The sequence below is a fragment of the Prosopis cineraria genome, unplaced genomic scaffold (assembly GCF_029017545.1).
Source record: "Prosopis cineraria cultivar Desert tree isolate PC_DT_omini unplaced genomic scaffold, ASM2901754v1 PC15, whole genome shotgun sequence".
Lineage (NCBI taxonomy): Eukaryota > Viridiplantae > Streptophyta > Magnoliopsida > Fabales > Fabaceae > Prosopis > Prosopis cineraria.
This window is the reverse complement of record NW_026555346.1, coordinates 2504802-2575524: the sequence shown is the minus strand read 5'-3', so window position 1 is coordinate 2575524 and position 70723 is coordinate 2504802. Positions and strand designations below refer to the sequence as shown.

The window sequence follows — 70723 nt, the reverse complement described above, 5'->3', positions numbered from 1 at the left end:
TTTTGAACGTTTTTTGGTCTCCGCTCTCCGCTACTGTTCCCAATCCCATGGATCACGTTCTTTGCATTTTAGGGGTGGATATATCTGAGCTACGTGAGTACAGACGATCAGTGACGCACTCTGACGATTCAATGACACGTACTTGACGGTAATTTTGGGTGTTTCTTTCTTTTGTTTTTTCTTTGAATTAAAGCCTCGGTCACTAATTAATCACTTAAAATCACACGCGAGATCAAAATTGCGATTAATAATAAGGCCGAAACCCTGCTCTAGGATGGAAAATTATTTAAATATTAGTTTTTTTAAAAAATCGGACAATTTAATATTTAATATTTTTTCTGCAATATTTTTATGTTTTAAAATCTTTGAACAATTAACTTATTGGTATTTAAGGCTCAATGGGGTTAGAGTTTAAAATAACAAAATAAAGAGTGCAAAATATGAAACTTGCACCTGCCATGTAATTTTGTCCAAGTAAGGGGTGTAAGATATGAAAAAAATGAGGAAAAATGTAAAAACTTGTACCCAAACGCATAATTTCCTGCCTGTGTTCCCTCATACACACGTAGCTCAGCCACTGCTGAGATCTCTTGTTGATAGCAGAGTGAACATATCACTATACTGCAAGGCATTTGCTAATTTGGGTGTTTCCTGAATGCTTATTTATAGGGGGATTGGCAGCAACCTATTTTGCATGCAAAGCTCTTCAATCATCTAAGCATAAATAGATCTAGATCTCGCGCGCTTTCCTGCTTCCTTTTGTTGCCATGGCTAATATGGTCTCCTTATCATCACAATACTTCTGCAACCCTAAATCTACTCCATTATCAGTTCAATCGAATTCAAATCACTCTTCCATTGACAATGGTGTAACGGATTCTTATTCTGCTTTTGACGATGAGATACCTACTGTTGATTATTCTCTGCTTCTCTCTGATGACCCTCTTCAACAATCCCTGGTCCTGGAACGTCTGGGCCAAGCGTGCTGCAACTTTGGTTTCTTCTATGTCCGAGCCTAAATCAGCTGTGTTATTTTTAAATTTCCCCGTACAATTAAGTCAACTTAATTGACAAGTCATAATTATAAATTTGACTGTTCGTACGCATGCTTGCAGCTGGTTAATCATGGCATTCCGGACAGAGTGCCGGACAATCTTTTCAAAGGAATATCCGAGTTCTTTGATCCAATGAATTCAGACGAGAGGAAATTGTACAGGAAAAAGGATCCAAGGGAGCGAATCAGAGGGGACATAAGCTCATCAAACTCTCATGGAGACAACAGGGAATATCTAAAGGTGATGACGCATCCTCAGTGTCATTTTCCTTCCCATCCGTTTGGATTCAGGTACATATACAGCTGATATTTATTTAATCAAGTTATCTCTCACATCCTCAATCATATCGTATTCTAACTGGACATGTCTATTTGGAAAAATGGGATTAATTATTCTGTTGGCGGATGGAAGTGAGGTTCTGGGTGAATACCACAAGGAGATGAGGAATATAGTGGAGGGATTGGCAAGAGCAATGTCCAAGGCGTTGGGGTTTGAAGAGAATTACATTGAGAAAGCATTTAACTTGGAGTCGGGATTTGACGTATCCGCCTTGAACCTTTATCCGCCAAATCACGCATCTAAGGGTCATGTTGGCATCGGTGATCACACTGATCCTGGCTTCATCATAACCCTCATGCAAGATGTGGATGGAGGTCTCCAAATACTGTCCCACAATGGGAAATGGCTTAATGCATATATTCCATATCATGCCATTCTCATCCAGCTCGGAGACCACCTTGAGGTACATTAACTAGCTGTGCTGATTAATTCCCTTCAAAGGATTTATATTTTTTGATGACTGGTACTAATTAACTCAACTCATTAATCACGCACATGTACAGATCTTGACCAATGGGAAGTACAAGAGTCACGTGCATAGAGTTATTGTTGGCAACAATAAGGTGCAGAGGTTCACGGTGGCGACACTGCATGGGCCATCGTTGGACAAATTTGTAGCACCGGCTCCGGAGTTCGTGGATGAAGATCACCCACGGGCATATGTTGGGATGACCTACAAGCAATCCCTGGAAGCTAAGGGCCACGATGAGATTGACGTGCAATCATCACTTGATAAAATCAGGCTCCTGGACGCTTAATATATGTCCTTGTCTGTTGCTTAATTAATCAATGTTCTATTGCGCACGTAGACAGTGATAAATAAATCAGTTGGTACTGAGCCACTGACCTTCATATGCATGCGTCTAGCTTATGCTTTGCAAAACATATGAAGGAGGAAGTGAACTGTTCTGTGTTGTCCTGAATTTGGACCTATAATATATAATGTTCGTTTTCTGGTTAAACTGATACTGTCAGCTCAAATTTTCTGGTGATTAAATCAACTATAATATTCTCACACGTTTATATATATATATATATAGATGCTAGTGCAATGGTCTCATATAACATGGATGTATTCACATAAGATACATTAGAATCAAATCAAAATTCTGCATGTCCAAGCATTCTTGTCCTTCAAAAACAAAGTAAAATTAAACAAGCCTGACTAAAAAAAATTTGGGGAATCAAATCATGAAACAAAGTTAGTTATTTCCCTTAATCAGAATTCCCATGCGTAGTTTCTGATTAAGCTATTGATTGAAAATAAATGCAAGCAGAGCATAGCATAATGATATTGTGACGTGGCACTTGGGTTTAATTATATTATTTGTTATATGAAACCCCTTGAGGGGACAAATGTATATAGAATATAAGATATTTCTCTCCCTTAAATTATAGAATACTTTTAAATAAAATTATATATATTAATAAAGTTTACTGAATATACTTTATAGCTTTCTTTTTTCAAAACAAAAATACTCAATAAAAGAATATTAAAAAGAGAGAATATAATAAGAAGGATAATATTAAAAAATATCATTAATAAAATTTTATTTTTATTAAATTATCTTATATGTTAAAAATATAAACAACTTTTTCCGGTTGTTTTAACTTTGAATCATTAATAAGTAAATGGCTTCATCTATGGTCCTTATCCACGGAGACAATAAGGGAAGCAGATCCCCTGCTGATCTTCTTTCTACTTTTCTTTTGTTTGTCTCATCTCCTCCACCTTTAAATAATAAAATAAATGGTTTAGATTTAATTATTTTTATCAACAAAGTTAAGTGTTCTAATAAAATAATTATCATATAAAAAATAAATTTAAACTATTAAAATTTGACTTGCATAATTCACAGTTGCATACTATAATTGAAAAATTTTATTTATTTAGTTTATTACAATTATAAATTGAGCATGTGTTAAATTTTAACAATTTAAAATTATTTTTTATTTTATTGAGTACATTTGGTTAAATTGGTTGAGAGAATTGAATCAATTTATCTTGTAATTTTAAATTTGAATCCTGAAATATGTAATCACCTAAAATGAATATGACAAAGGTATTTCTAAAATACACGTGAGACCCATCCAATGAGAGTTCGGATTAGCATAGCATTCCTTATCTAATACAAGGGTGTAAATGAGATGAGGAAAAGGGAAAAAATAAAAAGAGGGGCCACGCAGAGACATGTCATGTTGAGGATTCGGACCTGACAATAACACATCAATTGAGGACGCCTAGAGCGAGTTTGTTTTGGTCACCATCGACATCCTCTTTTTATTCTTATATATAAAAAGTTTTTAATTAAATCTTATGTGTCAATACAAAATTGTTATTCAATTGAAATTACATTAAATTATAATTTTTTAATTTTATCCCTCATAATATCACAATTAATATCATGGTGATGGTTGATAAAGCAAACAATTAATATCTTTTTACTTTTTTAAGAAAAAAGTAAAATTATTTAATTATTTAAAAATATCATGACATCTCTTCTATTTAAAAATAAAATAAGTTTTTAGAAAATATTCAAATGGAGAAAGTACTTGTTTAGTCATCTATGGCAGGAATTTGATTGAATTTGATGACTACCTACAACATTTAATTCTTTGAAATACTAGAAGAGCTTTCTTACATATTATTCTTTTTTTCTAATCATTTTTTCGAGATTTAATACTTGTTCTGAACCAAAAAACATGGTTGGAGGCATGTGAGACTTCTAATACCCTAATTTCCTGTATATGCAGCTAGGCGCTGTCCTAACCCCTCATTCCCTTTTAAAATTAACCTTTTCTATTAAGAATCCTGCTGCCTCATTTTCTCTAGAGTATCTAGACTCCAAAAGACAAGAGCACGGGAATTTTGAGTCGTGTAAGATTTGTAACTGTGATGATAAAAATTTTACATATTTAAATTTATCTTAAATATCAGCCTGGTCTTTCAAGTTTAATTTTTAAACATGTCGTCTCTTATGTTTTAAAAATAAATTTATTGTTCTTAAATTAATTTAATGTGTGAATTATTTTGATGACTTGACATGCATATATATATATGTAAAGTTAAATAAGAATAAATTGATCCTCAAATCAATTTATCTTTTATTAATCTAATCCAATACGTTGGGTTTGTTCTTTTATTTTTTAAAATTCATGAGTTTGTTTTTTCTTCATAAATAATTACACTCATTTTTACTAATCTTCATGTCTAAAAAATAATAAAGATCAAATTGATATTTGAGATAAATTTAAGATGCCAAATTGATAAAAAATAAACTTGTGGGATAAACGTTTCAATATAAATGAGGGTGATTTTTTTTAATACTGATTACTACTTCACCTTTTTTATATGAAAGAATTAAGTATCATTATTACCCTCAAACCATTCATGCTGGGTGTGCATATAACCTAATTTCAATTTTGGGTCATTTTTTCACTAAACGTTTAAAAATTTATCTGTTTAATGCCACTTTTAGTCTCCAAGTATTCGCTTGAGAACACCTAATGTTATGAACTTGATTTTGGGTCATTTTTCCTCTTAAATCTAACCAAACATGTCCCATCATTCGTGTGTCATAGACGAACATTGGTTTAAGTTAATGGATCCCATGCGTATGTATGTGTGGCATCCAGTAAATTTTTTTAAAATTCCTCTCTCATGTCACAATTAGAAATTAAATTAACTTTTTTTCATGTGTACATTTGGTATCTTGACTCTTTTTTGTTTGTTAAGTTGCTCTTGATGTCTTGCCTTCTTCGCATTACATCCCAAAATTTAACTTAAATTTGATCAAGCACTTGCCCTCTCTTGTAACAACTGTAAGCCTCAGTTATCGAGAGTGAGGGTAGACACTTGTCAAGTAGGCATGGGTTATTTTTTATAAAAAATATGAGTCAAGCTATCAAGTATACATAAGGAGACTTTTATTTAAAAATAAAATCGAGTCAAGTTGCCAAGTGTATACATAGATGAATTTTTATAATCTAACTTCTAATGTGATCTAAGAGAGGACTTTTTTTTCTTCCTAAATTTATGAATAGGCATTCACTTGGATGCCACGTATACAAGTGTGAGGCTCACTAATTTAAATTAACATTCGTTTGTGGCGTTAACGACATGATATGCATGGTTAGGCTTTTTAATATTTAAGAAGAAAAATGACTTATAATTGAGTTTAGAATATTAGATGTCTCTAGGTAAATATTTTAAGAATAAAAATAATTTTTAATTGAGTAGTTAACGTGAATCGAACGTGTACTTTTATTGTCACAAAAATTTAGTTAACAAGCGTGTTAATGATAGGGCAATAATGAATGAATTTTTAAACATTCAAGAAGAAAATTACCTAAAATTGAGTTCAAAACACTCCTGCAGATCTGGCTCGAAAAGCTCGAGAGCAAAAATCGCCATTAATCTTGTATAAATTGACTAATATATGAGATTATTCTAGAAAATGACTAATATATATATGCACACGCACGCATTGGGTGGAGAATTCGCAAGAGTACTCCATCTCTTGTGTTAAAACCATCGCAGTGTAGTACATTTTCGATACTGAAAATTGAAATTATACGGGTTTGAAAAAGCATGGCACGTTTTGAATTGTGACAGCGAATAAAGAGAGCATTTCGATTCTAAAGAAGGTGCCGTAAAAAGCAATGGTTTTTAATGAAAAGAATCCAGTCACACTAGTATATTATTCGTGTTTGATGGACAAGATAAATGAAATCAGTTTTTAAGCATAAGATGCTATTTATAACTTAATAAGATAATCAAAGAATCATTTGGTAAGAAATTCTTAAATATATCGGGTATACCATGTCATTTATAATTTATTCAATAAAAACATGATATTTATAAAATATTAAATATAAATTGATTCTAACATTAATGATAATATTAAGAGAAAAGGTCAGAAATTAAATATACATTTTTATTAAGAATAAAATTAATTAAATTTTATTTAGATGACTTAGGGTATTTCAATTAAATAAATTGCAAATAACATGGCACATCCATTTTACGTGAAAATTTACCCCATTTGATTCATGGATCACCGTTTGGGAGGGAGGATCAGAACCATGAATTACTGATCTTCTTCTCCCCTTTTGTGGTGATCTATTGTTGTCATTTTTGGTTTTTGGATGAAGTTTTGGTCATTTGTTATAAAACTTGGCTGACGAGGATTCTGATTCCTGGGCTTTTTGCAGGCCTTTTAATTCCGGTTAGGCTAGGCCCAACAATTTGCCTACCTCAACCAAAACAAAATGAAACGTAGTATACGTTGATCATCAAGGCCTGATCTTAACAGATCAGGCTTTTCAGAATTTTTTTTTGACCAGCAGGGTTTTCACAGCTTACGTTGGAAAATTGCATAACGAAAAATTAGTAACCCAAAAAAGGCACCAAAAAAAAAAAAAGGTAAAAGAGCAAGCGCACTGTCTTCTAAATTGTTCCTATGAGAATTGAGATGCATAAACCTATTTGTGTGTGTGTGTTGCATAAAAAAAAACGCGCGCGCGCGCGCGCGAGAGAGAGAGAGATGGGTAGTAGACGCTTTTATTCTATTCTCTAAGGAAACGGAGTTATTAATTAGTCTGGTTAAGTTTTGGTAATGATGATGGACATTTAATGCACAATATCAAATCTATAACTGGAGGAATAAATAAACATGAAGCTGATTTAATCTTAAAACCAGACAACTTATTCAACTATTACTAACTGACAATTTATTTCAAAAATTGGAAAGTGACCGATCATCGTCGATTTGTTTCAAGTCAAAGAAGAAACGCACCTCATTTCCAAAATTAGAATCCAATTGACGCACTAAAAAGCCGCAGTTTGGAATTAGGAGCATCATATTGAGGGGATAGCATTTATACATGTCAAAAGAAAGGAATGAAGACACTCCTTGTTGAGGTGAATTGGAAAAATTGAATCACAATTTGCAGGCCCTGTTTGATCTGAACGACACCACGGCTGGGGTACTTCCCTTATTCCCGCGAGAGCCTTTTGGGTTTACCAATCAGAAACCAGCAACTGCCCCCGCCCCTCTCTTTCCTGCATTATTAATCCTCAATTGTCATCACTAAACATTGTTAATTAATCACTTCCCTATAACTTTCATGTCCGGAGTTAAGTGTGTTTAAAATCAATTTAAATTAAAAAACTGATTCAAACCGAACAATAATTAAATCTGCTTCAATTTTTATGATATGAGAATTAATTAATTTGGTTCAAATTTGATTTTGAGTATAAAAAATTGAATTAAGTTGAGCCAAATTTGATTAAAAAATACTAGTTATTTATTTATAAAATATAAAATCATTTATCTACAAGAAGCATTTTATTTTAAATTTTTTATAGCAATAGATAAGCATTTTAAAAGGACTTGAATAAAAGTGTAGAATATTAAATAATTATAATAATCATGTTATAATTATCATTTAATTATTTACAACTTAAAAGCCTTAGTATTCAATTTATCTATAAAAAATATTTTGTTTTGAATTTTGTATAATAAATTTTTCATTATTTGTTAAAAAATAGATACATAGATAAACATTTTCAAAGGACTTGAATGGAAATGCATAATATTAAATAATTTTAATCTTAAAATCTTATATCAATTTTTATGATTAATTATCATTATTACATTAAAATTTTATTATATTTTATACTTCTATTTATGAAAAAAAGAGTCAAAAAGAATTAAATTTAATTTTAAGACATGGCATCATTATGAAGATGAAAAAAAAATTAAATAAGCATATTTAAACTTAATCCAGATCTTAATCAAATCGAATCAAATAAAAAATTAAATTAAACTCCATAAAAATTGATCAGGTTTTTAATTATGAGTAAATCAAATAATTTAGCTCGATTTGATTTTTGGTCAGAACTAAATTAAAGTGAGCTTATAAACACCTCTATTTAGGATTAACCGTTAATGTCCCTTGAGAAATCATACAAGTGTTTATCCACCTACTACTAAACAACCTTTTCTTTTGTCTACCAGCTATTTCTCACAAATCACAATTGACATTGGACTCCCACTCATCCCTCAAAACAAATACAACTCATACTTCAATTAATCAATCTAAACCCACCCCAAACCATTTCCTGCCAACACTTCGATCTGCAATCTTTCGTGAATTTCACAATCCATACGCACATTTTCCATCCTATTCATCACTCATTAATTTGGTTTCCAAAGCCCACCCCTGCAATTACTAACTATCTGAACTTCAAAACCTCGTTAACTGCATCATTAAACTAGCCAAAACAGGAACACGATTTTCCGTAGCTAAAATCAGACCATTCGATTGCTTGAGTTAAAAGAAAGCTCTGGGCCAGTGAATGTTTCTTGAAAATAAATTTCCATTATAAGTAAACCAAAGCTTTGGTCCAAAAAAAAAAAAACCCCCCAAAGCTGTCGAGAAAATTTCAATGAGTTTTGAATGTACCTGCTGCTGCTTCTGCTGCAGCTGCCGCTGCTGCTACCAGAGCTTTTAGCGCTTCCGCTATTGATGCTGGTCGCAACGCTCTCACTATTCCCAGACGACCCTGAAGGGCTCTTCTTCCACCACTCCTTGTCAACAACACCTTTCAAAGATTCTTCGGACATTGATGGTCTCAGGGACGCCTTTGAACCATCATTTCCCGATGACTCGCTCTTCTTCGTCTTCTTCTTCTTCTTCCTCGATCCCAGAGATGGGGGGAACATCATCATCTTCAAATATAACCCTCCACTCTGAACATTTCCACTTCTCATCTCCTGCGGCCTCTGATCGACCCTTCTACTACTGCTACTACCGCTACCTTCCCTCTTATATGCATTCTTTTTCAATAAATTCCCCTCTTCTTTCTCGTTTTCTTCATCTTCTTCAACCGTGGGCTTCTCCACCAGATCTTTCAGTGTGAGCTCGTAGGTTGACTCGGGCATATTCCGAACCATTTCCATGAGCTCCCTCTGGCCTCTGGCGATGGCTCGCGTTCTTGACGAAGGGGACAGACTTTGATGGTGATTTTTGTCATGTTGTGGACTTCTGGTCGGGCTTGTCTTCCATAAAGGCGGCGAACAAACACCAGTAGCGTCGTCGTCATCCACCTGTTTTGGAGCCCAGAAACCGGAGGTCCTTCTGTCTTCCCATCTGCTATAGCCATGGATACTACTTCCAATTCTATTCGGTAAATGAACAGAATTTGCGGGTTGATGTGTTGCCGGATCAAGCATGGCTCTTTCTGTTTTGGTCCCGGGAATTTCGGGGCAGATAAAGAATATAAATATAAAGAGTGTTTGCGTGCTTCTAAACCAGAAGAGGAGGGTGATAATATGAATGCCTTCACCGATCGACGTAAGCCTTAAAAGTGATCGATGCTGTTAATTTATTGGTAACTAAGATTTTAATAAGATAAATGGTTGAGATAGAGGGTATTAGGCTCCTAAAAGTCAAGGAATTCTGGACGGGGGCTGTTAGCCCTGCAATTTTTTCCCCCCTCCCGCTCCTTCAACTCATTCTGTACGTTTTCAGTGTTTAAAATATTTTCCACCCTCACCCTCCAAACGTGGCCCATTGGAAAATCTTATTTAAATGTTTACACTTGCTTGCATATGCTGTTTAAAAATATAAGAAGTTTTTCCTTGTTTTTCAGTGTATACCTAATAATTTTTTTTCTAATAATATTCTTAATAAATAAATCACTCTAAACCCTTGGAAGCATTTAAGAGAAGCACCATATTAAACAGAAGCAAGCATGTAGAGATTGTATCAATTTAAATACAATTAATTAACTTATTGAGAGTGTAATCTAATTTTTTTTTTATTTGAATGGATGGGGTACTAATATATTTGATTAAAAATTACTATGCCTATATATAAGAATAAAAAGGTTCAGATGATGGAGAGGGGCGAGAGGAATGATTGCAAGAGAGCATTAAAACCCCACATCAGGTGCTGCACCAAGAAGTGGATCGTAAAGCCATAATTATTATGGTCTTGCCTTCCACTCACTATCATTTCATTCATCATAACTTATAATATTTGATGTCCCACCAAGCAACCAGTACATCCCACGCAATATGCCTAAAGCCTATATGAAGTTGCACCTCACGCAATATGCTAAATCAGAAAAGGAAGTCTAAAGACTTGGAAGATAGTACAAATATGAAGCTCTGGACTTCTGGAATCTGGTTGGTATGTGTAAAAATCAGTCTCTTGCCGCCCACTTGTGCTCCAATCCATAACAAACCTTATCCTTCAAATAAAAATCAAACGGCCCGTTTCCTGTAAAAAAACAAACCAAATAAACGACTAGTTTAAGGGTCTTTTGCTTTCAAAAAAATCACCACTTGGATGCTTCTTAATGGATCTTAAAGTCAGCTTCAAGTTTTACATTCTTAAATAAATGAACAATGCTCCCCCTCAATCCTTTTACTTAGTTTCACGAGGCTACAGAAATTAATTAAAACGAGTTAAATGTACAACTTGTTTACTTCTCAAAATTACCAGATGTAAAAATAATTTTCAATGAGTTTTGTTGAAGTTTATAAGTTGTAAGTAAAATTAATAAATAAAATCTCGTGAACATTTTGGGGCAGACGGCCGGATTATGCAGCATAAAAAATAGTGAAACAGAGCAGACTTGATAAAAGCTGTCTCTCTCTATATTTCTATAATCTAGAGTATATTTTTTTGCCAATCAAGGAGCGTAAACGTGGGTGTGAGCGACTCCTTTACGCATCTGAAAAGCAGAATGGAAAGTTGGAAACGGGGAAGAGGGAGAGGAAGAGCCAAACGGAAGTTAGAAGACACTGATTAATTAATGGCGTCAATTAATTGAGTGGGCTCCCATTGCTCTTGAAGAAAGCGAAAGATAAATGGCAGCGTTGAGACTCTGCGTTTGAAACGGTGCTCTCATATTCCACCTCAGCAATATCCATCAAATCACATTGATTCTGTCCTACTCAACACCATTCATTGTCATTTTTATTTAAAAACACACGATTGTTATATGCTTCTAGCCTTCTGGTTTTGTGGTTAATTATACGGGGTGCTCGATCACTATTACGCCCAAATAGTTGAGATCGATGGGTGGGGAGATGAGTTGCAGGTTTTGTTTTCTCTTGCAATTTTCTTGCTTGCTTTCTAGAAGCTAAGGGAGTAACGTGACCGTCACAACCAGACTCTTTAATGGAAGGAGAAAATATTAAACACGTCTTGACTGACAAATCATGGAAATCAAACTGTTGTCTTTTTACTTGAGAGTGGGGAGAAAAAAATATCAAAGCCAAGAACCTTGTTGGCATCCTGCCTGCAAATGTTTCGACGTTTGCTAACTTAAAAAAAAAAACAAAAAACAAACTGTTATTTGGAAATATGGTTGGCACTACAAACGTGTTTTATTTATTACCTTCAAAGTTCAGAAATTTTAAATGAATTTGGTACATCGAGTTATTTACAATTAGATTTAATAAAAATATAATATTTAAATAATATTAAATGTGAATTAATTTTAAAATTAATAATAATAAAGAGAAAAAATATAAATAAATTAAATAAATATTTTATTATAAAAATAATAATATATTTTATTTTATTTAATTGAATTAATATAATTTTATTAAATGATTGATGGATAGCATTTACTTTAAAAAAAAATTGGAAAAGTCATATGCGGCCAGAACGCTTAACCTCCCAGGCGCAAAGTCAGCGTCGTCCTTATAATAATTTCTTGCGTCAGATGAAGAGAATTATATTGGCCACGCGTTGCACAATTTTACTTCTGACAAATACCTCCAACGGACTTTGTCTGCATCTCGTATTTCATTATAAATGCGGGGACCTACACTTGTTGCTCGCCCTTGGAAAGCCAGATTTGTTCCTTTGTTTTTCGGGAGCCTGCATTGTTACTTTTTTCTTTTTTGTTTTAAAAAATCTCTTTCCTTTTGATGTTGGGTCGTGGTGCTGGTTTCTTTATTCTTTGCAATAATTTAATATATTATTTAAATATTAAAAAATTTAATTTGAGCAAAATGTATAATTTAGTATCTTCAAAAGAAATATATTTATAATGAATAGTTACTATAATGTATAATTATATATATAAAAAACAAATATAGGATTCATTCATGGGGTGTCTTGTGAGCGCAAATTTCATTCCTTGGCGTCGAGACTGCGTGTGAAAAGAGACTGATCGGGTGTGACCTATAGAAATGACACGAGAGCTTCGTTTAGGTCCTGTTGGATTTTGAAATTTTAACTTATTTATTTGATATTTTTAAAAATAAGGTAAGTAATTTAGTTTCCCACTTATTTTTTCTTTTTTGATATTTTTGGGTTCCGATAAGGGAAATAAATATAGAACTAGATAGGTTATAAATTTTTTATGTTCCCGACTCAATATTGGATTGTTAAAAAAAAAATAAAAAAATCAAGTATGTTAGATTTAGGGTTTATATAGACTAGTTTTGTTAAAATAATTGAATTTGAAGGTTCTGAAGTATAATTTAATATTCTGAAAGCCTTGCGATAAATGAATAGTGTTCATAATTTAATAGGCCAGAAAATTTCTCCAGATGCTAAATTTATTTACAAATAAGCCCGATATAATGATTAAAGTTAGATATATGAAATCAAAAAATTAGGGAAAAAAACTTTAGAGGTGGATTTTGAATCCTTTAAGTAAATTTGAGTATAAGAAGTTATTATTAAATTTATAGCGATTAAAAATGGGACAAAAATTTATGAAAATTCATTTGAGTTAAAGGATAAAATAGTTTAGAGTTTAAATGGAAAACATTGGGAACCATTAGGGTTAATTTTTATAGATAAAATGAATTATTGACATTTATTTATAAAGTATATTTATTATTATTAATTTTGTAGAGTAACATTTGAGTTGGCAGTTTTCATGTGCAACTTTATATCTTTATTATACTAGGAAGTTGTTGATTTTTTGTTATTATATATTTGTACAAATGAATTGTACTGGAAATCACTGTGCCTACTGAGGGCTTGTTTAACTGCGTATTTGAATTGGAATATATGTTTAAACCTTCCCAATGTGCTTGGGTATTTATCTAAAATGTATGCATATTATTTTGATTCTTTAGCATGGCAGTGTCATGAAATCTTTAATATGTGTTGCTCTTTTCAAACATGCTTGGATGTTTTAAAAATCTTGCGGATGCAATGCATTTATATGGAGTATTAGGGTAGTTATTGTGATATACAGTGGATGTGATAAGAGATCATAACTTGATCAACGCCACATGGTATACCTCCACTTGGTGCATAGTGGATTGTGTAACATTTTAAATTTTAAATTAGGAAATTTATGAAGGGAAATATGAATAATTGAGGATTTGATGATAGAATAACACTTAATTGAGGTGGTTTGAGATTAATTGGGTGATGGGGTACTTAATTGAGGATTTAATTAGGTCTAAGAGTATGTGAGAGTGTTGTTTGGGGGTTCAATATAGGTATCGAATTGAGTTAAACCCAGTAGAATTGGGCTTAAGGAAGAACTGCCCATTCTACTATCCTCTACATGCAGATGATAAACTAAACAAGGGTTCTCCGCTTGTGGACATAAACAAAGGGCACGCATGTTTTAATTGAATTTGACCACTTAGACATGTTTTGTATTACCATAACTGTGCGCGAACAAACACTTTTAAAATAATTATAGGTTTAAAAACCAGATCAAAAAATGCGAGAAGAAAAGAGGGAGGTGAAGAACATTAAGCTTGCTCTATTAGGGCCCAACTTTTCTGTGGCTTTGAGTCATTTTTAGGCTTAGAGGTCATCAGAGACAAGTTTCTAGCTTCCTCTTCTTCCTTCCTATTCCATTTTCTTGTTGATTTTTGGAGTTTCTCGCTTAGAAATTTTTATAAGAGTGGGAAATACAAAATTATGGACATTTAATCTAGTTGTGAGGGCTGTTGAAAGTATAATAGGTGTTTTAGAACATAATTTTGGGGTTGAAATTCAAATTTGATTATTATGGGCAAAACCCTAGATTATCATGGTTAGATCTCATTTAATCCAGATTTTAAAGTTGTTTTTATGATTATTAGGAATTTATTTAGGTTTAGAAAAATGTTTGGAAGCTATTGGAATGATGATTTGAAACATGAGCTGAACTTTAGATTTTTTGATTTAATTAATGTGAAGTTAATTTCCCAAAGAGCTTGGTTATGATAATTAGAGAATCAATGAGTGTATTAGAAGTGAATTAACAATATGAGTGATTTAGATTGAGGGTTTAAGTATATGAAGGGGTGTTGGGTTAATGGGATTAATTAATTTAACTATAGATTAAGGTCTAACTAGTGCCCAATCCCAATATTAATTATGCATAGTATTGTGTTATATGTAGATAAGAGTGTTGAAAGTGTTGGTAGTGAGAAAACACGTGTTCAAGGAACTTTGATTGCTTGGGGTGAATATAACTTTTACTAATTTATTATGGTTTATGCCTTGCAATTAATTATATGTGTTTTGTTGAAACAAATTATTGTTTAGAAAATAATATATTAGAAAAATGTGTATCTATTGTTCAAAAATTTAATTTTCAAGTAGGTTATTAATTGTGTGTGTGTGTGTTGGTATGGAAATAATATATGCGAAAGCATGATTTATTATTCAAAAATATTTTTGTCTAGAAAAATATTCTTGCATGACTTGTATGGGCATGTAAGGATGTGTGGGAGTTCTAGAGGTCAGACTTGATCTGCTTATTACGTGGTATACCCTTATTTAGATGCAATAAGTAACTTGTCAAAATTTAAATTAGTTTACTTTTAGTTAGGTGAATAACATCAAGTGTGAGCTGTGATCTAGGTGAAATGAGGAGATAAGGTGGACAAGGATGCATTACTTATTTTTATTGATTTTTTTGGTTAAATGCTATTTGAAAATATGTTTTATGTGTTCTGAGTTACTAGATTTAGAAAAAGGCAAGCAAATTTTTGCCTTTTGTTTCAAGGTAGGATTCGTTTAAAATAGCATCGTATCAAGTGCAACTATTGACCTATTTTAAAAATACAACACACGAGAGGATTCTTTTCAGCTTTTTAGAGAACAAGATCAATAGGACTCAGCTCCATGTAGTTCCATGATTTCAAGCTATGCTAGACATAGGTTAGGAGAAGAGGCATTAGGACCTTTTGTGTTGACTTTGAGAAAGAATCTCAGGCTATTTGAATACATGGTTAGCTGTCTTTTAAGTTGTTTTTTCAATATGTTGCAAGTAGAAATAGGTAATCAAATCCACTATTTGATTCTTAAATTGAGTTTTGAGTCATATGCAATGGTTGCTAATTCACTTGTTAAGTATTGTTGATATCTTTTATTTCACATTTGTCTCTTATTTTGTAATTGTGACTCACTCACATTATTATATTTTTTTTATTTTTAAGTTTGATCTATTTATATCTTTTGATGTGACTGTGACTTTTGATTGTCTCTCTCATTCACCTAATTTCTCGTGCTTTGAGCCTGTTTTGGTATTTACAAAAGCAGAGTATTGTAATTTCAAAAAGATAGTTTTATAAATTATACATCAACTAAATATTAAAAAGGTTATTTTTAAAATTTAAAAAATAATAAGCTATTTTTTTTATGTAGTCTTATGAGCTATGTGTGGAAAAATTTCATTATATTTTTGTTTTGAAAAATAAATTTGTAAAATATTATTATTTTTGAACTTTGTTAGTATGTGTAATATTATATCAAATTACCTTATAATTGGGAAACAGAGGGAGTACTTTTTGTGGTCACATACTTAAATATTAAATTTAATTTAAATGCATAATTTAATATATTTGATACGTAACAGTATAAATTTATGCTTTATCATCTTTATTTTCAAAATATCACACACAAGTGCACTCGCCTGTCGTATAATGCATCAATTGATTTGTTTGATTTTTCAACACTTAATATTAATTTCTATTTCTATTTAATTAATTTATCGAGAATTGCCAAATTTTTATAATATCTGTAATTTGTTTCACCTAATAATTATTGTTCAAATTTTTCGTTTATTATTATTATTTTTATTCATTAAATAAACATTATTCATTAATGTGTCAGTAGCATGAACGGAGGATGTATACAGGTATTTCAACATTCGGTCAGACCTGTTCAATTAACGCTCCTTGATGAAAGTTCAGTTCAGACTTACAGAATTCAGAGGCGGTGGAGCGTTTAACGCGACATCAAATTAAAGAAACAGAGAGGTGTTGATGGGAGCTTGCGCGGGAGCAACGGTTGATTGAAAACGAATCGTTCAATGTTGAGAATTGAAAAATAAGAGAATCTGGGATCTCTGGGAGCATGTCCGCTCTCGAAACCATCCCTGTCTTCGAGTTCCTCGTACTCTTCCTATTATCACTGTTGAAGACGGCAAATCTCCCGCCATTTTTTCCTCTTTTAAAAGAATATTCCGCGGAATATTATTCTTGTATCAGTCGAACTTTGTCGTCGGTATAGCAATTCGGATAAGGGATGTGGAAGCTTCTTTGCTAATCCACAACACCTCAACTCGTATCAAAATATAAGCTTCAAACTTGGTCCTCATCAAAGGTGCGAGACCAAAATAATTTGGAGCAAATATGCTTTTGCTTTGAAGACTCCTTTTTTGGTTCGCTCAATGGGGAGCCCTCCTTCAACCTCATATGTCATCCTTGCATGCGATGCCACCAAAGATAGCAGTGAGCATGAGATCAAGTCCATTCTTGATCACGTACGAAGTACCCATGGCATTCTACAAGCAGGTTACAGATTGCTCGTGCTCGGCGTCTTGCATAAGGTGCCACACCCCAGTAAGTACTCATCATTGCTCAATCAATTTGATCTTGAGAAATTATTTCTAAACCTTGGTCTGTTTTTCTTTTCCAGCTAACAACTTGTATTTCATATTTTACTATTTACTACCCTGTCAAAAGATTTGTGATGTTTATACTGGTTTGTATAGACGTCTCAACATTTGAACTTGATTTTCTTTTTCCTTTTTTTTTTTAATTAACAGTGGGGTATCAGACACTACCATGCCCCGAGTCTTTTGCTGGCACAAACTTTCGTGCAATGGATGAAGCAGTTGGCAAGAAACTTTATTCATATGCAAATATGCTTGCGCCGATTTATGAAGATTGGGAAAATGCAGGCGTATTGAACTTTAATGTGTTATTTTCCCGTCCCATTTTACAAGAGTTTTTTTTTTTTGGATGTTCAACAACATATAATGTTTTGAGAAAAGCAATGATTTATTAATACTCCTTCCTTTTTTATTTATAAGGCACCTTTTAAAAATAATTTTTTGTTTAGAATGTAAGATGTTCTATAATAATTAAACTATTTTTATAATTTTACCCTTTCTTAATTAACATGAAAATATTTAATAGAATTATATCATGATTTAAAGTCAACGGTAAAAATGAAAGTATATCTCATTTTTTTATAATATTAAGAAAAAAATTAATTTTTTTTAATATTTGAAATGATTGAAAGTGTTTTACAAATTATCTTTCATTTTTATTTTATTTTTTTTGATAAAGAATTATCTTTCATTTTTTAAAGTTTGAATGGTAAGATTTCATACTGTAATTAATTAACCTCAATAGTTTTTCACGATTTTGCCAAAAAACTTGCCATGAAATAGAACGAGGGAGTGCATATTTTTAATTATGCTTTTATTAACAATCTAAGTTGTTCTTCATTCATTTAAATTTATCCCCAGATCAGCATTGAAGTCAAAGTTACAGCGGGTTTTCCAATCAGACAGGTTATAATGCAAGAGGTTGCATGCTATAATGCAGTTTGGATTGTACTCGATAGGTATTGCTTTCTCAACACTCAAAAATACCTTTATGATCTTTTGCCTGATGAGATTTGTGATTGTCTACCAAGGACGTTGCCTCTTATTTTAGGAGAATATTTAAATTGCGTTTATGCATAATGTGGCAGTGGGCATATCTAGCAGTCACCAGTTGCTTTGTTAAAAAAAATAATAATAAAATTGTTGCCTTTTCAGATAGGGAAATTCTATGATGGTTAAAAAAAGAGAGGGGGAAATTCTACAGAAATGACCTTGAAGCTAATTCTAACAAAGAAATTTACGTTATCATATAATTTTGTAATTTTGAATTTATATACAAAATGAATCTCCCCAAATGGTCTAAATGACTAAATCATTGGCTTCTGCTATAGTCCTCACCCCTAAGGTATATGGAAGCCTTTTCCCTGCTGAGCTTCGTAAGACTTTTTTTCCTTCGATATTTCTGAACTTTTTTTTGTTGGAAATATCAGTTCCTAGAGCAAGTGATTTTACTTTTACACAAACCTGGACTCGCTGCTATCTCTTCTAAAAACATTGGCAATAGATGAATTCTGGTTTTTAACGTCATCTTTATCAAGAACAACAAGCCTCAATCTCGTATATGAATGAACTCAGAATCATTATGTACAGCTCTATGGCTTCGGTTGTTTTCTTGTGCTGTACTGATTTCAAGTGTAACTGGAAAATTGGAACAGGCACCTTCGACGGGACTCAAGATTTCTTAACAGGATACCATGCAAGGTTGCATTGATTAAGGATGACTTATTTGTGGATATCTGGAGATCTCATCAATCACTTGAAACAGATGTCACAGAAAACAAGCTTGCTTATTCTTTGTCTAAATTTGTTTCTCTATCGGATTGTCAAAGTATTGCAGACATTGGGCATTCTATCTCCTCTTTCAAAAGCTGTCCCTTATCCATGGTTTTTTCTGACAACACAGACACATTTAGGAACAGTACAAAGCACTCATTTGCATCACATGAACATCTCTTCCCATCAGATCCTGGGTCGTCTTCTAAATCAGGTTAGGGGGCCTGTCTAACATTTTTTTCATATATTTTTAATCTGCCTTACCATTTCTATGCTTCCTGTGCATAAGCATTTCTTGCTGCAGTACCATCTACCGATTCACCATGTTAGGAACTGATAATTTGTTAATGGCTTCTCTCTGATGATTGAACTCATGACACAAAATGACCTTCCTGTTTTTTTATTCTCTGGGCCATGAGTCAAAACTATACAAGACAAAATGAATGAACTTCAGATTGAAATGAATATCAATACAATTTTTTGCCAGGTCTAAGCATCAAGGGAGAATATAAACATCCCCTTACTTCTCAGATTTTCCAAAAGCAAAGCAAATATGGCTTTATACCAAGATCATCAGATGCACCAATTCTTTGTGCTGGTTGTGGGATGAGGACTGAATTGTATGCTAAGGAATCGATGGGGTTCAGCTATTCTGACATACTGATTGCAACAAATGATTTTTCAAAGGATAACTTACTGGGTGAAGGTGGTTATGGTCACGTATACAAGGGTATCCTTAGAGATGGACAGCAAATTGCTGCAAAGGTAAGAAAAGAAGAAAGCAGCCAGGGCTTTTCTGAATTTCATTCTGAGGTTTATGTCTTGAGTTTTGCTCGGCACAAGAATATAGTGATGCTGCTGGGTTACTGTTGCAAAGAAAGGCAAAATATTTTGGTATATGAATATATTTGCAACAAGTCACTTGACTGGCATTTATTTGGTAAGTATGTAGAAGTTTGTTGGCAGTATCATTTGTATTTCTTACCATCGCATGACTGTATATCCACCTGAAGATTTAGAATCTGAGAATCCAGGAAACAAATTTGCAGACAAAGATGCTGAAGTTCTCAAGTGGCCCCAAAGATATGCTATTGCTATTGGAACTGCAAAAGGATTGCGCTTTCTCCATGAAGAATGCCGCGGGGGGCCCATTATTCATCGGGATATGCGGCCAAGCAATATACTTCTTACTCATGATTTTGTTCCCATGGTAAAATTTTGTTCTCTTTTCCGGCAACTTGTTATACCAATGTCATCCACTTCTATAGAACATTAGATCATCTAGAGTTCATTATAAAACTTGATTTTTAGTGATCATAGTAACCCGGAAGTCCTGAGTTTCTTATTGCATGTGATCTATCTAATTGCAAAGCTTGATGGATAAGTTACAAAACTTGTTAAAAAAAGCATGTCTCTCAGCGTCTTTCCACTGGAGGCTAGCAGCCATTGGTTCGATAGATGATTTAATGCCATTCTTAATATTCCAATACTTACTCCCCTTACAAGGGTTTGACTGATAAAGGACAGCAGCTGTCCTTCCTTTTCGCCAGCTATGAGTATGACAGAACATATCGTTACGTCTAAGTTTTACTGTACTGCATGGGGAACACGTAAAACAAACAAATCATTTTAGATTTCTTCCCTTCCCCTCCCAACTCCCAAACCCTACTCCACTTCAACTAACTAGATAGGTTTCTCAACACTGGTAGCTTTATGGGAGTGTTTCTTTGCATTTGCAAGTTAATAGGATCAAGAGCTCTCATTAATTTTGTTGGAACCCATATGGGAAATTGACTCTAACTTTCCAGAGGAATAAATGTTTGGTTGACCAAGTTAATTTAAGAAACGATAAGATTGATTATCTTTTAGAAATTGGTTGATCTCAATAGAGGATTGTTGATTTCAACTTGCGGCGTCTTCTAATTGCAGCTAGGTGACTTTGGGCTTGCCAAATGGAAGACTGGTGGCGATGAGACTATGCAAACAAGGATAATGGGCACATCAGGGTGAGGACTTTTTTTTTCTTAAAAAAAAAAAAAAACTATTCGCATTAGGATGAGGACTTGGTGTGAAGATTACATTGCTAGCAGGCCAAATCATGTATTTTTCTATTCCAAGTTCAAAAACCAGCAATCACGAACCTACTTTTTGTTCATGTAGATACCTTGCTCCTGAGTATGCTGAAGAGGGCGTTGTTTCTGTGGGGACAGATGTGTATGCTTATGGTGTTGTTCTGTTACAACTAATATCAGGACGCAAGGTGGGCATGTCCAGTAATCCTGAACAACCATCTCTCAGACAATGGGTATGTTCATCTATCATTTGTTTCTTTAGATGATTATCATATTTTATAAAATTTATAAGGAATCACTTGCCCAAATGGCCAGAGCTGTTTGCAGTTGGACCTTTTTAAAAATTTAACAAGTGCTGCAAGCATGAAGCAAGGTCCTGCTCCTTTCTTACCTTACAACCTAATAACCTTGGTGAAGTTATAATACTTGGAAATTTCAGGCCGAGATATTGATTGAGAAGTTGGCTTTACCAGAACTCATTGACCCACGACTTGGGGAGTCATATGACACGTATGAACTACACCTTATGGCAAAAGCAGCATACTTCTGTGTGCAAAGAAAGCCTGAGATGCGACCATCAATGGCAGAGGTAACTGGAAATTCAGTGCTACGGATTTCAATTTTGTATAGTCTTGTGGTAGAATTCGTCAATATGATTTATAAGTCGCTACCCAAATTTTGAACATGAGCAGATAGTTAGAGTCCTTAGTTTCAGGCGGAATTGGGGTTTATCTGCGAAGCATGTTATCAATGGCTTCTAATGTTTGCTAGATCAAACATCAGATTAGGGGTTCGTAAAATATCATGTCTCTACAGTCAATCAACATTAGAAACTAAAATGTCTGGAGATCTCTACGATCCTATACGCGCTCCAATTAAGAAATGTATGCACGAAATTCTTGTCATAGGCATCAAACATCTTGGGAATCTGGAATGATTTTAAATTTTCATTATAAGATGAGGGATCTTGGGTTCCCAAAAACTAATATATACAACACATTTGGATACCGCTTTAAGATAAATGAGACATTAAGTGCACGCATAGAGTTTTACATGGACATGCATGCACAATAGCATTGGAGATAAGACCATGTTACTAACAAAGAAATAACTGCCATCCCTGGTGTATCCAAGTATCTGCTTTTACTGCTTCAATTTTTCTTTATACGGAGCTTCATTCCAATGAATAGCTTGTCACTTCAGGTTGTTCGCCTTCTTGAAGGAGAAAATAACCACTTCCATGCCCTGGCAGATCAGTTCGTGCCTAATTACCATCACTGAAGAAAAGGTTCGTATCCAAATAGAGTAGGAAAAAGGTGAAGAAAGTGTTGACTTTTAAGGAGCATATTACGATTATATTACTATTTTCTTCGTCGTTTTTGCGATCCACTTCGCCTTCTCCCACGTTTTGGCAAGGGAGTTTTCACAGAGTTGAAACTATAGTTGCAGAAAGTTTGCCCCGATAATGAATGGAATGGAGTATGGATTGTCTCAATCTATTATAATAAACCATTTTGAGCTCATTCTGATTGTACGACTTATTTATTTTTTTTAATTTTTTAATATTTTGAATATAGTTGTTTATTTTTCTGAGTGACCTTATCTTACAGTTTAACTATATCTTAAGTGGAGGGAGCATTTGTTAACCATAGTCTATTTATGCTCATCAACATTCTGTGAAGTTGGACCAGACAACAGTGGTCACTGCTAGTTGATGATAGCTAGAGAAAGAATAATGACAGTTGTGGAAAATCAATTATTAGGAGATTCTGAAGATGGGGACAGAATATGGATTTGTTGGCTGAACCATTAAAAGTGTGGTAGCCTCTTCCCTTTTATCCCGTCCTCCCCTTTATTACAGTTAATCAAGGTTCGCAAATGAGATTGAGATCCTTATATGCGGTTTGTTTCATTGAATAATTGCATTTGCTGATACCAAATCAATATCAATACCATTTCCATCCAGAAAAACAGTGTTGACATGACAAGATACACAAGCACTGCTACAGGGTTTTTATGTGGTAAGCTATTGTTAGGATTATGGAACGAACTGAACTTTGGACGCTGGCTGGATATTGGAAAGTCTTAGCTTCCCAAATGTGGGGAGCAAGAGAGATTGAAATCCATGTCATGTGATAGCTCCACTTTTGCTTTCCCCAGCTACTACACAGTGCTTTTTCAGTTTTCAGTTTTCACCCTCCATGACTCGCTTTCTTTTCATGTCCAATTGCTATCACAATTTTACTTCCCTTTTAAATTCTATTGCCTAATCTCAGTCATTAATAATTTTGTCGCTGTACTGTATTAAATTCATGTTATGAGAAATTCGTAAATTGAATTAATTAAAAGTGATAATATGTAAATATTAACGAATGATTATTGTATGTGTAATTTTTTTAGGTTAAAGTGCAAATTCGTTCTCATAGTTTTTCTTAAGGTGCAAGTGGTATTCTTAAGTATTTTTAGGCATTGTATTCTCCCTAATGTAATTAAAGCACAGCAATTTTGACCTAACCTAGCGTGACTGACAATGCTAACTGTAAAATTGTTTATTTTAGCCATTTATTGCTCTACTGGATTTCCATAACACTACAACTCCACAGAATCATCACCAGTTTATTATTATTCTTCTTCCAATTTTCTAGAATCCATTGACTGTGATATCATTTCTGTTGTTGCCTACTCAGATCTTCTTCTCCACCTCCTCCTCCTCCTCCTCCTCAATCTCACTTCGTCATCGCCCCTCTCTTCCTCTCTAAAGCCCGCCTTTGTTTTCTTTTTCTTCCCAATCTCACCTTGCCCCCGCCCCTCTCTGAAGCAATATGGTTCGATTTCATATTTCATCATTTTTGATTTCACAAGGCAATATGCTCATCATTTTCTAATTTCATTGTTTCTGGGTTTTTGATTTGTTGGGTATGTACTATTGTTTATTGACCGAGGTCTTTGAAGAAAATAGACCACTATTGTTTCCCCCCTCTTCACTGCTTTCTTGATTTTTTGGATGTTGTTTCTTGATTTGTTGGATATTGTAGTTCAATTGTTGAAGAATATCAGAGCGAGCCTCTTTGAACTCCTTTCTGGCTTCATTTGCGAGTTCTTGATTTGTTGGCTATGTATGCAGGCACAAGGAGTGCATAATTTAGCAAGCACAAGGTGGGGAAGATCAAAACTTTTCCTTAAAAAAAAAAATTATGGGTTAAATGTCACATCATATAAAAGTCAACTAACAGTCAACGTTTTTTACTTCTTATTAATTTAAAAAAATATTGTACCACTCTAAAAAAAAAATTAAGGGCATTATTATACTTTTAAACACTTAAAAATATCAATTGCACCTCAAAAAAAATTTTAGAAGCAAATGTGTCCATCAATGCCATTTTTTTTTGGTTCTGATTTATTCGCCTATGTTTTCTGCAGTTAGATGATTGTTCCGAAGAAATATAAATGAGGAAATGTGAGTATTTGGGAAGTTGAATTGTTAATGTTGGGTGGGATGGAAGGGGCATCCAATGATGTGTTGTGTGTGTGTGTGTAATTAGTACAAATGTGATGGAATCTTTATCAGAAACACAGAGGATGTGCAAGTGGAAAGCAACTCGCCCATTAATTCAACGCACAATGACCTCTTCTCGTTAATCAATATTATTCGTAAGACCGCCTTGCTTTTGGAGTGTCAATGTCTTCATTGCCTAAAGAAAGCGAAGAGCAAGTTGAGCCCCACCACTTGTTCCCTTGCTGATAGGAATGAGTAATATATTACACTACTATTTAGCAACTTGGTGCGAGTCATGGAAACTGGAGAAGAAAAAAATGGTGACGAGTTTACAATTAATTATTGATTTTTTTAAAGTGAATAATCATTAATGTTTCTTGAAATTACTACTATTTAAATTAATGAAAAATTATTGTGATGTTTAACAAATTGAATTGTAAAAATGTGTAGTATGACAGGTTATTTTTAAAAAATCATAAAAAAAAATTTTTCTTGTAATATTTAAAATTAATTTTTGAAAATTTTAATAATCAATTATATAAATTATAATTAATTAATTAATTTTCATGTTTGGAAACCACAATCCTGGCAATGTGGCGTGAAGCCATAGTGATTACATTTATAACTGATGAGGTGAGGAACTTGGCAGTCGAGTTCAGTTAATACCTGATGCAGGAAAAAGTTTTTGTTTTTTCTCCTAACAATAAAAAGAAAGTACTGTAAATGCAAAGTGATTGGTTGGGTTGTTAATTTGAAGTACTGTAGCATCACTCATGCATGGGACAGGATGTGACATCACATGTGTTGCACTTGAGTTTTTTGACGGCCAGAGATCTTGATCTGAACTTGCCCACGGCCAAACTAAGAGGAAGACGATATGATTATGCGGCGTTCGGTTTCAGTGCTAACATGCTGCTCGACAGGCCATATTTAATTTGGACCAGATTTATAAATTTTATGTTTTATTTTTATTCTATATTTATTAACATAAAAATATACAAATTTAATAAATATATCTTATAATCAATTTTTACAATACAAATTTAATTTAAATCCTGTAATTTAATATTAAATATTTTTATAATTTTTATTAATTAACTATTCAAAATATGGATAGTTTAAATTTAAAATTTTGAAATTTTAAAATTTTGACTTCTGCTTAAAGCTTTTTAAATTTTCACTTTAAATATTATATTTATCTTTATATTTTAATATTATATTTATTAAAATAAAAATTTTAGACCGTGCATAATATATTTGAATAGTTAATTTATAAAAATTATAAAAAATTAAAAAAAATTACTTATAGATCCTATGGAACATACTTATTTACAAATAAATTTAAAAATTTAAAAATTACAATCAAGTCCTTTGAGACTTGAGTGAAATATGAAATTGGGGTCAAAAGATAATAATGTCTTAATAAAAATATATCATATCAATTAAATAATTTACAATTACTTTATCAGTAATTTACAACTATCACTTTAATTTTTTACAATAATAACTTCACATATATAATAGTTAAACCAATTATGCATTGTTAAAAAGTTTAATACTAATTATTTATAACTACTCTATCATTTATGACCATTATTTCAATTTTTTACAACTATAACTTCACATATATATTAGTTTAACTAATTATACATTACTAACAAAGTTTAACACCAATTACTTACAACTATTTCATCATTAATTTATAATTATTACTTTAATTTTTTACAGCCATGACTTTATATGTCCTATAATTAAAATGTTTAAATATTTAATATAAAAAATTAAAGTTATGATTGTAAAAAATTGAAGTGATAGTAGTAAATTATTAATAAAATAACTGTAAATTTTTAAATAAGTCTACTTCATGAAACTTATATATATATTTTTCAAAAATTTAGCATCAAATTAAAAAATTTAAATTAAATTTGTATTGTTTAGATTGATGATAAAGTAGATTTATAAAAATTTTAATTTTTAATGTTTTATAATAAATAAAATAAAAAAATCTATAAATTTGGATTACCTAGATTTTTAATCTAAAAGAATAGGGTGATGATAAGCATTGACACCGAACGCGACTATACATGATGGGTGGCAATGAATTTAGAGGGAGTCTCAAGTCTCAACCTCTCGAAATGGAGTTGATGACCATTTGTAAATTCATCGTGCGTTGAAGCACTCCACATTTAATTTAAGCCACTGATGCTTGGTCTTCAAGTGACGTGTACTCTAAAGCAGTTCATGACTAATCATGCTCATTAATTCCATCCTGAATGCTATTAGCTAATTGATTTTTGAATAAAGATGATACGTTCATTTGAGGAGAACTGCCATAAAGGGAGCTCACAAATAGCGAGTTTCTTTCATGCTCTTCCCTCTTCAAGCCAAGCCAGCATCCATCTCTTATTTGAAATAAATACATTTACGTAATTAATAAAGACAAAAGGCACAGAAATTACATGGGCCAAGGAATCCACCTTCGCAGACCGAGACAGGAACATTAGGTGAAACTACCGCTCCTGTCCACAAATTAATCTATCCGTGCGAAGTGATTAGAGCGTGCGTGCGTAAGCATTGGGGGAAATTGAAAATTCCAGGAAGAAGTGCAAGCCACATGATTTCATAAAGTGTGGAGGGACATTGTGGTCATTTCAGGATAATGCAGCCCAGCGCCCGCATGCTGCATGCCATCCCAGCCCAAAGGAAGAGCGAGACGATGACAGCCAAGAGAACGGCCCTACCACGCCGCTCCCTCATGCCTCCTTTGCCCATGAGGACTGGACAACAAACGGCGTGAGTACACTCACGCTCTCCCTTGACGCTTGGTCATTATCACGGACGCTGCCAGCCTCCGGCACTCACCTCACCTCCCGCCACGTCACCCCTCCACTCCAACTTGGGCTGTTCACATCATCACGCGCCACTTTCCGCCCACTGAGGGCGGACCGCCGACTCATATCACATTCATCCATTTCTTTATAGTATCTATGTGCTCTATCATAAACCATATAGCCTCTATTCTTATGCCATAGTGGCATTTAGGTCATCCCCAAACCTCTCACAAAAGGTCATGCTGTTAAACAAGCACCAACAAATTAAATTAACAATTGAGAATGACATAATTTAAATGTGAAAAATAATGATAAACTCTTCTAAATTATATAAATAATTCTATATAATTTTATTAAAATATCTAGAGACTTATATATCAATAAAATTTAAATTAAAAATATTATTTTATTTTTATTCATGAATTGTAATTTTTTATTCAATTTTTTTAATTTTTTAAATAAAATTTATTATTTTTAAATAAAAATTATGATTAAAATTTTTTTAATAACTTATTTTTAATAACAAAAACTATATTTGATAAGTTATAATTTTATTTAACTTTTATGATTATAAAATAAAAATTTATTCTTTTAAAAAATTATTATTGTAATATATCATTTTTAATAAGAATAAAATTATTTTTTTATTTTAAAATTTATTAATATAAAAATTTTTAAAACTTTCAGTATAATTATAATATTTTGAGAGATTTATTTATATATTTTGAAAATTTTATCGTGATTTTTTCATTTAAATTTAAATAATTTTAAATATTGAAAGGCTCCGCCCTTCCTCGCCAGGCCATTTCACCCCTCCATTGTTCCATTCGGCATTTATTCCTTAGAGAGAGAGAGAGAGAGAGAGAGAGAGAGATGTGTTGAGTGGTATTCCAACGTCGAAAGCAGGGCGGAACAGGCTGCTTGTGGTAAAGCGCTCTGTTTTTTCCTCTGATATTTCCATCGCTCTCTGTGCGTGTTCTCTATATAAACACGCATCCAGGTCTGTCTGCGCTCTGTTCCCAGCATGTGAGAGATTGATGTGTTGGAATCCTGGATGATCTTTTCACCCTTACTCTTCTGAATTAAGGTACGTGCTTCCTCTCTATCTTCTTTGTGAATTGCGATTGGGTTCTGGTTAGGATTGGCCACGATTCTTCCGTAATCTCATACTTCACTTTCAACATGACCTCGTGCCCGTCTTTCCACGTCAAGCAAATTCTTCGCTTCCATGGATTCATTTTGTTTTATCCTGATGACTGACGAGTTTCATTCCGCGCTTTTTTGTTTTCGTTCCGTTCGAACAAAGTTCTGTTCTGGTTCGGAGGCCGAGGAGCTGTAATCTTTATCTTTTGCTCAATCTCCTCCCCCCCCCCCCCCACCAAAAGAAAAGAAAATACATATATATCACTGGAACGGAATGAAAATGCAGTTTCCCCTTGAAACCGCGCGGCATTCACTTTTTATGGATTTAGATTTCTTGTATCTAATAATCTGATATTTGAAGGTTTGCGGTTCGCCTTCAGTCCTCGCTTCTTCTTTGGTTTCTACTTTCTTGAGTATCATGCGTCTCTCATAATTCTTGTTCTTAATTAGTTTGCCGTTGACTTGTGTCTATTTGGGCGCAAAGCGATTCCAAGGGAAGGCTTGCAATCTCATTTAGGAGTACATGTTTTATGTTTCCAAACAAGTGGCTTTGAGCCTTTGACACTGTAAATCTAATTATCAACATGATTTTTTTAAGGTTGGTAAAAAAAAGAAGAAGAGGAGAGGATTTTTCTAAGAAAAAGAATGTAGTAAATCTAAATTAGGCAGTATTTCTTCATATTTTGAGGAGTTCAATAATAAAATTTTAATTTATTTTTTATTAGAAAATTTTAGAATTATTTAATATGTGCCTTTAAATCTTATAATTTTTTGCAAAAATTCACTCTCAGCAATCACCTTGTATATGTGGTCATTTTCTTGATCTTGAAATGAAATTTTTATCCTTCAACGAGTATTTAATAATTCGAATAGGTTTTTTAACAAATCATGTTTACTTGAATTCATTTGAGATTTTAGTTAGAGCCGGTAATTTAGATCAGGCTCAATTCGAATTGAATTTATTTGGGATAAGATTTAAAATATTCTACCCTTTTAAAAAAATTCATATAATCAAGTTTAGTCATAATTTTTTCAGCAAGTTAAGGTTGGTCCGTTAGATTTGGACAAAATTATCAACTCTTTATATATAGATAAAGATTTTAACAATTGAATTTATTGAGGCCAGCTTAAGGCATATTGTTTTAAAAAACTTACATAGTTAAATCTATTTTAATTTTTTGGACGGGCTCAAACTTGAATGAATTGTCCGCTCTAATTTTAGCTCACAAATACGAGGAAATGACACCTCAGTTAAAAAATATCAAATGAACTAAGCAAAGAGCCGTTATCGTTGACGTTGTTTTTTTTTATTTTTTTATTTTTATTTTTAAGCCTAACTGCCTGAGCAAAGACCGTTATTTTTTTTATTCAGTGTTAATACATAAAAGCTCCTTCTTTTGGGCAAACTAAGAGCACCTCGCCCATACATCTCTCATATTTTCTGTTTACAATATCTAGTTATCTACTGCTGCTATTGTCTTCCCAGTTAACCACCGTCATTATCATTTTATGCACAAAATTAGTGAGCTAGCTAACTATCCTCATCACCACTATGGGTTTGTAGCTATCATCATTCTACAATTCCATTTCCAATTTTATTCCCAAATGTTGATGATCGTGAAATGTTTCTTTATCTTCTTTTTCGTTGTTATTTTCCCACAACAAGGAAAACGGCCTAAAATCTTTTTTTTTTTAAATATTTTAGAGATTTTGTTTTGCCTGAGCAAGTATTGCTATTTTACCAGATCTTTATGATTGTTGTTGATGATTTTTTTTTTTTTTTAACCGAAGCCGTTGGTCACATGGAAGTGCCTTTGTGTAATGGTTAAAGACACGAAGACATGATCTTCTGAAAAATCTAAAAAACAGAACAGAAGACAACCACGGAAAGTTGTATGAAGATAAAAAAAGAAAACCACGGAAGGAAAGTGAAAGAAAATGAGTGTTCTGTTTGAATTTGATATCATGATGATTCACGGCACACTCAGGTCTTTTTTGGTTTCTTTTTCTTTTTTTTGGGTTGTTGGAGATTCTTGCGGCGCGCGTTGAGTGTTTGCTGCTTTTTTACCAGTGAGCAGGGAAGTTCTATTGTCGTCCCTGCTTTTTTGGTCCAACTGCACGAGACCACCGGCCACATATTATTTAACAGTGTTCTTTAAATTTTTTTTTCTCCCCAAAAACTCATGTAGGTTCAGTTGCTAAAAATATATTAATGCAATTAGTAACTACTGAATACAACTCGTGTTTGTTCGAATCTTGCTGCCTCCATGGAATTGACTGGGTAGAAATAATATAGAGAGAGAGGGAAAACGACATTTAAGACCTTCTAAAAAAAAATTGCAATACTCAACAACAGTGTATACACATATGTTTTCACGAGATAATATTTAATATAAAAGGTAATAGATTCGTATTATAATAATTTTTTTTCTGAGAGAACTTTAAATGTTATTCTTCTAGTAAAAATATCCATTTGATATATGATGATATCATCATGAAATGATCCAATATTTAGATCTAGACGCATAGAAGATACGGCTAGCACCCACGTACCCAGATAAATAAAACCGTTCGATGGGAAAAAGTTTTCATTTGTTCTAAGGTTCTAATGGGTTTTGCGTATCCCTTTGAATTTTACACCGAAAACGTCTCCTTTCATCGATTATGCCGTGATTCTTTGGGCATTCTTTAATCTTTATTCTCTCTCTCTCTCTCTCTCTCTCTCTCTCTCTCCGTATTTCCTAATCGACTGGACACGGCGCGTTCAATATACCTTATTCTTAAAATCTCGGTCAGTGGTCCAGAGAGGAAGCAGATTCTGCATTGGCACCATAATTTGACTAGTGCTTTAAGCTTAAGCATTGGCCACTTGAATGATTGACACCCACAACAACCAAAAAAAAAAAAATTGAAAATAGAAATAGTCACTAAAATCATACCGTGTTATGATATATCAACTGACGGGATCAGTGAAACATTAGTTTACTTGTTTGTTTTTGTCTTCTCTGTTGATAATCTGTAGTCTCTACCATGGTCTAGTGCAGCAATTTTGTCTGCTAAAATGATTTTAAAACCTTGGACCAAAAGAACCAAATGAAAAAGTAACATTTGGATCAAGATCCTTTGTATTGTCTAACTGTTCGCTTCGTCTTTGCATACATCGATATCGTTGTGGCGTGAACTCTTTTATCTGGAGTAAAACAACTGCAAAGCAGGTAGCAACACTTATTCTTAGTAGGAGCTGCTAGGTTTGGATAAGCTATAGTATTTGAACATCCCAGTACTTTAGTACGAAATCGTAATGATTGCTAACCAGACGAGAGTTTTCTACTTGGTGCAGGTAAATTAAGGCAACTTGTTGACTGCAGATATTGAACTTCAAATGGCGACAGTTTGTTGGCCATATTTTGATCCTGAGTATGAGAACTTCAGCAACAGAATCAATCCTCCAAGGTTTGTTGTTACTTCCTCTTATGTGCTATTTTATTCTATGAGCGGCAAATTAAAAAGGCCTCTTCAGGATGAAGCATTAAAGGAAAGGGGCCATAAATCGTACGTAGCTTTAGTATGCCTTGAAGCAATCGTTAGCATCAAAATTCATGAATATTAACTAAATATATTTGACAATGTTAGTTTGCTTTAATTCAATTAGAACCCTAGACCCAAAACCCACAACTATAAGGAAGTGATCATTCACCGACTCACTCAATTCTTAAAGAGTCAGGGATTAAGCACCTTGATGAGGAATTTGGGTTTATATTGGGAATTTTCAAAACCCAAATAGAAGTAACTTGTTGATGGTAAACTCTGTTTGCACTTCGCAGGGTCTCTGTGGATAATGCTAGTTGCCATGATTGTACACTGATCAAGGTATAATTTCTCAAAATAATAGTTATGAATTTTCACGGCCCCATTGTCAGTCATCATCTGGCTGCCGGACTTTTTAGCAAACATAGGATCTTTAGTTACAGAAGTTACTTGAACACTAAAATTTTTTCCCCATTTATACCGAATTTAATTTAATCTTACATGAAAAATGAGATTTTACCTACCCTCAGTGAATTCTATTGCCTAAGGAAAAGATTCGGCCAAATTTATTGTGATATGAGAATCCTTATTGCCTTGGTGTTTTTGCGTAAACTGCTCCTTAGCTATGGCATCTTCCCTTCTCTATGAATAAGGCTCAAGTAAAGAAGTAGGTCCATGCCTATCAAAAGTAAAAAATAACAATAGAAGTAGGTCTATGAGTAAGGTTCTCTATAGACTGGGAAGAGGAGAAACAAAGTTATACATTGATACCCTCCTCCGTGGTTGACATCACCATGGCTCACATCTTCCTCATTTCTTGATAAAGCTCACTAATTTAAATATCTTGAGATGAAATATGCAGATGGTGTGATATTATTCTAATTTGTTAATGGATTATCATTTCAAAAAATTGCAGGTTGATAGCGTTAACAAACCTGGAATTCTTCTGGAACTGGTGCAAATTCTAACAGACCTTGACTTTATAATCACCAAAGCTTACATATCTTCAGATGGTGGATGGTTTATGGATGGTACGTTTCTAAACTAAAATGAAATTTTGTAATGCTTTGACAATGAATATATGAATATATTTTATCCATTCATGTCATAGTCCGCATTGAAAGCTGTAAACTATCAGCCATAACATTGGTTGTTATCAGCTTTATATTCATCATTGTGATATATTGATTGACTAATTTGATGTTTTCCATGAAGTATTTTCTGTGTTTGCTTCTGCATCTCCGTGACAAATAATGCAATATTCACTACTCATAGGACGAGTAAATAGAGAACGTAAAGCGCACTTTTAGCTACTTGTACTTAGCAATTGTCATCAAGACAAATACATGAATTTGACGTGAGTTTACAGCCAAGCCATGCCCATATCTACATTTTCATATACACACAAGCACACACGCATGCACTAAAACCCCACACCCACACTCGCATTAAATATCCAACTATGTGCATGTCGATGTGTGCCTGAGCACCCCTCGCCTTACTTAAGATGTTCAATCAATGGAATATACAGTTTTTCATGTGACGGATCAGCAAGGAAAGAAGATTACCGACATCAAAACCATTGACTTCATAGAAAAGGTATAATTCTTCTTTCTCCTCTATATCTGATATTCTTACTGGTATCAGGCATCGTATCTCTTTTACTGCCAAGTTCCATTATCGATTTTTTAAAATGCTGAAACAATAGAAAGTTTTGTGTGAGAAATTATAGCATTCCTTTCGTTAGAGAGAATGGCATCTATTGAGCTAAAACTGCACCTATCAAATACTTAGAGCTATTGAACTTCTTTTTTTGCCCAATATAATAGGCTCTAGGACCCAAGGGTCAGAGCACAGATGGGGCAAAGAGTTGGCCTGCCAAACGGATTGGGGTACACTCCATTGGTGATCACACAGCTATTGAGCTCATAGGCAGAGATCGCCCTGGTCTTTTGTCTGAGATCTCAGCTGTCCTTGCCAATCTCCAATTTAATGTGATTGCGGCTGAAGTTTGGACTCATAATAGACGCATAGCATGTGTTCTTTATGTCAATGATGCTGCCACCGGGGCTGTTGATAACCCAAACAAATTATCTCTTATGGAGGAGCAGCTCAAAAACATTTTACGTGGATGTGAGAATGATGAGAAAGTGGCTCGCACCAGTTTCTCTATGGGTTTCACCCATATGGATAGAAGACTCCACCAAATGTTGTTTGCTGATCGGGACTATGAATGTACTGGAGTAATGGCCGACGTGGATTATCCACCTTGTTTTAGGCCAAAAATATCAATAGAACGTTGTGAGGAAAAAGGGTATTCAGTGGTTAGTGTCAGCTGTAAGGATCGGGCAAAACTGATGTTTGACATTGTTTGCACTCTTACTGACATGCAATATGTTGTTTTCCATGCCACAATCTCATCGGATGGCCCTCATGCATCCCAGGTATACCACATTGTCTTATTTGCAGAACTCCATTCTGTAAGTTTACTCCTTACGCATTGGCACACTTTGCCAACAGAATTTGTTTCTGTTTTGAAAATTTTCCGAAAAGCAGAGGAAATTTAAATTGTCTCTAGAGGATTTACCCCTTCAAACGTCAACAGGCCTAAGTAAGAACATAAATTATTTTTCTTTGATCTTAAAACTAATGTCTTGATCCTTGAAAGCTACTTAATTTCTTAACTCGAGTCCACATCTGGTTTTCTCAATTGAATTATTATTTTAATTTGCTTCATTCACCTGATCCTTATGCCACGTTAAATGCAAAGCGTCATTTAAGGTGTGATAGAACACGAGATTTTTTCTTTTTAGTAGTGCTGTCTGAAGCCTGAACTGTGTGTGTATTAGGAGTACTTCATTCGGCACATGGATGGATGTACGCTTGATACTGAAGCAGAGAAAGAGAGGGTTATTAAATGCATTGAAGCTGCTATTCAGAGAAGAGTAAGCGAGGTATTGTGTTTAAAATTGATTTCTAAGTTCTTCTGTGACCCTTTCGAAAAAAGAAAATAAAAAACGAGTCCTCGGGATGAAACGAGCTCTCGAGTAAGTCTCACCATGCTTTACTAAGGAACTTGGCTTTCTTATGCATTCACTAATGATCATCAATTTCTTAAACTGTCTAAGCTACTGATTTCTGTTACCCCCTTGGCATGAATTTCCCCCGGGTCCCAAGACTTTCTTCTGACTCCATCTTTATTCCCCCGTCCATTTTCTTTTCCTATATCTTCCTTAGGGATGATTTCTTGTCTTCTACTTACAGCAGAAAGCTTTCTGAGTTTAACCGAATTTGATGCGTTTTGGATCTGCAGCTATCTACTTGTATTGTTGCAATGGTACGACAGATACATGGGGCTAGATTCCACTCAGATTGTATCTGACCATCATATCCACTAATCAGTGGCAGTGGTCTTTTGCCTTCAATAGAGCTTAAGAATCTATATGCTCCATGTAATATCATCCACATCCCTATAACCTTCAAATGAAAAAATGCAGGAGGAGGAAAGCTTCTTCTGTTATTTGCAAGTAATAAATTGATCAGTTGATTATCAGTCATATCATATGCTGGCTCAGCAGATTAAAGTCCACTTCATTTGATTCTTAAGAAACGCAAGATTTTGGCATTGATTCTGTGATTTATGGTCGTGGACGCAGGGTGTGAGCCTTGAGCTGTGTGCAAAGGATAGAGTGGGGTTACTATCTGAAGTGACTAGGATTCTCCGAGAGAATGGCTTGACAGTTTGTAGGGCAGCTGTATCTACCATCGGAGAGCAAGCACTGAATGTGTTCTACGTGAGAGATGCTTCTGGAAATCCAGTGGACATGAAGATTGTTGAAGCACTTCGCAAAGAGATTGGGCAGACAATGATGGTCAAGGTGAAGAGAGTAGCAACCGATGCCGAGACTCCCGAGACCCGAGGATGGGCCAAAACAGGATTCTTCTTTGGGAACTTGCTGGAAAGATTCTTGTCTTGAAGAATTTTTTGGGAAGAAGGCACGTCATTATGTAAATAAGAATAAAGCTGATGTGCTGTCCTTTGGCACTTTCTATCAGACCTTTCACCTTTGCTTTGTAACTTAAACCGTCCTCCAAACCTTGCCCACCTTTCATCCATTACTGTTTCTTCGTATGTCTCCTAGACCCTTGTTTTAACATCTGGTGCATCAATGGAAAGATAGCCGAGAAAAATAACACGAACAAATATTAAAACATGACGTGTACAGTGTACTCGTGTCTTGCCTTTCCACCACGTAGAACATGCAACAGACGAACAAATTATACCGTCCGGCATTACAAGAACCGGAAGAACTGTCATAATAAGCAAAATTAAGCACATAAAAAGTGCATTGGTGAATCGAAGGCGATGACACTGTAGATTAGAGACTTAGGAAGTTCCTTCAATTAAGGGATTTTTGCAGACAATAGCAAAGACTAAAGAAAATGTGCAATCGAACACGTTTGAGGTCACAACCGGATGATACTGATTTGAACGCAAGTGAAGACAGTTAACGGGCGGAAATACCAAGCAAATGAATTTGATATAAAACCGGATGTCCTCCCCCCCCCCCCCTTCCCAATTAGTCCCACAGCGCAAGAAATCTTGCATATCAAATATTTAGTTCCCAGGCCGGAAGAAAAGTTGAAAATACATCCTTTTCTTTCTTTTTTCCTATTATTCTTTAATACAATACCATGATGTTAAAGAAAAAAAATTACGTTAAATTAGTGATTAAGAAATCTACATACCTAAAAGGAGGGCGTTGAAAAACGTGACAGTTGCATGTATATAGCAAGTCTAATAAGCACTAATTTGAGATGTGGCCATCTGAAGTGTTGGTCTCTTTGTTGCTCATGTGTTTATCTTGGCTCCTAAATTGAGGTTATGAATGACCCTTTGATTACCCATGAAGCTTGTTGCATCTAGCTTTTTAGAATCTTTGCCATGCTTGGTTTCTACCAGATCATTTGCTATAAAGTTGATTTGAAGGCGATCTTTTTGTGTATTATTTTGATTAATAATGGGCTCTGCCACACTCACATTTCGTCCTACTTGCTTCTTGTCAACTTGCACACAAATTGACACGAAAGCTTCACTTGTCAAAACTTGTTCTGAATGATGATAGTTCTGAAAAACTATTTTAAGAGTCCAAAATTTTGAGACCTTCGTTCTTCGAAACCTAAACTTACCTCTTCTTTTTGCTTTTGCATCATCTTTACTTCTGCAGCCTCCACGTTGACAAAGCTGCATATTTGATATTTGGCTATTTGGGAAAACTACGAATTTTATAAACAGAAAAGGTTAAAAAGTCTGAGCTGGAAGGATGGCAGGAGGAGGAGGGATGGACACAGCAATGTATGTATATAGACATGCACACACCTTCCAATCTTATTTATAAATCACTTTTTAAAAATATATTTAATTTCATTTATAAGTTACAAACTCACAGTGCAATTTTTTAGGTAATCTTTAAAAATTATTTTTAAAATTATCATACATGAAAAAAAATAACATGACATTATTTTTTAAATTTATTATATAAGTGTATATTTAAAATTCTGCACACTTTTATCTTTTGCACTTTTTTGGCGTTGTGATTAATAAGATTGATAAAAATGATTTATAAAAAAGATTGGAGGAATACATATTTTGTTTTGTTGTGTTCTGGATTTGTCCGGAAGATTCTCCAAACAATTAATATTGATAGGACACAACAAGTGCCAAATTCGCATCCCACTTGCTGGCTAATTGAAGCAGGGAGTTAAAACCTAAGGGCCTGGGGAACACTGAATAGACATTGACGAGAGGTTATCATACATAGTGCATGTAGGAGTTTATGTATAGGACTTCTTTGAGCCCCTCGTTAATTACCCGTATTATTGTGTCCTCTTCCCGATTAGTAAGTGCGTGACGCGGTGCAAACAGATGTCAGTTTCAATGCTTATTACAGTAATGAATACGAATTCAGTTTTAGTGTTTACTATTATGCCTTGTCAGCTTCAGTTTATAAGATATATTTAGACAAAAATTATTTACACAAATAAAATTTATCAAATAAATTTTAGAATTTTTCAAAATACATGTATAAATCTTTAAAAATATCTTTCAAACATTATTTGTGAGACATTAAATAGGGAGATAAAATAACAAGGATGGAAGAGCAGTGTTAGAAATTAGAATAAGTATAATTAATAAATTCATTTTTGTCAAGGTATTCTATGTTATGAAGCATCAAATCATCTTAAAAAAATGTCGTATAATTAGGATGAAGGGAGTAGTATAATAATATCTAAACATTTCAAATTTTTTATTTGTAATTTATAAATAATAAACTCAATTCTTACAAAAGATTGCCTTTAAGGTTCATTTCATCTAATGAATGCGTGAGGTAGCAGAAGAAAACATGGATAATGGTTGGCATTAATTTAATTTCTAAATTTTGATAGTGGGAAATCAACAAGTGAAATGATGCCCACAAAAATTAAGAGTAATTGCAAGTGTATGAGTCACAATTCAATCTAGTCATAAATCAAGGTTGATTTCTTAAGAAATTAATTAAAATTGTAGCTAAGCATTAAATTTCTAAATTCATTCATTTTAAGCTCATAAAACTTGAGATTGATTTTAGAACAATTAAAATAAAAATATAAAAAATGATTAATTAAAATAATTTTCAATTCACAAACAACTAAAATCAACTTAGAAAAGAGTGTTCTAGAGTCCTAATCTCCTATTTATTTTCTAACCCTCTTATTATCGCATTAATTGTCTTGAAACTTAGTTTTAATATTTCGAGAATATAAATTAATTTAAAGTATATTTTGACTACTAAGGACCCTAATTAATTTAATTAAAGCAAAATATTATTTTAATTAATTAATTGCATTAGAGACCTCAGCCCATAAGAATTACTAAGGTCCATTAGATACATTCATGTTCTAATGACAAATTAACTAAATTAATCCTAAGTTACTAGTTCTCAAGATCCAATTTGAGTTTTTCCTTTTAAGGTTTAACCTAAATGCACAAATCTCACCTAGTGGTGGCCAGTCATTAAACAAGAATAATATAGCTCAAGAATAAGTAATCAAAGCTTCATTTCTAAACAACTAAGTGGTAAATCTAAGGTTATTTATACAAATAGGTTCATAGTCTTCTAGAATAAAATGATTTAGCTACACATAGCTGATATGAATGCAAAAACAACATAAAAATGATTTGAAACTATCAACATAGAGGAAAAGAATAAGAGAAAACATTGAAAAAATGAGGTAGAATGAAGATTTGCTTTACTTTTTTTTTATCCCAAATTTCAAGACTTCTCCTTACTCTCCTAAGGTTTTCTCAAATTGCAGCAGTTAAAAGATGCCTCCTCTAGTCTAGAAAAATAAGTTTTGTAGGTTAATTTTATAAAAAAAATGAAACTATGTGTTTTTGTCTAGGGCCATGGCACTCCTTCAGTGGCGTCATGGCACTAATGAACAATTTTAAAAATTCTTACACAAGAATTTTTACTTTTGTGTCTTGGACTGAAAAGCACTTTTTTTGTCTCTTTTTTTTTCTTACTTTAATATTATCATGCCCTACCTATTCACAATTAATAAATATGAATAAGATTTTTGCTTACTTCAATTTTTATCGTTTCAAATAATTTTTTAAAAAATATTACAATAAATCTACATGAGGTACTTAATTAATTTTTTTATAAAAGTAAAAAAAAATCTTTTTCATTGATGACTCCAAAATATAACAAAAAATATGTTAATAATAACACAAAATAAGAAATTATCATGAAATAGATTAGCTTGACAGGCCTTTGCAAGCTCGTCTCAATCTTACCCCCTCACTCCCTTTATATTAATGCCTCCACCTTTATATTTTTAAATAAAATGAATTTCTATATGAGATGGAGGGAGTAGTAAATAATTCAATTTGGCATGCAATTATGTCTAGCCGTCGAGGTCACATCTATATATCAAAGAAATTAGTTTTCCAATACAGTAGAGACAAATCTTTGGTAAAAAAAAAAAAAAACACAGTAGAGACAAATATTTATCACACGAATAATGACACCTAGCCATGACTCGCGTCCCATGCTTGATTGTGACACGTGTGAGTGACTCTCTTTCATTATTTGTTTTGCAATTTATTCTTTAGCTAAGAAAATGGATTAGTCACGGATTTAATTTTTTACTCAATTATTTGCATTAATTACCTGAAAAAAAAAATACTTGAGAAGCACTGCTTACAACCTCTAATAACATCTACTATTTTGGATTGGATGATTTGATGTACTACAATACAAAATATTTTGAAAAAACTAATGATCCGTTATTAAAATATTTTAAAATTACTCTTCAGTATTGGACTCTTTAGATATCTTTCATTTTCTTTCATCTATTAAATAAAAAATATTTTTTAAATCATATTTTTTATGAAAATATTAAGATTTCAAGTTGCATTTAATTAATCGTAATGATGTTTGTAATGTTACTTTAAAAATATTTTATAAAATAAAACGGAGGAAGAGAGAATACAAGAAAATTATATTATTATATGTTACATTATTATCTTATTTTCAAGCATATGATATCTCGCGAACATAGAATATTACAACGATTAATCATTGGCGATCCATCCATAATTGCTTTTAGGTGCGGTTTCGGATCTACACAATAGAAACTTCTACACAAATCTCTCGTCATCACCTTTATTCGCTAACCATCCCTCCCATCCCTCCATTTTCTGTTCTCTCTCCTTTTGTTCTTCCACACACTTCCTAAACTTCTGACGTACAGCCAGTGAAGCTCCCCCCATCACTCATTTTTCTGGCTGAATTCTTTTTTTTTTTTAACAACCCAAATTATATACATATTTGTCATTTCCAAGTCAAAGAAAATGCCCTTGCAAGGCTTTTTTATAAAGAGAAAGAAGAAGGGACTTATTCCTGACTAGTCATTATACAAATTATTTAGCCCTTTGGAGTTTCGTCAGTTGGGACCCACGTAACCGCTGCATCACTGGACATGTGGCCTCGTACGCGTCGTTTACCCTTTCTCCCTCAGGGTGCCCTGCCCTTCTCCTCTGCTCCCCTCCCCATCCCAAGCGTTCCAGCTCTACATATTTAGGCCTTCTCCCTCGCCCTTTCCTTTTTCAGTTTGCTCGTTCATGGTTTTAGCCTTTGCAAGCAATCGAGCTGTTGTGGATATTTGCAGAAGAGGGGAAGATATTGTCCTTGTTTCTCTTGTCTGGCTACTGCGGTAATGAACTCACCTTTAATATCTTGCTTTCTCTCTCACTATTTGCTCCCGAAGTGTTCTCCCTGTGTTGATTGTTAACTGCTGAGGCATATATTCTTTCGATTATTTAGTTTTCGATTCCCGATTTTTTGCTCCCTTTCTTCCGGTGTCATGTTTATGATTCAAAACTGATTTTATTTTTTAAGCACGCTGTGATCGCTTATCATCTCCTCTTACCACCAGAGTTCCTTGACTGATCGATTGCTCGATTTAGTCTTAAGTTTAAATTCACGGAGGGGTTTTCTGTGTGGGAGGCTTTCCGTATTCTCTGTTTTTTCTTGGCTTATTTTTAACCTACAGCTCAATAACTCGTGTCAAGTTTTATGCTTTGCAAACACGTTATCTGGTAATTCAAAATTGTGAGATGGCTATTTATGTAATGCGCGGAATTATCCTAATGCTATAGGATCCTTATAAAAGAAAAATTATCTTTCGGTTGCTTTCTGTGCCTAATTGCTTATTGCCGGGGGCCGTGGACTCTCTCGGTTTGTGGTTTATATCGTTTTGCTACAGCTGTTTCTTTTCTAGAAACCAAAGGCTGAAAATTTTGTTATTCCTTCATATATATATCATATATAATTTCCATGATATCTCTTATACTCAATTTGGGTATCGAAACGAGAGGCTGAAAAACTTATCTGCTTGGTGAAGGGCGGTTGAGCTGAAAGTGAAATGATTGGCAAGGAGAACTTGATGACGGAGGACTTGAACTTATGCTTTGAGCAACTTATGATGGTTGCAGGCGGTGGTAACAGGGGAAACAGTAGAGCGAAAATGGAAGCCGGGGTGATCACCGAGTGGAAGGATATTCCGGTGGAGCTTTTGATGCAGATTCTGGCCCTTGCTGATAATCGGACGGTGATCGCAGCTTCAGGAGTCTGCCGTGGATGGAGAGATGCTATATGCTTCGCCCTTTCCCGTTTATCACTCTCATGGTATATTGTCATTTCCCCTCCCAATCCTGCTCAAATTAGTGTGCTTTAGTCTCAACTTCTTTCTGACGGATCATACTGAACTGTTAAGCTATTAACCGCCCCGGGGGGGGGGGGGGGTGGGGGGTTATGAGAAATCTAAGTTTCCTAGCAATCAGTAGGCCTGTCAGACTCTGCACCTTGGTGTAGTCCCAATTTTATGTTGCGCTTTATTTTATATATTTCTTTATAGTTTTTTATTTTACAAGATGCTGGGACTGAAATTAAGATTACATTTTAACCGTGACTATGTCAAAAAATGAATTTATCAGTTAAAGAAACTATAAAATTAAAAACTTTAATCTGTTTGATCTCATCTCTGCAATAAGTATCCAAATTGGACCTGTTGACATTATAACATGAATTTAGAGTTCATTAAAATTCTTTTGTTTCTTGTAGATCTTGGTTGATCTTTTTTGGGTTCTATATCATACGAGTGCTCCCTTTGTTGAGACTTAATGTATTGTTAGTCGTTTCTAGTTCCTTTCTTTTCTCCCTTGAGTGTACTCGCCCTCCCTCGTAATAATCTTCACAAGCATTGGTTTTTCAGAAGTTTTATTATCTAGTTACACGACGTGTTGTAAGTTATGTCCATGTATTGATATTATTTGAAAAATCTTTTTCCCCAAATATTTCAGTTCGTAAGATGAGTTCCATCATAATAACAGGATTGTTTAACTCCTCTCTCTTCAGGTGTAGCAAGAACATGAATAACTTGGTCTTATCGCTTGTGCCTAAATTTACAAAATTGCAAATTTTAGTCCTTCGCCAAGACAAACCTCAACTAGAGGATAATGCAGTTGAGACTATCTCAAATTGCTGTCACGACCTGCAGATGCTAGACCTCAGCAAAAGTTTCAAGCTTACTGATCGCTCTCTGTATGCCTTAGCCCATGGATGCCGTGATCTTACAAATCTAAATATAAGTGGGTGCTCAGCATTTAATGATGTGGCTCTGGCTTACCTAGCCAGTCTCTGCAGGAAATTGAAGTGTTTAAATCTTTGTGGATGTGTTCAAGCAGCATCAGACCCTGCATTACAGGTATAAGTAAGATACCAGCTTCTTATCATTACCGTTTTACTATTTAAAACCAAGATTGTTACTTGATACCATTTGATGTACATAAAATGCAGGCTTTAGGACGTTACTGCAACCTATTACAATCTTTGAACCTTGGATGGTGTGAAAATGTTGGTGATGATGGAGTGACAAGTTTAGCAGCTGGTTGCCCTGATCTTAGAACACTTGACTTGTGTGGGTGTGTCCGTATAACAGGTAAAAAAAATCTCTAAATTTTATCAGATGAATTATCACCGAAGCCAATATGGCCTACATATTTTGCTTTTGTGATAGTCGAAGGCATAGGATTCCTGGATGCGCCTTCCCCTGTCTCTTAGCAATTTACTCTTTAAGCTTTGTGTTTCCTTATTCCCAAACGGGTGAATTCATAGTGTGACGGAGAAATTGGAATTATGTTGTCAGAAATGAGAATATCTAGATTGTAGTGAGCGGGGAACCCAGTCATGAGACAAGCTGGAATATCTCATCCCCAAGTAGAATAAATACAGCAAGCACATAAATGTGTGGATGCATTAGCCAAAAGTGCCCATGACGATGCTCAAGGTCTCATTCTACCGTCAGAACCTCCCTTAGTCTGTCGTGATCTTTTTGTTTCAGATGGGATAGGGGAGAACGAACTGTCATCCGCTTAGTGTTGTTTTAGTTTCGAGTTTTCCTGCCTTTCTATTTTTATTAAAAAACAATTATGGTGAGCGGTTTCTACCACCTGAATTTTAGGAGTTTGGTAAATAAGTTGGAAAATATGTAGTGCCCAAACCCTTAATTTCTATATCATCGTGATTACCGCTGTAGGCAGTGGCTTTATGCATGCATGCAGTTTCAGTGAATGAGGATGTACAATATTGACTTTGAGATATTGTTATTGCAGATGAGAGTGTGATTGCTTTGGCAAATGGGTGTCCCCATCTGAGATCCCTTGGGCTGTACTACTGTCAAAATATCACAGACAGAGCAATGTATTCATTGGCCCATAGCAAAGTGAATAACAGGATGTGGGGATCTGTGAAAGGAATTACTGAAGAGGATGGGCTAAGAACTCTCAACATTAGCCAATGCACAGCACTCACACCCTCTGCTGTTCAAGCCGTGTGTGACTCGTTCCCGGCATTGCACACCTGCTCCGGCAGGCATTCACTCATCATGAGTGGCTGCTTGAACCTGACTTCTGTGCACTGTGCTTGTGCTGTGCACTCACATCGAGCGGTCGCCTCTCTCCCATATCAAGCTCATTGAGCAGAGCTCTGGGGGTTATAATTGAACATTCAAGGAAGTGCCCTTCGAGGGCTCAGAGAAGTGAACATTGCCCCCTTTGTATATATTTGTGTGGAACTTTATGGAAACACGAGACTTGGGCTGCAAATTAGCAGCCGCTTCTTGTTGGAACTGGCAGACTATGTAGAACCACCTAAACTTGTGTCTGCGCTGCGTAGTTTTAGTCTCCAAAATATCATGTAAAGCGTCTGACGTTTTGGATGCAAGCACTGGATTGTTCCAAATTGGTTTGAGATGTGGTTTGAGCTTGACCTGTTATACCAACGATAGATTTCTGTAATGTTTTAAAATTCGGATTGGATATTGAATCGGAAAGAGTAACGGGTCGCGGTTTTCACGGTTTAACTGATTAGATCGGCGGTAGAACTGATGGCATAAAAATTAAATAAAAAATAAAATTTATATATGCAATTATATAAATAAAATATTAATTTGTTAATGGTGCTTGGAATCTCAATTTCAAAAGTTAGATATTTGAATCATTGAAGTTAGAGGTAGAGGCATGTTAGTACAAGTTTGTGATCTCAAAGGAAAATGTTGGAGCTGGAGGTATATTGTCATGTCATGACTCACAAGCTTTCGATCTCAATGTTAAAAGTTAGATATTTAGAGCTGGAGGCAGATGTTGGAGGAAAAGTTAGAGATTGAGTTTGGGCCATGAAGGAGAGATTAAATATTAGAGAAGAGAAGAAAAGAGAGCATTAGTAATTAGATAAGAGAAATTGTGAATCTAAACAATTTAGCTTAAATTTTTTTGGCTTTGAATCGAGTTGACCCAGGTTCGGTTCCTGAGTCAAAGCCGGTTTTCTCAAAACCGGTCGATTCAACCCGAGTCAAATGCTAGATTGGTTCAATTGGTTAAATCGGACCGTTTTCTTCAGCGGGTGATGGTTGAACCGATAGATCGTTTAGTCCGGTCCAGTTTTAATAACATTGAATTTCTATCTGCTTTACAGGTAAGGTAGCGCGGCCCCCCCTGCCAAAAAAAAAAACTGTTAATGCAGTTCTTGAAGTGATCTTTTTGGCGTCATGGATTCGCTTATTTCTTGATGTGAAAGACAGAGTGAGAAGGACTTGAAATGGTAAAGGGGAATAAGAATAAGATTACCTATTTAATCAGCAACAGAGTGTAATCCTAAAGTTCTTCTGAGCTGGAATGTATTATGGAACACAAGTGATTGTGACCTCCTGGGTATTTGGATGGGGAGATCGGAGGCTGGGTGGCTGAATAGAACATGACTGCTACGCTTATTAGAGATTAAAATCTGACATGTCGAATCTTGGACTTGAACGTACCACGTGTCTAAATTAAGGGCCATTATTTTGTGTCTTTCCACTCTCTAGGCTTCTCTCAAGACTCGAATATGAGTTTCTCCACGTTCATATGTCGTTGAATTTTTGTTCGTTCACAAAGCATTAGAGGGTGGCCCCTGCCTACATGGTTGTTTGACGCTATGAAGTCTCTCGATGTTTTTAAAATCATCTTTGAAAATAAGAAATAAATTCATGTTTTATTAAATAACTCCTCACCCTCAGGCACTCCTCCTTTCAGTCCCTCAGGTATCTCTAACCATTTTTTCATCATGCACTTTTAATTATCTCACTTGAAGAAAGAAGTGATTAAATCATTAATCTTATTTAAAAATAGAATAAATTTTCAATGTTATCTTTATTTAAATGAAAGTTCAAATTTACAATGCATTCCATTTCATAGTTAATGAGTTTTAATTAAAGTAATATGAAAAAAAGTAATTAATACCTCATCAGAATAATGTCCAAAAAATATCTTTCTAAAAATCGTCTTTTAACTTATATCTTATAGTTATATCTTCTGTAAATGGTAGTTGACTAATATATATGTGCGCGTATATATATAAGATTAGTTTGACTATTGACCGAAAGTTGTGGCACATGCAATTTGATGAAAATGATGTGCTGTAAAATGATTACACCAAATTATATATGGCTAACACCACAGTTCCTTCGAACTCCGCCCTCAACAAGGGTAATAAACAACAAACAGTTATGACTTATTATACTATAGTTATCATTCCAAAAGCAAAATGCTGAACGAGGGCTTATTTTTCATGTTTCATGATCCTCAGCGTCGACGTTTAGCATGCATCATTTGTTTCTGAAAACTATCTCTTCATCATCCACATCAAATGATGGATTACATAGGCACTTGAAGAGCCTCCCTATACCCTGTAGACCATGGGGAAAATGAATTTGTAGATTTGCGTAATCAATGTTTCTATGCAAGGAGGATTCATGAATCATGATAGTAAATGGCTAAAGGGAATGTAAGGAAGGAAAGTGATCTATAACATGCCTGAGTGAAAAAGGGAGTTCGATAGGAAAGTGCTCTTGGTGATTCATCATCACAAGAATCAGCAACAATATTCTTCTTTGAGGCTGCACCTCCTTTTGAATTTTTTTCCTGAAATTGCAATTATAGCCTTCATTTAGAATATTAAATGCGAAAGAGACTTCATTCTGCAAATGTAAGCAAGTAATCCTAAGCATATCTAGCATGGACAGCCAAAAAAAAAATACAAATACAAATATCTAGCATGGACAGCCATAACAATAACAGAAGGGATTGCTAGCGATTGCCCGTCAGTATACCTTTGGTAGCCGTGAATTGTGATTTCCAAAAATGTCCTTTGTTCCGAACCCATTCTGCTAAAAATGGCACGCCAAGATAAATAGCTATTTTTCCTAGTTCTTACGCCGCCTGTCTTGAATATACATAGCTGATAGTATGTAACACATCAACTCCAAAAGCTGCATTTAAACAACAATGGCAACAATTCCCAATTATAGTCGTTACTGTGCTCTCGTGAAATTTTCAAGGTCTACAGGATGAGAAGATCAGAAATAACATGATTTTAATTTCTTAAGGTCATGATCAACTTTGCTTAAAATCTCAAGGCAGCACGATAAAAGATATTAAAGAATCGGATTCAATGCCAGGTTTCATTTTAGTAGCGTACATTGAACTATGCCATATCATGATGAGCATTTGCATGTATTTAGTTGAAGATAATATTATCAAGGCATGCAGTGGGAATTAGAACTTCGATTAACCTGCATTAGAGAGTCGTGTAGCTTCAGATTCTGCGCACTGGAAAAATCCCTTTTTATCACCACGGACATACTGACAGAGAAACTCTTTCAAGAATCTTGCTAGTTTTTCTTCGCCTTCTCTTTGAACAACCTGCATAAATGTGAAGAAAATCAAACATGAGATAAATGAGGATGACTTTTGTCCACTCATTTCCAGATGCAACCAAAAGTAATATGTCATGGAAAATGCCATATCATCTTACATTAAATTGTGTATGCAATACACAAGATGTTACATAATTCTATAAGCATAAATCAAATTATTGTCGGTTGAAGTGGTTCAGATAAATTTAAATGCTCTAAGCATGAAGCGTTTAAAAGGAATTTTTTTTTTTTTTTTTTGCGTGAATGTAAAGGAAAGAAGAATGGCCAGTTTCTGGCAGACAAATTACCCAGATGAATTTTCTTCAAAGTAAATGAGTGGGGAACTGCAACAGTTGTACTTATGTGCTCTGTGCCAGAAACCTAACGAAAGAACATTCAACGTATGATTAAATTCCAACTTATCGCCATGGCATATGAGTTCCTTTCGGCAAGAATCCATCGACAGGGTAGTCATAATGTACAAATATATATACTGATTGCAAGACAAACTCGCCTTTAAATTTTCATGTAATTTATCAGGATCCTTATTTTCACCAGTTAGTTCGGAAGAAGCCATCGACGCCACAGCTGTGTGTCCTTTGTAGTCCTCAAATAATTCGATTCCAAAGAGCAGGGCAAAAACTGCCATGGGGTCAAGCATAGTTTATCTGCAGACAAAACCCATGAATCTTTTGAGAAAACCTTTAAAAGCAATACTAGTTTAGGAGGATAAAAGAGTTTGCATGGATCTTTTCATTTTTATTTATCTAGAGCTGCTTTCTCTCTTCATTCCAAATAATTTATACTCTAATCTTTAGGAAGTTCTAGGTTCCCTGTATCGGAATTTCAATACGTTACCACGTCTATAATGGAGTATTATTGCCATAATAAATCCTACTAAACCAAATTATGATGAAATGCAAAAATAGAAGGCTAGAAATTAAGCTTAAAATAATCTGTTCATCATCCTTACCTAGATAGCGAGTGCTTTCCGTTTTGACTGTATGCATTTCGTTGTGATGGATCACTCATAACTTGATAAGCTTCACAAAGAACCTGCCAAAACCGGAGGAGATGCAAATATAATAATAAGAAACCATTTCAACTGTAGCATCCTCCCTGTCCCGCAGTAGTGATCAGGGTATAGAATGCGTGCGGCTATGGGGAAAATTGAGCATCACTTTTCTCACCAAGTTACTTCTAAAAGACTAAAACTAACTTCCACTCGAATCAAATTCTGCAGTACGACATAGAGCAGACTTGCCTGGAACTTCTCAGCAGCCTGAGGATCATTTGGATTTTTATCTGGATGAACTAGCATTGCCTGCAGCAGCAGTAGCATCTCGGGAGATAAAAGATTCTAGATAACCTAAATCTCATCCAGAATAAATAACTGAAGAGAAGTGGGACTCACTAATAAACTAACTTGAAAAAATTTAGGGGGAAAAATTAAGATGCACGAAGGAAAATAAAGTATCAATAAAAATCAAAGCAGTGGGGTTGAGATCAGATCCAAACCTTCTGGTAATAAGCCTTGCGAATCTCCTCCTCGGAAGCACTAACCCCAAGGATATCATAATGCTCCGTTTCCTTCACCATTGCAGATTACCGAGTGGCCAGTGAGCTTAGACGCGAGAAGATAGGGAGTCCACAAGAGAGAATAGGACGAGAAGAAAGTGAATGAGTGAGTGAGAAAGGTAGAAGAAGAAGAAGAAGAAAGAGGATTGAGGCCCGCGATAGAAGCGTACATTTGCCTTTGCGGTTCCTGAGACCAATTTTCTAATTCAGGGAAACCGCTTTTTCGCGGGAGGAGCACTATTTTAACTGTTCTTTGCGCTGGCGATTATCATTTTCAAATTTTCATACCCCCTTTTTTATCCTCTCTCTTTTTTTATTTTTTGCCTTTTTTTCCCCCCTCAAGCGGCTTTTCTAAAAGAGTTCAGGGCTGTCGAGTGGGCGTAGACCCGCCTATTCGGGCTCCTTTTCTAGTTTTCTTAGCGAGTGTGGTACTCTGTGGGATATTAGTCCCCTTGTGTTGGTTTTCTTTTGACCTAGAAAAAATAAATGTCAAGTTTTTTTTAATAACATATTCAATGCCTATTTAAATTTCAATTGAATATAATAAATTATAAAAATAATTAATTAAATGATAAATTTTAATTATAATTAATTATGATATAATGTTATCTATTTGTATATTATTTTTTAAAAATTAAGTTTAATAGAATTAAAAATATTTAAATAATTTATTCAGAATCAATTTTATCTGTATAAATTATCATAAAAGATATTATCTTTTAAAATTAAATTATTAATAAATTTAAATATAATATTATTAAAGTTGTTATATTTTATTTAAGAAGTAAAATATATTATTTAAATTATATATCTAATTAATTAAAAATCTTAGATTATATTAATATTAACATTTAAATTTACATAAATAAATAACTCAATATATCTTAGTTAAAATAAATTTAATAAATGAAAAAAATTAATTCTTAAATATTAAACATCAATGTTTATTAAAAAAAATAGAGGAGAAGAGAGTTCTATTTTATTTTTATTAAATTTTGTGTCTTGTTTATAATTTTTTTTTTAGCCTTTCTTTATAATTTTTCTCAATACTTCTGCAAATTTGAACGCAGAAGCTCATTCTTTCGGCTTTGACAAAAAATCAATTTTTTGAAAAAGGTGGTGCTTGGGTAATTGAAGCAAATATCAATTTTTTTTTTTCCCAAAAGATTGATTAACATGGCTATCCAAACACACGCTTAATCTTCTGCAGAAGGAAAAAATCAGTTAATATATTACACATCTCACTGTCGAGGACCCCGGGAATAAAGTGCTACTAAAGAAGGCTTATAGATTAACTGATGTGATTCTTCCTTAAGTGAGGACTGAGTATGATGATTTATGCTATCCCAAAAAAGCAAATACTATAGGTCCTACCGGGAGTCGAACCCAGGTCGCTGGATTCAAAGTCCAGAGTGCTAACCACTACACCATAGAACCGCCTTGTCATGGTTGTCTAATTAAAGGTTTTACCTAAAATAAATGAAATATACTACAGTAACCTTTTTTGTTTTGGAAAAATTATTCTGTGTAAGTGTAACTAGGCTCAAAATCCTGATAAACTCCATGCTTCCTCCATCCACGAGAAAGTCATGCATATAGACGTACTCCCTCAATTTTTATTCATAAAAGAAATTACCAATTTTAGTTTATCTTTTTATATAAGTAAAATTATATTTTTTTAATAAAAATTTATTATAAGAAATTTTATCTTATAATTTTATTATTCACAATCATAAAAAATAATTAACAAAAATTTGATTAACACAATTAATTAAAAATATTTTAATTTAATTTTTTTAATTTTAAATATAATTAATATAATTAATTAATTTTTTAAAAATTGCGTGATATATTTTTTTTTCTTACAAACTGAAGGGAGTATATTCCATGGCCAATACTAAGCGACCTGAGAACTTAAAACCCAGTGACGTGACATATCTGGAATAAAAACAAAAATTTGTCGGCAGCTATGGCAGGGCACTGAACGGATGATGCAACAAAAATTTTCGAGTCCGATGTTGCCTTTTCCAACACTCAATAAATGAATAATGATTTAAAATTTCTATTCAAAATCACCTGTTTTGGCAACTACAACTTTACAGATGATGGGAAATAGAGTCCACCTAAATCCGGATGGGTTAGACTTGACACTAACAATTCTATTAACACTAACGATGCAGCAGCATGTGGAGGCATCCTCAAGGATGATAAGGAAAATTGAATTAAAGAATTTTTCAAGTACTTCGAATATCAACCTAACACAACAGTAGAACTTATAGGGATTCTTAAGGAACTAAATCTTTGTTAGAATGTGAAATTACCAAGAGTCAATATCCACTCTGATTCAATGGAGGCATTGTCATTCATTAATTGTACCTACTCTGACAAACATCCTTATTCTGATACTATCAAGAAGATCAGAAGTCTTGTTATGAGAGATTAAATAATTACTTTTGACCATGTTCATAGAGAAGTAAACAGATGCGCTGATCTTTTAGCTTACTGGCCTCTGCATGAAACCTTTAATATTATTATTTTCGATGTACCACCGCATGAGTGCAGAAACCTTATGGATTTAGATATGACTAGATCTTAGTCTACTGCACAGTTTTACCGTGGCCTTGTAATTCAAAAAAAAATTTCAAGTCACTCTACCAATTTACAAATAGTGATCTTACTTTCATGCCCAAGAAAAAGAAGAAAAAAAAAAAATCGGAGCTTCTCTTAGCATGCCGCCGTGCACGATTAAGTTGTCCAAAATTTGGGGATGCTTTGTCGCTGAAACAATTGATGTATGATCATAATTATCCCATATGTCAAGAACGAGGTGTGAATGGCTCTTTTGTTCAGCAAACCAAGTGTGAAGGGGCGAAAAAATTGAGCAATGACGCAGCTACATTTGCCGTTTCCTATTTTCCCTCAAGGTCCGCCTTCTTTTTTGCCTTTAGATTTAAACTAAAGAGCCTAACATCATTAGCTACAATTATTTAAAACCAATTGAGTCGGCATGTATTGTACATGACCTTCTAAAAAAATGGCATAATCATGAACCAAACACGCACCATAAACGAACTCTGAACAAGTTTTATCATTTAATCCCAAATTACAGGACCGTTGAAATTTGATTTCACTAGCATTCCAGATCAGACTGAAAGGTGGAAAGTATAAACAAGTAATCAAACATTACAATCACCATGAACAACAGCCACCACTTGATGCATCAGATTGTGGGGGTTTCTGCCTGAAGATGTTCTTTTTCACGCCGGACGAGCCCTCAACCAAAAGGCTTGGCGTTTCCAAAATCTGCAGATCAGCGGTGGAACCCATATCAGAATTCTTACTTCCAATAATCGAGGCTTGAGTATTTGGTGAATAAAGAAAAGCAAATGGAAGGGTAAAACTATGCCCTAATTTTTTGCCCAAAATGGCAAAAAGATAAAACGAGCATTGCAATCCATATAGCCGACCCCACCTAGTGGGATAAAGGCTTGTTGTTGTTGTTGTTGTTGTTGTTGATTAGATTAAGAATTGCAATGGTCAAACAACAGCCAACTCTCCAGGAAGTATACTAAGGGCACAAAAGTATAGAGCTATGGCAATTTTGAGTATAATGCCCCAACCCGTGAATCTTTGCCACATTATTTCTTGAAACTCTTAAGTTTGGGCCAGCTATTGTGCTACAAGACTTTTAGAGAGAGAACATGAGGGCGAGTCCCTTTAGCCACTTTTTTCAGGAGCTCTTAATACATTCCATTATTAGGAATCAGATTGTGCAATTGTTCATCTTAGAGGGGAGTAGAGCGTTTGACAGTTGCATGTGTGCAATACCTTTAATACAAGCTCCTCGAAACACTGCTCCACATTGACTCGAGTTTTTGCACTGCATTCAGTAAAAAGGCATCCATATTCTCTGGCGAAGTCTATACCTTCCTTTTTGCTGACAACCCTTTCATTTTCCTGAAATATGAGACGATTAGGTTGCACATTCTTAGACCAATAATACAACAGCCCGCAGGATTACCATTTCTCAATAATACCAACGGAACCCTCATAACTTCTCGTGAACTAATATACAAATACATATTCTTGAAAAGCATACCTTATCAACTTTATTGCCCACAAGCATCTTGATACAATCTTGATTTGTTGAGTATAAGTCAATTTCCTTAGCCCATATATCTGATAGATTTGTAAAGGTTTCTCGCCGTGTTACATCATAGACTGTATCATATTGCAGATTGCAGCCTTATTAAAAGGTGCATATTATATAATGTAAACAAAATGCAGCTGCTACAGGTTTTTTTTTTAAAAAAAACGAATCTTATTTCCTTTAAAAATAGAATTAGGTCAATGCTATCCCATTGTAGCCAAATTTATGGTCTAAGAATAAATAAAATATTCATTGAAATCTACAGATAATACCCAAAAAAAAAAAAAGAGGCCAACAACAAATAAATGAATAAAATCAGAAAATTGTGCATCTATAAGCTAACTCTACCTACCATAATGGCATGGAGAATGAATCAGATACTCAAATTACAATGAAATTTAAGAATACGTAAATTCTGCTATCAAGGCAACTGTCAATTCTCAGTCCTCTGACTTTTCATAGCTCCAACTTAAAGGAGACTACCAGCAAGTTATTCAGATTTAAGGCCATTAGACTTAGTTTATTAACACGAGTAAAATGGCCCACAGATCATGGGCGAATGCAAAGCAACTTCAGTTAATTTTGTCTTCAATGATGCTAGTCCTGTAGGCATCCTCATTCTCTTCTCAACAGTTCAGATATTTGGGCTCTAGCTAGTAGAAATTTTGATTCAATCCCCATTTTGTAACTGTCCCAGTCCCCTACTCGTCCTAATTAAGCATTTCATTAGGTGGAAAAAAAAATAGCAGTCAGTAACATCAATATTTGAGTTTCATTCACATGGTCCCCCACCTTCACTAATATATCCCCCAGTCCTCTAATCCAGGGTTCATAATTTTGATAAAATTTCAGATTCATCTATCATAAATTTGGTCACATGCTACCACGAGTATAGGAATCATGGGAAAAATCCATTTGAAAAAATGACGAAGCAAGGATCTCCTATCAGCACAAATATAAAAGAGAAATAGGTGCACTACTGTACTGTCATCTTATGTGATTCACAGAAACAAGATGCAAAAGTTCAATCAATTTCTAACAGATGTGCAGATCATATTCCAGAACTAGTAATGGGAAATATAACTATAAGATGGAGAAAATTAAGATACCCATAATTATTCCTTGAGCTCCTCTGTAATATGAACTAGTAAGTGTTCTAAACCTTTCCTGCCCAGCTGCTCAAAGAAGAAATAGAAAACTATGCATCAAAGTCATTTCAAAGATGGTTGAGCAATCCAAAATGCTCTCATGCTTTAGTTATAGATTGCAGCAAAAAGGACGAAAAATTTAAGAATACTGTAAAGTGTTTGTGTATGCGTGACATAATAACTGGACCATTTAGGTGTTTTCCTAAGGATGCATACTTCAAATACTCTCAATACACTGTTTAGAAGAGCCTGCCAAACTCTCAAGTCTCCACTTTGCTATCCACCAAGTACTTACAATCTTAACCACCTAGCACATCGCATGTCATATGAAAATATGCTAATGAAAAGACATCAAAGTATTCTACAAAAAGGTTTCCTAATATATTGCAGTAATTGCTCAAAATAGAGAATTGTGCGAGAGCTCCACGGCTCTCACGACTTGAACTCGGTATACAATGTGTATATGTATATTGAACTAATATCAAAAGCCGCACCTATAAAATGACAAATTTTTTTACGTATAAGGGGATGCAAAAATACAGGGTAGGACTAGGAACCTAGGATAGAAAAAATAACAAATGTTCACTTCACAGGACTCATCATTAAGACTGAACATTACCTGTGTCCCAAATTGCAAGTTTCAACTTTTTCCCGCCAACTGTAACATGCTTGACCTTGAAATCAACACCTGCGTAATTCTTATAACTCTTATAAGAATCAATACCGAAAACTTAAGAAAAGCACACATGTCTGGCATATAGTTATGTGAATATATCATAGTTTGTTTGGCCAAAAATCCCCACAATAGTTTTTAACCACGAAAAGTAAACTGATGATTATCAAATCAAAGTAACCGGTTACCAAGACTCCGAGACAACAACAATGCAACCAAATGGCATGCATTTCCCTTGTATGGTACACAAGATATTGCTTATAGCAAAAGATAGAACTACGTGCTACATAATCCAATAGTCCAACCACCATTGCTAAATAGCTGTTTTAGTTTTTGTGCCAGGAGAATAAACATTATTGGATCCAGTACAGTATCGTGCGTGTTAGAAAGCATATTGATAGGCTCACACAACCACATGCTCTACAGACAAATAATGAGAGTCAACAGCAAACAGGCAAAGGCAAGAGATGCTTTTGTGCTCAGTCCCATACAAGAAAACCAACGAGGAAGGATGAGGAGAAGGAAACAAGGAGTGGGGATAATGCGAAATCAAGACTAACCGATAGTAGGGGAAAGATCTTCGAAAGTATTGGATGTGAAGCTCAAAAGCAGCGTGCTCTTTCCAACTCCAGAATCCCCAATAAGGAGCAGCTTGAAGAGGTAGTCAAATTCAGCTTGATTGGACGAGGAGGAAGAAGCGTCCATTGAAACGTCAACTATCGTAACCGGAAAGGGGAATCGACCGAGTACTTGGGATCAGCAGGGACGGCTTTGGATCAGAGAGATTCTTGTTTATCAACCCTTTGGGATGCCTATTCGTCGGGAGAAAGTCGTAGAGATAGAGCAAACTAGAAAGTATAGAGAAGAGGAGAAGGTTGCAGAGATGCAAAGAAATCTCTATGAAGGTCAGACGAATCCTTGCTGCGGTGGGCGTACCCGTTTCTCACGTTTCGCGTCCGGTTTCGGTGTTCAGCAATTGGAGCCGTTCAGATTTTTAATCTGCAAAATTTAGATTACAAATTTTATTTTTATATTTTATTTCGTATTTATCAAAATAAAAATTATAATTACAAAAAGATTATAAATCTACTCTGTTTCTTACCTCTAATGTAGATTAATGCGAGTGATCTAGTTTAATATTAAGTATTTTATAATTTTTATAAATTAATTATACAGATATATTTTGGATATTCTAAATTTAAAATTTTTTAAATTATATTTTTTTATTTTTTAAGTATTAGTTTGAAAATTATCTTTATTTTTATTTCTTTAAGGAAAATATAATCTTCAATCCTTATTGTCACATCCAAAATTTTAGTCATTTGATTACTGAAGAATTAATCAAGTTTAATTATAAAAATTGAGTGATTCAATGTGATGTGTGACCAAAGAGATCTAATGTATGTGTTTGGTTGTGTTTTCAACCCTAATTATGGATCCAAAGTGAAGTCAAATCACCTCGCATCAAAAGAAGAAGAAAACATGAAAGAAGTGTTTATGTGCCATAGGTCATGGCATGTAGCATGTCTGCTACAGCGCAGAGGTGACAACAATAAAGGAAGAGTCTCTTTGTATCATTCGCCATAGTGCGTGTTGTGTGCACCGCAATGCTTAGTCCATCTTTTGCTATCTTAAATCGCGACTCTGATGTGAAAAATAGAGGAAAGAAAGAGAGATTAGGAGAGAAATAAAGAGAATGAGGAGGGCTATGCTAGGGTACGACATTGGGATGGCTTTGAGTGAGTTTGAAAGCCCTAATCTCCCTCCCTTTTTCATTTCCTTAAAGTTATTGGTTAGGGTTTAATAATGAAAGATGATTTTCTATCCATATAAATTATGGGTGTGAATCTATTAATTTAAATAAAATTAATGAGAGTTGTTTGAAATATTTAAACCTATGAATAATGAGTTTTGACATGTTTGATTGGTGAATCTCATCAATACTCAAAATGAGCATTTAATGGGACTGATGGGATTGTTGGGACATTAATGGCATTAGAAATAACTAATGAAGCTATTAAGAACTAAATAGAATTATTAAATACAATGTGTAAACTCAAATGCAAGATATAAAGGTGTTGGATGTTGTAGAGGTGAAAGTGTGAGAGTCGAAATTGTGCTGTTGACAATATTGATGAGCTTGAAATTTATTGATTGTAGATTAAGCATTTGGGGCACCATATTTGGCTTGTAAATCAAGTTTGGAAACAAATTATTAAGGGGTAAACCTCTAATCTTTTAAATGTTTGAAGTTGGAGGCAAAAAAAAATTGATTGAGTTCACGAGCTAACCCGTTCAACTTACCAATTTTGATGGGTTGGGTGGAAAGAATTGATCCATTTTTTAAAAAGAACTGGGCTAACCCAACTTGTAAAAATGGTTGGTTAAAAGGGGCTAGCACATAGGCTAAACGAGTTGGCTCTCGAACTAACTTATTTTTTAAAAAAATAATTTATTTTTTAATCACAATATATCTTACTATAAATCTACAACAATGATAATATTTCTCAAATTTATAATTTATGAGTTCCAAATATGTTCTTTACATTTAAAAGATAATGTAAATATTTTTTATAATTTGCAAGTAAAAATTTTGTTATAGTTTGTAAATCAATTATTTACTAGTTTTTATAAAAATATTTTAAATATATATTATTTGTTAATCTCATAAGATCTATTAATTGAAATCACAAATACAAATTCAATGAAAAAAATAATATGAATTTATATTTAAATTTTATTTTAAAAAATAAAATGAGAAAAATCAGTATCTATATATATGATATGTTGATTATAACTTTTAAATCATTTCAAAAAATAAAATTGCATTTTATGAGTTGGCTCATGGGCTTGCTAGTCCGCCAATATGCTGGTTAGGCTAAGTTTTCCTAGCCCGTTTATCTTGACGGGCTAGCCTAACCTAACTTGCTAAAATGATAACCTGGGTGGGCTAACTTGTGAGTTGGCTCATAATCCATTTGCACGGCTATATTTGAAGTAATTGAGAGAACCCTACTTTAAATAGTTGTTTATTAATTGAATGTAAATTGTGAAATGTGTGTGTTTGCATGTATGATTTTACTTTAAATGTGAAAGCATGATATGAGCTTTGATGATTGGTTAATTTATGAGTGTGCAATGTTTTATTTTGAATTGAAATGTGCAACTGAAGTCAAAGTGATTTTTAAAACTAAGAATCTGTACATGTTGTGGGATAAGAAGTGTGATGTTATTTGATATGATGGTTTTGTGAACAAATGGTGAATTTGGTAATTTAGTAAAGTAAAATATGCTTGTGAAAATAATATAAATGCTCAATTGAATAGCGTATTATCGTGACCATAGTGTATTAATAATGAATAAATGTAATTGTAAAAATGAGTAAGCATCGTATATAGTATGATCAATAGGTGGGAGTTTATCTAGGGAGAGGAGTAAATAAAAATCTATATAGTATTTTCGGCTGCCTTCCAGTATATAAAGGCATAACCTCGTCCTATAATTTGTTGCGAGACTATAACTTAACTGTATCCACCAGTTTATTAAGGAGATTAACTTAGGGTGTATAACACCCTAGAGATTTGAAAGTGGGAAAAATTGTGATCCAAGAGTGAATCCTATGAGCTTTAACTGAGTCGCACCTCACAATTGGTAAACTTGAATAGTTCAGTCACATGGATGAAGCCCTATTTAATATTATAACCCACGATTTCAATCAGAAAAAATAAGAAGGGTATAAGAATGGCTTAATCATGCATACGTATTTATATGACATGTCACATGATTGTTTAAGTTTGTGGCAAATTGAGATAATAAATTGAGTTATTGTCACATGTCTGCATGTCTTGTGATAATGTACATTGTGATTAAGATAAGAATAAGTTAATTGAGAAAAAATAATTTGTATTACACTTGTTTATGTGTATTTTAAGAAAATCAATCTCGATTTCATGTGTTTATTCAATTGATATACAATTACATAGAGTAGGCTTGCCTTGATTACTGAGTGGCTAGACTCACCTATCTTTTTTAATATTTTAAAGGCTTTAACTCTGATGTAGAAAGGAAAAAACTTTAGAGACTTAGGAATTTAAGCATTCCTAGTATAATACCTCTATAATTGATTTCTTTTGTGTAATAGACTTATTGCCAATTAGGATCCATTTTTGTTACACTTGCACTATATAGTTGTCTATAATGTTTGGTTTGTATTTTGAGCTCTGAATTGTTGTGTATGATAAATTATATATGTTGATAGAACTAAAATATTAATGTAAGTGTGTGAATGTTCATTTGATTACATTGGTGACTATTATTTTAAAATATAGTGCTAAAACCCCCTTCTATTTTTGGTATTAAAGAAAGGGGTTAAGAAGTGAATTTTGATACAGTGATGTATTTGTGTGTGTGGTGTGTTTTATAAGTAGTCATAGGTTCAATGAATATAGTTCAGGTGTTAGGAAGGACTTTTAACACTTCTAAAAGGTGTTGGACACTCTTTTATTATGAAAGTTGAGAAAAGTTGTGAAAATATATTTAAATGTCTTACTTCCTAGGGTGACTTATTTTGAAAGTAAAACCCCTGTCATTAGCTAGCTCATATTGAGAGTTTTCTATAAACATCTAGATCATCTCATTCGTACGTCAAACAAAGAAATGAGCAACGTCAAAATTTTCTCGAATTATGTTGTCAAATGACAGCAAAATTATTGTTATAAATGTGCAACACACCATGGTGCATGGCGTTTGTGCTGCAGAGCGTAGCACGGAGAGTGGCAAGTCACGACATATAGTACACGTGCCGCAATGCATTGCTCTGTTTTCAACATATTGAAAATTTTTAACTATTTTTACTCCTTTGAGGTATCTCATGCTTTTGAAACGTGATTTTACTCTGATTAAAGGTTAAATGAATAGATTTACCTTATTTTAAACTATCAAAACTTGAAATTCTATTATTTTAAATTACAAACTTGGTTATCTCTTCATGGGTTAATCCCTTAATTACTTTGCCTTTTTGGAGTTAATTATGATTAGCCATGGGAGATAATACAGTTATAGTTTCATCAAGTTTTGCTTTTAATTATTGTAATTTTTTTTAGTCCCTATAGTATCAGAGAGATTGTCCTTATAATTTTTATTTTTTTCAATGGTTTTAGTCTATATAAGTTTTAGTCTTTATAGAGACTAAAAATACTAGAAAAAAACACAGGGATTAAAAGTAAAATGTGATGAAATTATAGGAATCAAAAATTATATTTTCTCCTTTTTTAATATTATATTTAATAAAATAAAAATTTATAAAATTTTAATATTAAATCCAACATATCTAGAGTGGATATGTAATTTATACAAATTATAAAAAAATTAATATTAAATTGAATTCTCTAGATTAAATTTGTATTATTCAATTTGATAAAAAAAATAAATTAATAAAAATTTTACAATTTTTATAATAAATAGAAAATAAAAATCTTAAAATCTGGATATTCAGATTTTTATTTGACAAAAAAAAATCTAAATCATTTAGATATTTATAAAGTGAAGAGCATTATCGTGCCAAAACCAAAGGCGTTTCCCTCATTACTTCACTTGCATTCATTTTCACGCATAAAACAAGAATACAAAGAAAAGAAAAGGAACTGTCTCCATTAGAAATAAGCGTGGGTTGACAATTTCATTATGTTATTTTAACTTGTAAATTCATAATTAAATTGTTGTTGTTACACACACACATGTATATGTATGTCTGTATTGGTCTGCCAATTTGAACTTGCAATTTGCAGGTTGAGAGGGCAGCATACTAACTAACAAGTTTTCACTGCGTTGTTGTATTTTTATTCATATTCTATTGCAAGCATGAGTTCATTTTAATTTATTTTTTTATTTCTTTACTTCACTAGAAAATTAAAAATGGTCATAGGAATTAAATTATACTACTTTCGTATAAAAATATAAGGCATTTTTAACCGAATATCATCCCTTAATAAAGTATTTAACTACTTTTAAACTAAGCCATTCTTTCCATATTTATCCCTATTAAATACTCTACAATAAATATAAAGTCATTTACTAATAGGGATATTTTTGAAAAAAAGATAATAATTGTACCTTAAAATATTAAAAATGCCTTACATTTTTTAATATCCAAATCCTTAAAAAATATCTTTTAACAGAGTGAGTAGATTTTAAAATTCTAATGAATAGATGAATTATCAAAAAATATAATTATTTAAAAGAATAAATACAAGATAGGGAGAACTCAAACACAAAATACGGGGCAAGACATAAGGATGGTCATTTAACATAATCACCGTTATGTGCCGACTTGATTGCAATTTTTTTAAAAAATACCACGCTAAAAACTCAAGATTTCTAATTAAAATGAACTACTCCCTAACTAGTTGATCCAACAACTCAATAGCATACCGATTACTTTCTCTAATCTCATTTATAAATATATTATAAAATATTTATTTGATTTCATTTATAAGTTATGGTATGATTTTTTAAATAATATTTAAAAAGTATTATTAAAATTACATTTAATGAAAAAGAGAATAATATGACATCACTTTTTGAATTTATTATATAAAAGCATATTTAGAATTCTATATATTTTTATTTTTTTTACTTTTTTGCATTGCTATTAATAAAATTGATATAAATCACTTATAAAGAGAGTTAGAGGAGTGCATCTTTAAAAATGAATATTAATAATTTTATCAAAATTTTATAAAGTCACACGTTGGTTCCAAATAATAATATTGCTAGTATAGCTCAGGTCCGTTCTTTTTTTGGGCCGAAAGATCAGGTCCATTTAAACATTCTCTGTCTCTTTTTTTTGGGTAACACTACGTTGTTGAGTTTTTTTTTCCTCGTTCCTGGGCTACTGAACCTGAACACAAACTGGGCCCATGACATTGTCTAGCCCAATATTATCCTTTTTTATGAACAATGCATGCATATTCTCCCCCCCCCCTCCCGGCACAGATTGATTTCAATTTTTAAAACTGAAAAAAACAGAGAAGGCTATGGAAGCGGGCCTTCGACATTATTTGGTCCAGTGTTTCAGTAGTGTAGTGTACCAATATCCATGTGTCAGCTGCAACCCTCCGTTCCGATTTTTCTCGTACTCATTGATGAGTTTTCAGAGGAATTTATTTAGTTTCTGTTAAGATTTAAATTTAAGGTTTCTTTACAAAAATAATAATAATAATAATAATTAAAATTTAAGGTTTACATCAAAAAATGGTTTATGGTTAGCAATCATTTTCTACAAATCAAACATGAATACCTGAACATGAATCATCTTTTAAAGCTTTTATTATACATGTAATCCAGTATTAATTTTTAGACAGTATCTAACAATTCCTATGAATTAGATTTGTATTTTGTTGTTCGACCCAAAAAGATTTGGTTTGTGTTTGGATTAAGAAAATTTGTAATTGAGATCAGAATCAATTGAAGTTATCAAATTGAAATTAAGAGAAAAGTTTGTAACTTTAATGTAATTTATGTCTAGATATTATTTTTTTGAAAGTTAGTTGAATGAACTGAAATTTATTTGGATAAATCGATTCATAAAACCAGTTAAAATGTATAATGATAAAAATGGACATAAATTTTTTTGTATATATTTTTGTAACTAATTTGATATTTTGAGGAAAGAATATTAAATTTACAATTAAATTTTTAGAAAGCTAAAATCAAATTATACAATTTTATTTCTTAAAATTTAGAATTAAAAAAAATCTTAAGATAAATGACATACTAGCATTTTTTAAATTTATAAATGTGTTGCACTGATTTTTAAAAAATAAATTACATTTCTGCTAACTTATAAAAATAATTGCTTATGATTAGTTTGTTATTCCATTTAATTTAATCATAATTGATTTAATGATTCAATTTGTATAATGACATATTTCTTTTTCTTTCTTTTTTTTCTGAAGCCTTGTGAAAATATTTTACTGTAAGATGAGAGATTGAGAAAGTCAAGAGATATCACGTGAGGACAAGAAAGATAAAACTACAAAACAATGAATGCCAACTTCACTTTCTCGTGTTACATTGCTTCAGAAGCTACGGTTTTTGACTTCAAATTTAACGCTTGTTTCCTTTCCAATACTCTTTTCAAAATTTTTGTAGCCAAACAAAAATAAAATTTTTACAATGAGCTTTTAATACCTCAACTGAGGTTTGGGTCATCCAAACCTCAGTTAGGTATTCATCCAAACACGTATTTTTTTGCAACTTTCTCTGATCAATTTTAAATTAAGGTCAGAAATAGATACTTCACACTTGCATACATAAATGGGATAGAGGAATAGAAACACGTACTTAAATACATTCCTGACTTCCTGTCCACTGCAGTCGCATTTTGTTGTGCCTCCTCGATCAATTATCTAGCCATGTACGAGTAATTTAGTGATATTTTCATAACGTTTCATGACCATTTTTTTCATTTTATTTTTGTTTAATACCGAGGCATGGAAGTATGATTTGTTTTTTTTTTTTTTAAGGATACAGTCCCTTTTGTTAACAAATACAAGGCATTTTAGTTTTTCAACATGTGATTAAAATTCTTTCTAAATAAATCACTCAAACTTTTATCTTTAAGTGAAACATTCTATTAAATAAAAATAAATATAAAAAATTACATTAATTTAACAATAATTAACCAACTTTATAGAGGGAGAGCTGGAGAGACTTGCAAACACCTAACTCTGGTTTGAATTTGGGTCGAGTTGAAGTGACAAGGCCAATGACAAGCCATTAAAGGTCATATTGGACTTGTCAAGTTTTTTATATAGAAAAAAAATATTTAAAAAAAAAGGGAAGTTTCCCAAAGCATTAGATAATCAAGGTGATTCTGAATACTTCCCTTGATCTTTAATATGAGATAAAGTTTGAAAGTTTTTTTTGCATTTAATATAACATAAAGTTAGATTAATTGATTTTATTTTTCAATTTTACCTTTATCTATTTATTACAGTTTGAATTTATAAACAATAATTTATTATAATTATTAATTATAAAGAAGGATAAAATTAGAAAGTTATATTTTTTATAATTTTAAGATTATAATTAACATTTTTTATATGCACAAAATTTGTTAATTTTACTTTGTATTCAAGGAGAGAAAGAGTTTCACCGCTTCTCTCCCTCAACTTGAAACTGCTAGCAAAACAACTACTAGTGTATGTGAATTTGCAAGCAACTGATTACTTTCCCTTTTCATCGCGGGATTAGGTAAGCTAATTTTCAGATAACATTACTTTTTTACACAGCAATTTCAACCTTTTCCTCCTCCCTTTTTTTTTGCCACAATTTCAATCTGCGATAAATAAGAGGTGTTTATTTTAGACAGTAGTTCAAATTTCTGATGGAAAAAGCTCAAAGGAAACTCAATATAGAAGGCTCATACGCTGTCCCTAGCAGGACGCCTGGCACTTGTACAGTTTATCTTGTCTCATATTCCTAATCATCGCATAATACGCAACAAAGTTCCTACTTCCGCGTACAAGGAGATTAAGAGAGTTCGAGAAAACTTTATATGGAATTCTAGCGTGGAGGATAAGAGAATTCAAGCTGTGTGAAATTGAAGACCCTTTGTGATCCTAAGAACAAAGGAGGTTATGGAACTAAAGATGTTGGCACCATGAACAAAGCCCTGATTTGTAAATTGGTGTGGAATACTATCACTCAATCAGACATTCTACGCTCGACTATTTTGAGAGAGAAATATTCGAGGACGATGGATTTTAAAAAAGCAAAGCCGTTGCAAAAGTTAGTGATTCCCTTCTCTGACAGAATTTGGTGGAGCTCTGGTCAAAAGTGGTAGTGAACTTGAGGTGAAAAATAAAACGTGGCAACTTGGTCATGTTTTGGAAGGATAAGTGGCTCACTACTGGCAGACCCCTCCTTCAAGAGAGTAATGATCCTTTTAATCTGGAGCTGGTTAACACGAGGATATGTGAAGCAATTGCCATGTATGGTGAGATGAATATTTAAAGCAGCCAAGCAGGGAGACTTGCAATTGAGGATTGCTGTAAAAATTTAATTACATGTGGATTAAAAAAAAATTTAAAATTTTAATTCAGTTGAGAAGAGAAAAGTCAAAAAAATTTTAACAATAAAAAAATAAAATTACTCTTCATTTATTATGCAGATCACTTATTATTAATTTTTTTATTGCACTTATTAATTTATCAATGTCATTCATAAATTACATCCATTGGTTGGACAATCAGTAACATGAGTTGTTTATTTGCTAACTTTACTTGTTAATTTACTAACACTAGTTATAAATTACAAGACCTATCAGTAATTTGTAATTGATGTCAATAAATTACGAGACTTGTCAAGAATCTACAACTAACATTAAAACATTAATGAGTAAAGTTAGCAATTTAATAACTAATGTTGCTACTTATGATTGAATAATTGATGTGAAATTTTATATAATTATTGACACATCGATTCGTGTAATTTGCAACTCATATTCTTAAATTAATAAGTAGAGCAAAAAATTAACAACTAATGATTATGTATAATAAGTCAAGGGTATATTAATATTTTTATCATTAAAATTCTGTTGACTCTTTTTCTCTAAACTAAAATGAAATTTTAAAATTTTTTTGAGACCCACCTGAAATGGAGTTTCTATTGTGATCCTTAATTAAAATTCTTCCTATAAAATATGCTACATTAATGATTTATGACCACGAAATTTAATTCTGTGCTCTCCACACGAATCCTTTTGGTGCCGCTTGGCAGTTTCTTTGGAATCTTCATTTCAAACAAATACCCGATCTTTGAACCCTTGGTTCATAGATCGAAACTAATAGACTAATAGTTACTCTATACTACTGCTTTAGATTGTGGAGACTCAGGATATCTGCACTATTGTGTCTGATGTTATTTGTAAATCATTTTAAACATGTTTAATTAAAATTAATAGTGGATCTAGGTTTGGGTGAGGATGGCAAATGTACCCCTTCACTTCAAAATTATCCAAATTTTACAACTTTACACCTCATACTCTTAATATTTTACACTCTTTAAATTAAATAAATAATATTTTAGCTCAAAAACTTATTAGATGTACATATTTTAATGATTAAATAAGATATGAAGAGTATATTTACATAAAAAATCATATAAACATACAGAAAAATGATGATCAATCTACTTAGTATATTATTATAATTTTAGTCCTCATATAATTATTATTCTTTAAAAATATTAATTTTTAAATTATATTATTTTGTGTCCCTTAACTTCAGGTTCTAACTCCGCTATTGATTAGAATCAAGAAAATATTTAAATCTCATTAACCTTGTCTTAAAATTTAATAAATATTCATCTCCACCCCTAATAAGTATAAAAAGAACTATTTTTAATAATTCTTCCTAAAATTTTACAAGGGCATTGAGGTAAAGATGAATATAAGAACTAGTAAAGTGTCATATAAATATGATCAAAATTAATTTTCTCTTTTTATCCTATAAATAGGATTAGAGGATTAATTTTGACTTCTATATGAGATTTTGCAAAAAAAAAAAAAGTTAATAATGGTTGGGACTTCAGAGCGAAGTCTTATTATATTCTTGCTCTGTATAATACATTCTCTCTGTCTCAAATTATAATACATTTTTCAAATAAAATTAGTATTTTAAAATATAAAATATTTAATAAAAATAAAGTTTCATTGATAATTTTTTGCAATATTACCTTTTCTACGTACTCTCTCTCATTAGTATTCTTTCACAAATTCAGTATTAAATGAATGATATTTTTTAAAATCTATATTTTTATCTAAAAAAAAAAATTATAAAGTGTATTTATTATTTAATAAATTTTATTAGTATGTATTTTTTTAAAGTGTTTTATAATTTAAAATGAAGAAAGTAATTACCTCATGATTTTTAAAAAAAATTATTTTTTTAAATTTTTATATCTTCATAATTATACCTTCGCTCAATATTTGATACAAGTGTCTCAATAATGACAATTAATATTTTAATAAATTATTTTTTTAAAAAATAATAAATAAAATAAGGATAAAGATGAAAAAAATAATTATAAATGAAGAAGAAGTTCCAGGTCTATATTTTTGACCAAATATCAAGCTCTAATTTTACCACATCGCCTGCAGTGTGCAGCCTTGTCTCCCTCTCCCTTTATGAATTATAATTACTGACCATCGTAGTCTAATTTAACCTTAATCACAGGCACAGTTCAGTTTAATGCCATGATTAAATGGCCAAAGCAGTGTAAGCTTGCCAATCAAGCCACGGAATTTGAGTTAATTTCAACTCATTAAGGAGTCAAAAAGGCAAGAATTATCATTGACTGTAAAGAAGAAAACGTTAAAATTGCTAAAGGCATCCGCTTTCATTTTAAAGCCAGTAATCTCCATTAGCTTTGTCAGATCCTGGAAAATCACGAGAAAAACATTTACCAATGTATCATTGGGGCGGTGCGAAACTGACACCCCTGACATTGATTTGCTTAAATTATGCATCTTCTTGTATAAGCTACCGCCATGATGAAACCGAAAACTTTAATTATTTTTGAATCTGTTTGAAAATCTATTCTAAAAATAATTTTTTATTTTTTAAAATAAGAGAATAAAAAATTTATTTAATAGCTTATTTTTTAAAAAATATTTTAAAAAATAAAAAAAATAAAATATTATTATAGAGAACAAAAAATAAAAATAACCCTTAAATATTCTGTGATTATTGTTTTAAAGAATAAAAGAGAATAAGGAAAACACTTATTTTTATTTTTTTCTCAAAACATGTTTTAAAATATTAATTCTTAAAAATAAAATAAAAACAATTTCAAACGATCCCCCTCTCCTTCCTCCAGCTGTTTTAACACACACACACTTATCTTCTTGTTTCACATTAAACATATTTTTTCAGAATAACTGAAAGTCATAAACTCATTAATTTTATTTAAAATTTTATTAAATTTTTAATTTTATTTTTATTAAATATACATATTTATTTTTTTAGTGATTATTAAACACAAATATTGAACGAAATCAAAGGAATAATGTAATAAAAAAATAATAACATATTTTATAATTATGATAAAATATGTCATTTATTTCTCCGAGATTGGAGAAAAATAAATAATGAAATTAAAAAAAAAGTCCTTCCTTAATTTTAGTAGTTGTGAGCATTGCATGGTGTCTTTACACGTCAAAGTTTTGTGGGGAAAAAGAATGGCGTATTCACGCACTCAAATATAAAGCTGCAGCGTAAGATAAGTACATTTAAGTATTTATACAACTCTCTCCGTCTGCCGAGGTCTTGCAATCGCAGAAAAGATTTTGTAGCCTGAAGCAAGCAATTATTATTTGACGTTGCTGCGGATTGGAAATGGAAAGTCCGTGTCTGAAATTGGTGATGATTCTTTCACCCAAAAAGTAAAATAAAATTGACGATAATTCCAAATTGTCGGTTTCTGCAGGTCGTGCAATCAAAATTCTTATTTCCCACCCACCTCACCTTTTCACAAGTTCAAATATGGTGGCTGCCGCAGCTAAAAGCCATGATACAATGATGCTGGATATTAGAAATAATTATATATATAAATATGCAATTAATTAATTGACTAATATACGCATCAGTAACTAAAAACGAGATGGAGAAGATGCGCCAGATCGGAATTAAAAATATCACACTTGATTTTGAAAGTATATTCTGTTTTGGTCAAACTTTAAATAATGGACTGTGAAAGTATGTTAGTTAGTTGGCTTGGGGAAAGTGTGGAATTTATTTTCATCTGCAAGTACGCCTGCGCGCTCTCGAATTAGTCTCGAAACTCCACTATAGCTTCTCTTGTTGATCTTGCGAATCCAAGCGTCAAGGGGTGTTGACATTTGTGACATGATCTCACCACGGCATTTGAAAGTTGAATATGTTCTAGAATCACATGATAATTAAGATATAAATTTTATTTTTCTATAAAATTTTACACGTCAAATTAATTTAAAAGCCAATTTATTTTTATTTAATAACATATACTACGTGTAAAGTTATTGATATGTTTCAAAATCTAAAAACCTAATATGACAACAACTGAAAAAAAGTTTATGGGACTGTATTGATAAAAATTAAATTTAAGAAGTCAAATATATAAATAAAGCAAATTTAAGAGAATAAAAGTTTTATTATTGGTTACAACTTCATTGTAAAACCTGTCCAGAAGAATATTTTGAAAGTTTCTAACAACATCATTTTAAAATATCTATACGAGCAAGAAATTTGTTGTTAAAGAGTTAAATATTTTAATTCTTTATTTAATTTAAATCTTTCTGAATTTTGAAAACCAACTCTTCGTTATCGTCAACCATATATTCAATTATTTTCATATCACATAAATAATATAGATAAGGTTGGTGCAAAATCAGATGTACAGTTTTTTTAAAAAATATATATATAAAGGAAAGCAACAAAACAAACAGAAAGCGAATAGAAAATAAGGTCGATCGTTTCAGAAGATTCCTCCAACCAGGATCCTCCATGTATATATGTAGAGAGGATAGTAGCCGGGAGCAAGAGCCAGGTTTTTTTGCCAGACAATCAGCTTCATCATTCGCACCATGAGATATCTGAAGAATTCACACTTGCCAATCCGGTCGAAGAATACCACGGATCTCCAGGATCAAACTACAACAACCATGCAACTCCACAGGACCCTCTTCAATGATTCTAATTACTTTTGATGTGTTAGAGAAGAGGCAAACCTCCTTGAATCCCTTATTCCATGCATGCATGTTAATTTCCAGCCCATCAGGCATGCCCTGATCTTGCTTGCAAGAGCATCATCATGTAATGATCACCTAATTTATTCCAATTACTTAACAATAACTCCGTAACTTATCATGGTAATCAGGGATAAACTATCCTAGTTACTTGACCATGGTTAAAAAAATAATTTAACTACAGTTAAAAGAGATAATTATAGTAGAAAGAAAAAAGATCAAAGTTGAAAATTTATTATGGTTAATAAAATTAAACATATAAAAATATTTCAAATTGAATGTGTATAAGTGTACCCTGTCATGATAGAATATATTCTACCATGATATAAATGATTAAAACTAATTATTGAATGCTAGTATACTAGAAAAGATTGAACATTCATAAGAAATAAAGTATATAATATAACAAATCCATGGGAT

The 70723-nt window shown here is 33.0% G+C and overlaps 6 protein-coding genes, 1 non-coding gene and 1 pseudogene across 19 annotated transcripts; 4 read left to right on the top strand and 4 right to left on the bottom strand.

Annotated features, from left to right (window-relative positions):
* The first annotated feature begins 725 nt into the window (after positions 1-725).
* LOC129294169 (2-oxoglutarate-dependent dioxygenase 19-like) lies at positions 726-2202 on the top strand. Its single transcript, XM_054932348.1, has 4 exons — positions 726-1007; positions 1116-1345; positions 1467-1797; positions 1898-2202. The coding sequence occupies exons 1-4, from the start codon at positions 768-770 to the stop codon at positions 2150-2152; spliced, it is 1056 nt and encodes a 351-aa protein (XP_054788323.1). The 5' UTR covers positions 726-767; the 3' UTR covers positions 2153-2202.
* A 4994-nt stretch (positions 2203-7196) lies between these two features.
* On the bottom strand, positions 7197-9918 carry LOC129294674 (uncharacterized). Its single transcript, XM_054933131.1, has 2 exons — positions 8865-9918; positions 7197-7458 (listed from the first exon to the last, which is right to left on the bottom strand). Exons 1-2 carry the CDS (start codon positions 9632-9634, stop codon positions 7392-7394), a joined length of 837 nt encoding a protein of 278 aa, XP_054789106.1. The 5' UTR covers positions 9635-9918; the 3' UTR covers positions 7197-7391.
* Positions 9919-16539: 6621 nt separating this feature from the next.
* LOC129294756 (proline-rich receptor-like protein kinase PERK8) lies at positions 16540-24683 on the top strand. Of its 5 annotated transcripts, XM_054933234.1 has the most exons (12): positions 16540-17233; positions 17440-17591; positions 18148-18245; positions 18942-19273; positions 19547-19999; positions 20079-20269; positions 20989-21065; positions 21220-21364; positions 21571-21720; positions 22335-22419; positions 24256-24287; positions 24552-24683. In XM_054933234.1, the coding sequence occupies exons 1-10, from the start codon at positions 17062-17064 to the stop codon at positions 22410-22412; spliced, it is 1848 nt and encodes a 615-aa protein (XP_054789209.1). In that variant the 5' UTR covers positions 16540-17061; the 3' UTR covers positions 22413-22419; positions 24256-24287; positions 24552-24683. The 5 variants fall into 5 exon arrangements, with proteins under 5 accessions (XP_054789209.1, XP_054789208.1, XP_054789210.1 ...); XM_054933233.1 differs by lacking the exons at positions 24256-24287; positions 24552-24683 and adding an exon at positions 22814-23318; XM_054933235.1 differs by lacking the exons at positions 24256-24287; positions 24552-24683 and having other exon boundaries at positions 17440-17576; positions 22335-22695.
* A 3605-nt stretch (positions 24684-28288) lies between these two features.
* On the top strand, positions 28289-36340 carry LOC129294285 (ACT domain-containing protein ACR3-like). Of its 8 annotated transcripts, none has more exons than XM_054932519.1 (9): positions 28289-28545; positions 31970-32054; positions 32426-32471; positions 33046-33160; positions 33661-33728; positions 33959-34573; positions 34979-35083; positions 35443-35466; positions 35786-36340. In XM_054932519.1, the coding sequence occupies exons 2-9, from the start codon at positions 31984-31986 to the stop codon at positions 36104-36106; spliced, it is 1365 nt and encodes a 454-aa protein (XP_054788494.1). In that variant the 5' UTR covers positions 28289-28545; positions 31970-31983; the 3' UTR covers positions 36107-36340. The 8 variants fall into 8 exon arrangements, 6 of the variants coding, with proteins under 6 accessions (XP_054788494.1, XP_054788495.1, XP_054788498.1 ...); XM_054932520.1 differs by having other exon boundaries at positions 31942-32054; XR_008589344.1 differs by lacking the exon at positions 28289-28545 and adding an exon at positions 29788-31816 and having other exon boundaries at positions 31942-32054; positions 35443-35581; positions 35786-35927.
* A 4779-nt stretch (positions 36341-41119) lies between these two features.
* Positions 41120-45061, top strand: LOC129294109 (F-box protein SKP2A-like). 2 transcript variants are annotated; one of them, XM_054932243.1, is made up of 5 exons: positions 41120-41390; positions 42172-42364; positions 43094-43442; positions 43535-43676; positions 44350-45061. In XM_054932243.1, exons 2-5 carry the CDS (start codon positions 42204-42206, stop codon positions 44712-44714), a joined length of 1017 nt encoding a protein of 338 aa, XP_054788218.1. In that variant the 5' UTR covers positions 41120-41390; positions 42172-42203; the 3' UTR covers positions 44715-45061. The 2 variants fall into 2 exon arrangements, with proteins under 2 accessions (XP_054788218.1, XP_054788217.1); XM_054932242.1 differs by having other exon boundaries at positions 41121-41390; positions 42081-42364.
* Positions 45062-46655: 1594 nt separating this feature from the next.
* On the bottom strand, positions 46656-49829 carry LOC129294556 (chaperone protein dnaJ 10-like; annotated as a pseudogene).
* A 1080-nt stretch (positions 49830-50909) lies between these two features.
* On the bottom strand, positions 50910-50981 carry TRNAQ-UUG (transfer RNA glutamine (anticodon UUG)). The gene has a single exon. It is a non-coding gene; the product is annotated as a tRNA-Gln (tRNA).
* Positions 50982-52608: 1627 nt separating this feature from the next.
* On the bottom strand, positions 52609-56481 carry LOC129294133 (ras-related protein RABC1). The gene is made up of 6 exons (XM_054932274.1): positions 56076-56481; positions 55462-55530; positions 54804-54869; positions 53644-53765; positions 53373-53501; positions 52609-52847 (listed from the first exon to the last, which is right to left on the bottom strand). The coding sequence occupies exons 1-6, from the start codon at positions 56218-56220 to the stop codon at positions 52734-52736; spliced, it is 645 nt and encodes a 214-aa protein (XP_054788249.1). The 5' UTR covers positions 56221-56481; the 3' UTR covers positions 52609-52733.
* Between the last annotated feature and the right edge of the window lie 14242 nt (positions 56482-70723).

What these genes read in the sequence shown, in the direction of transcription:
- LOC129294133 (XM_054932274.1), bottom strand. Translation starts at nt 56,220, where the DNA reads ATGGACGCTTCTTCCTCCTCGTCCAATCAAGCTGAATTTGACTACCTC. An exon ending in AGATCTTTCCCCTACTATCG is followed by an intron (nt 55,531 to 56,075) that starts GTTAGTCTTGAT and finishes AGAATTACGCAG; the next exon opens with GTGTTGATTTCAAGGTCAAG. An exon ending in AGCTCAAGGAATAATTATGG is followed by an intron (nt 53,766 to 54,803) that starts GTATCTTAATTT and finishes AATATGATACAG; the next exon opens with TCTATGATGTAACACGGCGA.
- LOC129294109 (XM_054932242.1), top strand. Translation starts at nt 42,102, where the DNA reads ATGATTGGCAAGGAGAACTTGATGACGGAGGACTTGAACTTATGCTTT. An exon ending in CATCAGACCCTGCATTACAG is followed by an intron (nt 43,443 to 43,534) that starts GTATAAGTAAGA and finishes CATAAAATGCAG; the next exon opens with GCTTTAGGACGTTACTGCAA. An exon ending in TGGGTGTGTCCGTATAACAG is followed by an intron (nt 43,677 to 44,349) that starts GTAAAAAAAATC and finishes TTGTTATTGCAG; the next exon opens with ATGAGAGTGTGATTGCTTTG.
- LOC129294285 (XM_054932519.1), top strand. Translation starts at nt 31,984, where the DNA reads ATGGCGACAGTTTGTTGGCCATATTTTGATCCTGAGTATGAGAACTTC. An exon ending in ATGATTGTACACTGATCAAG is followed by an intron (nt 32,472 to 33,045) that starts GTATAATTTCTC and finishes AAAAAATTGCAG; the next exon opens with GTTGATAGCGTTAACAAACC. An exon ending in CTACTTGTATTGTTGCAATG is followed by an intron (nt 35,467 to 35,785) that starts GTACGACAGATA and finishes TCGTGGACGCAG; the next exon opens with GGTGTGAGCCTTGAGCTGTG.
- LOC129294674 (XM_054933131.1), bottom strand. Translation starts at nt 9,634, where the DNA reads ATGCTTGATCCGGCAACACATCAACCCGCAAATTCTGTTCATTTACCG. An exon ending in TGCAGCAGAAGCAGCAGCAG is followed by an intron (nt 7,459 to 8,864) that starts GTACATTCAAAA and finishes TTAATAATGCAG; the next exon opens with GAAAGAGAGGGGCGGGGGCA.
- LOC129294756 (XM_054933234.1), top strand. Translation starts at nt 17,062, where the DNA reads ATGGGGAGCCCTCCTTCAACCTCATATGTCATCCTTGCATGCGATGCC. An exon ending in TGGGTCGTCTTCTAAATCAG is followed by an intron (nt 19,274 to 19,546) that starts GTTAGGGGGCCT and finishes ATTTTTTGCCAG; the next exon opens with GTCTAAGCATCAAGGGAGAA. An exon ending in TGCGACCATCAATGGCAGAG is followed by an intron (nt 21,721 to 22,334) that starts GTAACTGGAAAT and finishes TTGTCACTTCAG; the next exon opens with GTTGTTCGCCTTCTTGAAGG.
- LOC129294169 (XM_054932348.1), top strand. Translation starts at nt 768, where the DNA reads ATGGCTAATATGGTCTCCTTATCATCACAATACTTCTGCAACCCTAAA. An exon ending in TCCCATCCGTTTGGATTCAG is followed by an intron (nt 1,346 to 1,466) that starts GTACATATACAG and finishes GGCGGATGGAAG; the next exon opens with TGAGGTTCTGGGTGAATACC. An exon ending in AGCTCGGAGACCACCTTGAG is followed by an intron (nt 1,798 to 1,897) that starts GTACATTAACTA and finishes GCACATGTACAG; the next exon opens with ATCTTGACCAATGGGAAGTA.